At 43.1% G+C, this 70492-nt stretch overlaps 5 protein-coding genes across 9 annotated transcripts; 3 read left to right on the forward strand and 2 right to left on the reverse strand.

Annotated features, from left to right (window-relative positions):
- Positions 1 to 756: 756 nt before the first annotated feature.
- golim4a (golgi integral membrane protein 4a) lies at positions 757 to 13006 on the forward strand. Of its 4 annotated transcripts, XM_086125304.1 has the most exons (16): positions 757 to 1349; positions 7008 to 7082; positions 7216 to 7265; positions 7392 to 7445; positions 7534 to 7684; positions 8283 to 8365; positions 8675 to 8758; positions 8965 to 9144; positions 9232 to 9507; positions 9583 to 9836; positions 10017 to 10093; positions 10192 to 10244; positions 10966 to 11178; positions 11360 to 11428; positions 11576 to 11671; positions 12129 to 13006. In XM_086125304.1, exons 1-16 carry the CDS (start codon positions 1163 to 1165, stop codon positions 12246 to 12248), a joined length of 2022 nt encoding a protein of 673 aa, XP_085981430.1. In that variant the 5' UTR covers positions 757 to 1162; the 3' UTR covers positions 12249 to 13006. The 4 variants fall into 4 exon arrangements, with proteins under 4 accessions (XP_085981430.1, XP_085981428.1, XP_085981429.1 ...); XM_086125302.1 differs by having other exon boundaries at positions 9232 to 9836; XM_086125303.1 differs by having other exon boundaries at positions 8965 to 9102; positions 9232 to 9836.
- Positions 13007 to 13219: 213 nt separating this feature from the next.
- LOC147197044 (acidic leucine-rich nuclear phosphoprotein 32 family member A) lies at positions 13220 to 17884 on the reverse strand. The gene is made up of 8 exons (XM_086125308.1): positions 17781 to 17884; positions 16398 to 16610; positions 15676 to 15805; positions 15178 to 15271; positions 14731 to 14861; positions 14397 to 14539; positions 14084 to 14281; positions 13220 to 13706 (listed from the first exon to the last, which is right to left on the reverse strand). Exons 2-8 carry the CDS (start codon positions 16406 to 16408, stop codon positions 13589 to 13591), a joined length of 825 nt encoding a protein of 274 aa, XP_085981434.1. The 5' UTR covers positions 16409 to 16610; positions 17781 to 17884; the 3' UTR covers positions 13220 to 13588.
- Positions 17256 to 30256, reverse strand: serpini1 (serpin peptidase inhibitor, clade I (neuroserpin), member 1). Of its 2 annotated transcripts, XR_015102442.1 has the most exons (10): positions 30149 to 30256; positions 23439 to 23720; positions 22982 to 23212; positions 22713 to 22907; positions 20453 to 20657; positions 19917 to 20014; positions 19276 to 19371; positions 18170 to 18259; positions 17781 to 18045; positions 17256 to 17420 (listed from the first exon to the last, which is right to left on the reverse strand). XR_015102442.1 is itself a non-coding variant. In XM_086125307.1 (9 exons), the coding sequence occupies exons 2-9, from the start codon at positions 23704 to 23706 to the stop codon at positions 17969 to 17971; spliced, it is 1260 nt and encodes a 419-aa protein (XP_085981433.1). In that variant the 5' UTR covers positions 23707 to 23720; positions 30149 to 30256; the 3' UTR covers positions 17256 to 17968. The 2 variants fall into 2 exon arrangements, 1 of the variants encoding a protein (XP_085981433.1); XM_086125307.1 differs by having other exon boundaries at positions 17256 to 18045.
- Positions 30257 to 31079: 823 nt separating this feature from the next.
- pdcd10a (programmed cell death 10a) lies at positions 31080 to 36492 on the forward strand. The gene is made up of 8 exons (XM_086126115.1): positions 31080 to 31221; positions 32473 to 32634; positions 32944 to 32997; positions 33085 to 33202; positions 33619 to 33745; positions 35105 to 35183; positions 35273 to 35355; positions 35759 to 36492. Exons 2-8 carry the CDS (start codon positions 32557 to 32559, stop codon positions 35838 to 35840), a joined length of 621 nt encoding a protein of 206 aa, XP_085982241.1. The 5' UTR covers positions 31080 to 31221; positions 32473 to 32556; the 3' UTR covers positions 35841 to 36492.
- Positions 36493 to 37849: 1357 nt separating this feature from the next.
- LOC147197047 (cilia- and flagella-associated protein 337-like) lies at positions 37850 to 57186 on the forward strand. The gene is given in 20 exon segments (XM_086125741.1): positions 37850 to 37969; positions 39698 to 39796; positions 40627 to 40935; positions 42222 to 42395; positions 43024 to 43107; positions 43237 to 43329; positions 43446 to 43617; positions 46576 to 46743; positions 47343 to 47491; positions 48104 to 48337; positions 49584 to 49748; positions 50108 to 50223; positions 50621 to 50751; positions 53357 to 53446; positions 53696 to 53773; positions 54442 to 54632; positions 55766 to 55963; positions 56814 to 56900; positions 56902 to 56976; positions 57157 to 57186. Coding segments are annotated over 19 exon segments (2625 nt in total). The 5' UTR covers positions 37850 to 37969; positions 39698 to 39715.
- Positions 57187 to 70492: the final 13306 nt, after the last annotated feature.

The raw sequence follows: 70492 nt of genomic DNA on the forward strand, positions 1-70492 counted from the left end.
CAGGAAGGCCGGAACCCGGAATCCAACCCTAGACTATGTTGGCCACAGTGCCACGGAGTTTGAATATTTACTTTGTATTGGATTTTTCTCACAAAAAAAGTGGTAGTGTGCATGATCATGTCTGCTGTCAGAGAAAGGGGCTTTATTTAAATTGGAATTGACAGGCAACTTCTTGAGTATACTTCATGTGGAATAAAATGACAAATTGTACGAATCAAATAGGTCTATATGTGCTTTTAAAAACAAATGCACACTTTGTCAAAAGTAATGGTTTATAATTGTTTGTCTCATGGTTGTTTGTCTGTATGCACAATGCCATTGGTAGGGGTACACCCTAAAGTGTATATCAGTCAATGGTAAGTCAAAGGCCTGAAAACAGCTGGGATAGGCTCCAGCACGTTTGGCCCGAATGGCCGTAATTTTAAAACACAATTGGCAAGGCCTCTTGTCCGTTTCTATTTTCAACACTTGACCTATTTGACATTGACGTGCGAAATTGTTATAGTTCATCATTTTCTTCAGGCTTTCATTTAAAAAAAAGTCAATTAAAACTCAAGAACATTGTCTGCAAAACACCACACAGATCACAGCATACGGTACCTGTCTTTTTCAGTTGAGCCAACTCTATCAAGGGCTTCTTTTAATTGACATCTCTTTATACCAATAGGGGGATGGTATTTTTTTTGGAGGAGGGAGGGGGGCGTGAGTATGTATTTTTTTTCGTTGCGGGGCGGGACTTCCTGTTTAGTTGCGGTTGGATGGCAGGGATCTACCGGGTTGACACGTAAACTCAAGTTAAAGGTGCCATGCAGGCCTCTTTGGCGATTTCGGACCTAACTTTTTTCGCACAACTTTTTAAGGGTGCATTGGATTAAAAAAAACTCTGCAACGAAAAGGAAGGAGTAAGTTTCGTGTTTCGCTACAGTGGGCAAACCCCGAATCATCTGGTGAAAATCTGCGCGGTCACTTTGAACTTAAGCGTAAAAAGCCTGCTGCGAGGTGTCCCGTGCGAAAGTAATGTTTACGTCAACTCGCCTGGCATGCTTGGAAATGTTTCTGGAGTAAAGGAGTGAGGGGTGAGGCTGCGCATCGACTCGGAAAGTTCCCAGCGGCAGAAACGGAGGTTACTCGCTCAGGCGGCGGGGACGGGTGCGGGTGCAACATGGGAAACGGGGTGTGCTCGCGGAGGCAACGGAGGATTTTCCAGGTTCTCCTGCTAGTCACGGTGGTCTGCGGAATGATGTACGGCGGCATGGTGTCCTACGAGATGCACAAGGACCTGAAGAGGACACAAGCCACGGCACTGAAGTACCAGCAGCACCAAGAGTCTCTGTCGGCTCAGCTCCAAGGTAAACAGTGACGCTGTCGTGATTGACTCCGTTTTGCGCGTGACATGTTGCACCGCCTGGGTTAAACAAGTCCTTTAAGAATGTGTAGGCTATTTGTCAATTGTGCGTTTGTGAAACCCTTGGAGACTTCGATGTGATCAAGGGGTAAACAGGTAACCTGACTTGACCTTGTGCCTGACATCTCTTATCTGATAAAACACAGTTTAAAACTGAAGAATGAAGATCAACTTTATTTCAGTTTACTTACACTACAAACCAGAAAAGGTTGTCACATTTTATTTTACCTGCCCTCACCTACAACTACTCCGGCAAGAAACTAGAGGCTTAAAAAGCGGACTGCAGATACCCATGACCAGAGTTGTCGCCACTATGATGTCAGTTGAGTAGGAAAGCAACACATCTGGATGCGTTTGCCTTCATTTAATCATGTCAACAAACATCTGTCAAAACACAATTTGGAACTTTGAACTAATCACAAACTCCAGTTCAATTTGGCATGAAGCATCACATGACACTTATACTGCAAACCTGAAAACGTTGTCCAACTTCCTCTTACCCATCTTCCTATTACACTAACTACGAACTATATAGTGAACCAACAATATACATCAAGTACGTGATTAGAGATCACACTTTTCTGGCACTTGAGTCCGTCTTTGGTTTTTAAGGAACTGCCAAGACCGAGTCCCAATCCCATACTTCGCAATCAATAAAATAATGTGCATGCTCTCTCAAAGTATGTTAACATCAAGCACAATACGTATCAATGTGCAGGACGCTTTTGCAAAATGTATTTTAATGTAGGCCTGATATGTGTACACATTAATGTAGATTGAGGGATTCCTCTGTTTGAATGCATTTGATTGATCATTTAATTAAATGGTTATCTATTGACATGTGCAGGCTAAAATGATGAGTCCATACAGTTACGTAGTTAGTGGGCATGTCTCTCAACTCAAATCAACAATATTGATTTAAGGCCTTGTTAAATGCAACAGTGGCGAACAAGCTTGCAAATGATTGACACTTGTTAAACTTCTATTTGACGTTTCATCGTTTGGATGAGTCGCAGTTCCGAACCTGCCTGTTGCTCCCTCCACTCTTTCAGTATTTCAGTATCATCTATTGCCTTACATCGTTTTTTTTGTCTTTGTTGCTCTAATATCTTACTGCAGCAGCGCAGAGGAGACCCCTATGTACACACAGATGTGCCTCTGTGTGTGCGCGTTTGTGTGGCTTTGCTGCCATTTCGAGTATTACCTCCCCAAAAATACTAACGTTGTGTCATGGAAACTATTACTCCTCTATTTGACAAGGTATTTATAGTTTTGACTATTTAGTTCCTGTGTGACTTTCCGAAAATGAAGAAAAACAATCTTCTTGCACCGATCCCCGATCAGCTGAAAACCACAGTATCCGACCCGAATTCTGATCGCGTGATCGGATTGGGACCCAAATAGCGGGCATAGGGAGGTTGGCGCAACTCAGCTGTAACTACGGTGTACTATAGGCTGTTCACTGAAAGACAGGGTGCTGTTTAATCTTCTGACTGACCAGGCTAGGATTTAGCAAAGAGCTCAACTACCAGCTAAGTGGATTGTCTCTTTCTTACCCTCAGAGGTAGTGGGGTTTAATGCTTAATACAGGACACACACACACACACACACACACACACACACACACACACACACACTTGGGTGTCGTTCATACTACACAGTGCTATATGTTGAAGTCGTAAGCTGAGCCAAAAAATCTGCTACTGTTTCCCTTAAAGCAGAAGGAGCGACGTGGTCTAAAGGAGATATATTTTGTAATTCTTCACAATTTAAAACAGTTCCTGGGTTTTTGTGGTTAACTCATTCACTCCCAATGACGTTTTTAAACGTCTTTTCAGACTTGGTCTAGAATTGGCTGGTACTGAATGAGTTAATAGACTTCATGGATCAAGAATTACAGTGCAGCACACTTTATGCAACGCATTTCTTGTCTTGCTGTAATCGACACATTTTAGGGACTGGCCCCGTCTCATAGAAGTGAACCCGTCCTCACTCCCTCCCTCTCCTGGGTCAATGGCGAGTCCCGCTTCTCAGTGTGGAAAAGAAGTGAGGATCTTTTAAAGGCAATGGGCCTCATTCGCTAACTGCGCCCACGCACAAATGAGTGTGCCTAGCATGCGTACGTACATTTGACGCACGCGTTTGTGATTCATCAATATCTTTGAACTTGAATTCGTGGGATATTCCGCAAACAAATGTAGAACGTCATCGGACCATTCAGATGCATCTTGAACAAGGGATCCGCTTTTCAAAAGAAGTCGAGCACACGTCTGCTAACCAAGATGCACAACGTATTGAAACTGCAGTAGTTTCTCAAATCAATAATGATTTGAACAATAATAAATAAAATTGGGCATTTGGTATTGAATTTACTAATGTCTTAAAGGGGAATTCAAATCAGAAACGCTCTTTATAATAATATGTTCTACGGCCCCCACTGTTCGAAACACGGCAATCTGATGAACATTACTTTTATGGAGTATGACAATGTTTGTGCGCAATCATTCCTGCACATTTGGTAGCGATTGAGGCCCAATGAAAGCATCTTGTGGCATTGACGCCACACCAAACACAAATCATCCCTGGGGCAACCACTATTTTATTCACAATGTCATTGAGCAAGAGAGCTGACTCATTGTGTACAAACTTAAAAAAAAAAAATCAATTTTCCAAAATACAGTAGTATGTCTCCTTATAAGCTAAGGCGTATGTTGGAAAGTGTCAATGCACTTTGTTTTTAAACCCTCAAGGGTCTTTTAAACCGGATGAAGTCATACGGGGTGGCTTGATCCTCTATGAGTAGACCTATTCATCATGTTTGTAAACAATAGAAGCCAGCGCTGGCCTGAAATGAAAATGATTTAAAAAAAAACAACAACAACAACAACAACTTGGGTTTGGGGTTGGCTGTGCAAGATATACCCTCAAAGGTTCGTTAGTTGTACAGAGAAGATGGCAAAACTGCCCACCGGTAGAGAAGAAGACTACAGTCGTCATTCAAGAACTTGACCACTTTCTTAATTGCTTTACTTTACTCAAGCGGAAACAGAGGAACACAATTTCAATCACTTTTGTTTGAGTGTAATTTTATTTTACCAACAATAATTGTATTTCTTCAAACGCTTCACCTCAGCCACACACCCAAAAATGTTTCCCTTAATGTGTACTGCAATTAAAATAAAATGGATATGTTTCTTTTTGTTTCTGAAAGGCCAGCATTGTTTTGAGCTTCTATTTGAAGGTAAAAGCCCATTTTACAGACTCTTTATGGCCTGGCACTGTGCCACAGGTTCTCCGAGTCAGGAAGGCCCTAATAGAACGCTGCGCCCATTAGGCCAACTCCGGCGGTAGCGTCATTTCATTGATGGTGTGTAAATGGGGCAGCTGGAGCTAAGGGGGCAGCTCGTTCATTGGTATCGACCCACTTTTGTTCCATTACGGAATGCTGAATAGCTGTAAAATAAATATGGGCAAGTCATTTTCAAAGGGTGGCGTGATGACAAAGTCGTTATACAAAGATGTGTTTTGAAGTGATGAGGCGGGAGTTGGATTTCATTGTCCGAACATGTTTTTCTTGTTTCCTTTCCGAGACCATAGCACTGCATGTCACTTAAACTGGAACAGGCCCAGTTCTTGTGTCACGCGTTTGTATTCACATTGCTTCACACGGAGTTGGTCATTCAGCATTCAAGTCAAGTCAAGTCAAGTCAACAGTATTTATAGAGCACTTTCAAACAGCCATCGCTGCATACAAAGTGCTGTACATGGAGCAATTTAACATGCACAATAAACAGTAAGACAAATCGGTCATAAAGGCGGTAGAAAGCACCAAACAGTAAAACCAAGAACAAATCTAAGTCATGCTGAGTCGAATGCCAAAGAATACAAGTGAGTTTTGAGGAGGGTTTTGAAGATGGGCAGCGAGGAGGCTTGCCGAATGTTCAGTGGGAGGTCATTCCAGAGAGAGGGACCAGCAACAGAAAAGGCTCGATCCCCTCTGAGCCTCAGTTTAGTTCTTGGTACTTCTAATAAGGTCTGGTCCACAGACCTGAGGCGCCGGGCAGGTGTGTAGGGGCGGATGAGCTCAGAGAGGTAAGGTGGCGCGAGATTATTCAGAGATTTGAAAACAAATAAGAGGATCTTGAAAATAACTCTAAAATGAATGGGGAGCCAGTGAAGGGATGCCAGAGTAAGAGTTATGTGCTCCCTCTTACGAGTACCAGTCAAGAGGCGAGCAGCGGCATTCTGGACCAGCTGAAGGCGCTTAATGGAGGACTTGCTGACTCCAAAGTAAAAGGGCATTGCAGTAATCGAGCCGGGATGTGACAAAGGCATGAATTACTGTCTCAAAGTGTTCATGTGAGAGGAGAGGTTTTATTTTGGCCAGCTGTCTAAGGTGAGAGAAGCTGGATTTAACAACGGCACCAATTTGCCGATCGATTCAGACTGATTGCGTAACTTGATGCCCATCGATGACTGTTGATTTTTTTTCCTCTCCTAAATTTGAAGTTTGTCAGTTGAGGACGAGTGGTGAGAAAATGCATCGAAGACGTTTTAAAACCTACAGACACAAACACGCACGCCCGGCATCTTTTGTTTAAACTGTGTGCTGACCTTTTTCCCGCTTTGATTGACAGTATTTGGGCTGTAAACCACCAGCCCACTCAGCAGATCCACTCATCTCCCGATCTAAACCAGCAGACCCATAAAGGTCATCTCCACAGAGTGCTGCCTCGTTTCACACTCGGCTAATGTACTTTCATCAGGCAGTATTGGAAATTGGTCTGAAACCAAGACGGTGGTCGCTGATTCTATCACAGCAAAGATAAGGACTGTGTGCACATGCACGTTTGAGAAGACACTTTATACCGGTGTATACTCCTTGGGATACAGCAGTATCAAAATCTGTGATAGCTGAACAATGTTAAGGCCACGGTACGTTGTTATGGCAAATTTGCAGCATCGTTTAAATATCAAAAAAGAACTTGGGGGGGGGGGGGGGGAATGCAGTAGTGCGGAAAATCAAGTGCCAGGGATGATGATAATCTTTTACAAAAGGGGTCAACCCAACTAAAGCCTAAAAAGTCAAACAAACGCACGTCAAGGTTGTTTCCATGGCGACTTGCGGCATCTCTCTGTTGTCTAACTCGCATTCTATCTGCCTACCAACCTGTTTATCTGTTGTGAGTGAACTACATGGCCCAACTGTTTCGTCACGCAGTACAAAATTGAAACTTTTCATGCCCAGTCCTTCACCTCGCCAATGTTTCCGTGCAATTCTATACTTCCCACTTGAAAACATGCATGCGTGTTTGACTTCTTCGAATTGTGGAGGACAGTCTCATCTCCGTCGGTTGGAACTTGGCTTTTGAATTTGAAGGCAGTGGGGAAAAAGCGACCACTCCAGCTCGGGAATAAACGGAGACACAACCATTACATACCAAGCTCGGAAATTGGCCGATTTCTGGAGAAATTAATTTGTCACAGCGAAATGACCAATAAAATGATCGCTCACAAACGTCAACTTGAAAGGTCTCAATCGAACTCCTTTGCTTTGTCATCTTAACACGTTTCCCTCCTCTTGCCGTCTTCACCTTTCTAGTGGTGTATGAGCATCGCTCAAGATTGGAGAAGTCTCTTCAGAAGGAGAGGTTAGAGCACAAAAAGGCCAAAGAAGGTGAGGAACACTTGGTTCTGTCTCGCACCGACACTTGATGTGCAATTGCCAATATTGATGTTCAGTTTGTGGAAGCTTTAAATTTCGCGGTGTTCACTTTTTAAACACGATTTTATTTTTTTTCCTGTTCCAGATTACCTGGTGTACAAACTGGAATCGCAGCAGTCACTGAATAAGGAGAAGGTACTTTAGTTCCCGTTCAGCATCTAAATCCTTAATTGTTATGAGGAAGTGAAATGATTCTAATTATTACGATTGAAATTCTGATTCAAATATTCTGTTTTTTTTTTTTGTGTTTTTTTGTTACAGCAAGACTCCACCAGCAAACTCAGCTCGCTGCAAGTGCAACATCAGATGCTCAAGGTTCGGATTCCCTTTGTCCCACCGTAGGCTCTCCGGCGTTCCTCACGGAAAACGAAGGAATGACCACACGTTTGCGCTTGTCCCTCAGAACCAGCACGAGGACTTGAAGAAGCAGTACAATGACCTGCAAGAGCAGCATCACATCCAGGGAAATGATCACAATCGACTGCTGGATGAGCACAAAGAGCGCTACGACAAAATGCAGCAAGTCAAAGAACGGGAGGTGGCCCAGCTGAAAGGTGCTGATTGCGCTCAAGTAAATCGTTGTCGAGAATATGAATTGCACAAGGTCTCTTTTCCCACATGATGTTGTTGTTGAGTCACTCGAGGCGCCCGAGGATGATCCTCACTAGCGCTAGAACTACACCCGCCTGTGGGAGGCTCCGTCGCTCTCCGAAAGAGAATCCCAATTGGCGGTTGTTGAGCCACAGCTGCAAGTCGCGCTTTCAATATCTCTACTTTGTCTCCACCTTCTGATATAATCAGAAACTACATGCCATCAGAACCTATCCGGTTAGTTTTACACAGGCAGCAAGGTGAATGGTGGGTAGGGGACACACACACACACACACACACCAAGGGACTATTTGGAGCGTGCCATTTGCTTGCCATGGATGTTTCTGGAGGGTGGGAGCGAACGGGAGTACCCGGAGAAAACCCACACGGGAAGGCCGGAGCCGGAATCGAACCCTGCACCTCTGCGCTATGAGGCCGACGTGCTAACCAGTCGACCACCCGGCCGCCCCGCAATATATCATTCTCAAGATATTCTTGTCATGTCGGCAATGCAATTTAGGATTCATGTTCCTTGTTCAAGGCTCCTTTTTCTCCCCGCAGACAATGTTTTTAACCTCAGAGAGGAAAATAAGCAGCTGAGGAAAGCCCACCATGACATTCACATGCAACTGCAGGATGCTCAGGTGAAACTTTTGATCTCCGTCTATCACTTAATGCTTCCTTTTTAATCAGTTGTTAAAAACAGTCCGGTATGTTTAGTTAATGCTGTGCTGTGTAATAGATTTTAGACAGTGGGACCTCCAAAGAAATTAAATAGAAAATGGATCAAATTTGTACCGTTTAATTCAACATTTTAGGGTAAAATAGACTTTTTAGGCGAAGTAAACATTACCTTGAGTTCTCACTCGTGTTTCGTCTGTATTCATATGGTCTTTTGTGGCGAGCCTGTCACGTGGTCACGGCATCGATTTGTGTTGCGTTCGTGTGTTCAGGTGAGGCATCAAGACCTAAAGACAGCGCACGATCAGATGGCGCTGTCACTCGAAGACCACAAGAATGCGCTGGCGGCAGCTCAGGTAGGCAAGCAGTTTCATGGAGTTCTTCCATCATAAAAAAAAAAAAAAAGCACAGTAAGGATAGAGCCCCAAATCTTTCTAATGATAGTATGACATTATTCTTGGAACTTTAATCTCGCGTTTTCATTCCTTTCCATTGTGGCTTTATTGGATAAAGCGAAAGGTAAAACATTTGACCCCTTGTGGTCTTGTGCTTGGTATTGTAGGTACAAGTCAATGAATACAAAGAGCTGAAGGAGACCCTGAACAAGGCACCGAACTTGAGACAGCCTGAGCAAAACTCTGTGCTGCAGCAACCAGATCCCAAATCCCAGACGACCTTTGTCCTGGGGCAGCCAAATGAGGTGCCTGTAGTGAAAGGGGATGACCGTGATACTGCGTCCAGGGTAATGTGATCGGGGTTTTTTTTTTCCCCCCCTTTCTCTTGACTAACCCAAAAGAAATTCTGTGTTCACATCAACATTTTGTCTCAGCTGGACCAGCAAGAGAAGGAGACCCATTCTCAGTCGGGGGTCCAGTCTCACCCCGCCATGTCGGAGCACACATTGTCAGAGAAAGAGGAGGATGGAGACGCAGAGAGGAAGAGGGAGCTGGCTGAGGAGGAGATGGCCCAAGCGGGACAGCCTCAAAAGCTGGAGGAGGATGACCCGGAGCAACAACAGGAGGAGGAAAAAGAGGAAGTGGAAGGCCAGCACGAACTGGAGCAGCCGGATGAGAATGCCTTGGACAGCCAGATACACCAGCCACATGTCAGAAGGAGGAATTCCGTACTCGTATCTCATACAAAATCATTCGATTCAAATAAATATTCATTTGTTGTCCAGCCCCGGCAAGAGGCGAACAGTGAGTTGGAGGGCGCCAAATCCGCTTACGAGCAGCAGCAGGAGCAGCAGCGCCTGGAGGCTCAAAAGGCCGAAAAGCGGCGGTTGATCCAGATGCGACAGGACTCCCTGCAGACCCAGAGAGAAAGGGCGCTGAGGGAGAGGGAGGCCAAGCTGAAGGAAGAGCAGGAGAGGGAAGAGCAGCAGCATCAGGAAACAGACCGACGGGAGAAGCTGCTCAGAGAGGCCCACCAAAGGTCCCATGAAATGAGCGCACTGCAAATGAGTGAAAGCATAGACAGATTCCAAATAAGTTCGCGACGACGAGCATGTTTTTTTTTCTCCCAGCAAACGTACAGTTTTTAATTAGAAATGCGCCATTCCGAAGACATTTTGGGAGTTGTGAAATGAGCGGCCTCTCGCGTCTTTGTTCTCAGGATGAAGGCCGAATATGAAAACATGGACCATAATCTTGACCATCGGGAAGAACCGCATCACACTGACAGTAAAGAAGGTAAAACCTGGCGTTCTTGCCGCCCAGCTTTGTGTCTTGAGAGCCTGTCAGATGAGCTCATTTACATCATTCTGCTTTTTTTTTTCCCCCCACCCCAGAGAAACATTCTCTCTTGTTCAACGATGACATGAAGATGCCAAAACATCAGCAGGTGACCTGTTTGTCCTTGTTTCTGCTAGCTCGTCACTTAAATCTTTTCACCATAAGCCACATTTACAGTAGACGATCAGACCGCCAATAACTACTCATGCCCGTGTTGAATTTTTGTTTGTTTGTCAGGCCACTTTCTGGGATGTGCGGAAAGTTTCCATCTAAACTCAAACAGAAAACGGGGGGGAAAAAAATCAATTCCTCCAACAAAAGTAAACCAATTATGCCGTCCATACATTATGTTGAAATGCCGTGTTTCAAACTGCTCTGAAGACTTCAAAGATATTTTCAAAATAAAATGTCTCAATATGTCCATGTTTAGCCACGATGCTCTTTAAGTTAGCACCAGTTTGGTGTTTGTTCCCCAAGATTGTGAGTAGAAAAGTTGAACTGTTTTCCAAAGCACTTCCCTTCATCAGAGTGAGAGCATTTTTCCTAGTTACAGGTCAGAAATATACTTTTTTTTTTTGCAATGTCGCATTGCTACTTTTGACGACAAATCCATTAGATGCCGTTTCCACCATTTTCATTCTGGGATGTTGGAAGCGCTTCATCACCATGATGACGAATGTGATGAAAAAAAAAAATCTTTTGCATTTTACTAAAAGGTCATGGGATCTTCCTCAGCATCAATGATAGTTTTTGTATGAATTTGCTATTTAAGAAAGAACGCTTTGTGCTTTTGGCAGAGGTGTAATACATTAACCGTCTTGTGTTTTCAGGGTGCCATCGGCGGCGGTGAGCTGGACCCTGAGGAGGATCCCAACAACCAAGGAGAGGACGAGTTTGAAGAAGCAGAGGAAGACCAGTCACATCACCGTGTTCCGGAGGATGAGGTGGCGGAGGAGGAAGAGGAGGAGGAGCCGGCAGCACGTGCCCAGCACGTAGACTCGCACCACGGCCCCGAACACCCCGCTATGGAGGACGAGCTGGTGGTGAGTGGACGCGTTGAGAAGAAGAACTGGAATCTATCCAGAGGGGATTGACATGTAGATAGTATTGTTTACAAGGGCAACATGATGAGGATGACATTGATCCAAGTGGCTCTATGATCTCATGTTAGCTTGTGTGTGTGTGTCCGTGTGTGTGTATGTGTGTGTGTGTGTGTGTCTCCAGATTGCTGGAAATCCTGATCAGCAGGAAGACGATATTGACGACCAGTACCAGGAGGACGCTGAGGATGAGGTGTGTGACAACACTATTTTGTTAGTTATGGTTATGAGAGATTGCCATAATAGCCTTTTTTTGTTATTGTAGGAATTCGGTCTTTATTTGAATAGAATGTTCAGGGGTTTTTTTTTTTTGTTTGTTTGTGCCTCTCTGACTGTGAAGGCACAGGAGAACATTGCCGGTGGGGAGAAGAAGGAGGGGGGGGACCAAGTGGAGGAGGATGGAGAGGAGACGTACAATGAGGAGAATATAGAACGGGTGGGTTAGTTGCTCGATCATTTTTCAAATTCAAAGAAGAAAACACTCACCGTATCATTTTGTTGTATTTTTATTGAACCAGAAATTAAAAACCCATGGAGACCAAGGTCTCTTTTTCAAGGGTGATCCAGCCAGGCAAAAATGTAGTTCTTGGGCATAATTTTGTGGCTTTATAGGCAATTGCAAACCATTTGGTCCTGTACATTTAATTCATGAAACATTCTTGGCCACTTTAGGAGGGAATAGTTTTAGCTCTGATCTCACCTTTTTGTCATGGTAACATTTTTTATTTCACGTCCAATCCATTTTGCGGAAGGTAAGTAAGAGTGTAGCAGTCTGTTACAAATGTAGATTGTGGAATGGGGACATTGTCCGACTCTGGGTTTCCTGCTAAATGGTGTCGAAATGTCGTTTGCTTGTTAAATCATTCGTGACAGTGAAGTGCACTTGTATGCAGGGACCACACAAGGAGGAAGCTCACAGAAAAGACACTGAGGAGGAGAATTACGAGGAAGAGGAAGGCGAGGAAGCGGGGCCCGGTCGAGAGAAGGGAAACGTTGGACGGGCGGAGATGTAAATCCGCTATAAACACTGTGAGGTTCTTCTTCCTTATTCCCAAAAAAGAAGCGAGTAGCCATCCAGTCCAGACTTCAGGAAGGACCGTTGAGATAGAAAGTCTGGAGACAATGATGGTGAAAGCTGGCGATGGAACTGATCCGCTTTCACTGTGCAATTGGACAAAGTGAAATGGGTGGAGATGGTTTTATACTCTATGCTGTACGATGTTGTTATTGTAATACATCCGCGCGTTCTCCGATTTCAATGCACACATGCAAAGAATGTACTTTCATCAAGATGGCTGCAAAGGAAAAATTTAAAAAAAGGACAGATTAGTATTCTTTGTATAAAGAAAGGCATCGCTAAGATATGAATCTGGCATTCCAATCAATCGCTTGTTGTTTTATTTATTGTTGATTGATTGTCACGCCTTTGACAATCAGGCAAGGTGCAATTTCAAGCTAGGTTTGTCACACCGACGTGTGCCTTTGCTTTCCTATGCCTCCTCTCAGTCTTTTTGCATCTCCAAATGCACAAGAGAGCTCAAAGTTAGCATGTGAACTAACACATTCTGCCTTATCATACAACCGTTCATGAGTCAGCCATTTCAAGTTGTGCGTCCACAAATCGTTTTCAATTTTTAAGTCAACTTACAATAAAATACGTGCTGTCTGTTTGTATATTTTTCACCTGTATTTGAAGTAAACGTTGGATGTCAATGAATCATGTTTTGTCAACTGAATGTTTTGTGCGTAATAAAGAGGATTTCTGTTGTAATGTGGTTTGCCCGCGTAACTGATATGTTGTTATTAGTGTAATTTTCAACAACATTTTACGATAATGGATGCTAAGTTTCTTTTAAATAAATTAAATAAAAGATCAATTGCCTGCCTATGATATATATCAACTGTGACCCTGAATGGGATAAGCAGTGCAAAGCTGACGGAATGATGAAATAAATCAAAATTACAATTACCATCGCACATTAAGTCACATTTTTATCGGTTTATTCCAGTCACCGTTTAAAAACATATACATATTTATGCAATAACGGGCACGTTTGGTGCCGCCAATGATATGTAATGTACGCTAGTCATGATTAGCCTTATTATCTCCTGAAGATCTTGTCAACGTGTTTCCTTCCATTGCATTCCGTCATTGTCAGTTATACACAATTTACACTAGACACGACCATAAACGCTTAAACCTGCAAAACAAAAAAAATGCCCGCCAGTGTATATTTTAGATATGGTGGTTTTGGCAATAGTTGTGGCACATATAATGTAAAAAAGATTGGGGTGTTTTCTCCTCTGAGTAGATGTGAGTCTGGATAGCACATATCCATTCCTATAGAAAATGTCACAAAACGTTGCACATCCTTGTGATAGGTGGGAAGTGGAGTCCAGTGTGGAGATGATCTTCCGACAGCATCGGGACTCCATCGAGGATCTCAAGATTTGGCAAGCAGGAGAACACACTGCGTGAAGACAGACAACAGAGGAGTCGGAGAAGAGGCCATGATTGGCGGATGCAGCCTTTACTGTACAACCACCACTGAAAAAGGTATTAGGACTACATACAACTCCAGGAAGTGGAAATTGAAGAATATTTAGTTTACCCCACACTTGTTGCAGAAATAAAAACAAAAAGGACCAATTTTGGCATTTATTACACTGACCTTTGCTACATCTTTTGACACATAAATGTGTTTCATGGGCTGTCCCTAGTTTTGCTTGCCTATGACCGTAACGAAGACAACGATAGAAAATAGATCCAAAAGTATGTATCCCCCAGGCTACTGTATGAGGTCACACGATACCAGATTCAAAATCTATGTTTTGTTGATCTCCTCACCGTGCACGGTAGTCCTGAGAAAAGGTCACTGGGTTGAGAGTCATGTTTAGGGATCGCAGAGGACTGTTCCTCAATCTGTCCAATCCGCCCAGGGAGCTAATGGCATTCTCGGACAAGCAAAGCTGCTCTACGGCTGGAAGTTTTGGCAACTGGTGCAAAGACACCAGATGGTTCCGGTGCAGATTTAATACTCTGCACCTGAAAATAGCAGAAGTGGTATTTAGTTTTTTTTTTTTTTTTTTAAATTACAATTCATTATTTTGCTTTATACGTGTGTCTGTTACTGAGGAAAGGAGGCGATGCATCTCTTTACCTTGGCAGGCGGACAGAACTCAGGTTGCTAAGAGAGTTGTTGACCAGCTGCAGTTGCTCCACGCGGATCAACCTGCGGAGAATGCGGAGGAAGTTTTCTTCTTGGAAGGCGTCGCCCAAATCCTGGTAGGAGAGATTCAGCTCCTTTGGGGAGGAAGCAGCAAGTTGGAAGGGGGAAAAAACATATCTTTATGTGACCTAAATGGAGTATACCATATTCTAGAAGACAACAAGTACCCTCAAGTGAAAGGATGAGGAAAACCTATGGAAAATGACCTATATCTAGGAAAAGTGGGACCTAGTCAGGAGGCTTAAGGCTAGTAGTCATGACTCACCAGACAGTTTTCCCAATTCTCCTGTCGTCTCTCTTCCCAACTCTGCCCCTCCTTCTCTCTCTTCTTGCGCCGCCATCTCTCCACACACGCTGAATCCGCCTCTCTTTGAAAGAGCTCCTCATCGGATGGCCCTTTGGGTGACAGAAAGCATCTTTTTATATTCTCTGACAATCTGATTCAAAAAGCAGTGACTGTTAGAGTAGTTGTCCAATGTCAGCCCTTCAACACTGACTTGGGCAAGAATGAATCGAATTGCACCAAATGACAAAAGATATAAATTAAAAAAATTCTTAGCCATCATTCAAGTTAATGGGACACGATGAAAAATCGACTTTTTTAGATACACCTTTAAAATATAAATAATGATCTAAGTATGACTCACTGGAGACATACAGTACACCACGGCAAAGTAGAACCACAGTGACAGGATGTCATACTGACGCATACCTTCTCGGACCCTGGGGCAGGTCAGCTGATCTCCGGTGAGGTCACACTGCGGCAGGTGATGCCACGAGGCAAACCGAAAGCGGCTGGATGGAAGCTGTGTGCAAAGGAGAAAAGCATGGGCGGGGCTGAGGCGTGAAATGAGTCAACCCTACAGTCCTCAAATCAGGAATTGTCATTCCTCATCAAACTACATTTCTTCTAATTGGTTTAAATTTAAGGTACCATTTAAAGTTTACGTACCATTTAAAAATTACGTACAGTAATATGCAAACAAACGAATGTTAATACAAAGACCAAATCGTGATAATAACGTAAATAATGAGTCAAAGGGATGGAAAAAGTGCCAAGCATTACAAGTCTATCACCAGAAGTTTCGTTTCCATTTTTGGACAAAATGTACATTTCAGATGGGACATTCTGGTGGAATAGGGGGAGTACGTAGTAGAAAATGTGGGGTTGGAGGGGGGGGTGCTTTGTGCATATGTGTCAGCCACTTACAGGTGTGGATCCAAGTCCAGAATCAGGACTCTGGTGCACGGTGGCAGGCAAGTGTGCCACACCGAGCTCGGAGTAGTGGGACAAGTAGGATTTGGGGAGGCTTTCACTGAGAGTGTTCACGCCTGAAGAACTGAAAGGAGAACGAGAACAGCAGAAAGTTGTTTGCAACGGCAACTCCAGTGTGCAGTGAGAACCTGACCACCTGCCGAGTGGTTGAGTTACAGCCTGGGACACCTGAGCAGGTTTGCCGCTGGTTTATAATAGTGTGTGTGTGTCTCCCTCTATAATTGATTAAATTGAAAGCAAAGTTTGTGCCTTTGTTATCTATTAATTTTATGTCCCCTTCAAATATTATATAAGGCTAAATGAACCGTGCAGGTGTACCCACTCAGCCAAGATGCGAGTTTGCCCGATGTCTAATGCTGGGTGAGGTCAAGTCGATCTTCAACCATGGACAAATAACAGAACTCAAGTGACTCTTATTTTAATTATTTTAAAACTGACACTGACGTGATTTAGAATGTCTACATTACATCCATTTAATGTGTGGGCTATTTAAAGAGTCCCTGGTCCCTTTTAAACTTGTTGCCAAAATATAGCATACCAGTGATGACTTCTCATTCGTGCTGACTTAGAGAAAATAATAAAAACATGGAAATAGAGTCACTTCAAGCTACGCTTAAACCAATGGTTGGCATCAAACAATTATGGTGTGAGCTCACCTCTCTGACATGTCCCAATCGTGCACTGGAGAACTTTGCCAGCCTTTAACAACACATTGTGAGTCGTATCATCGAGATGTGCGAAGATGCGGCCGTGACCCATGGAGGCGAGATCCTGTGCTGGTGTTCTCTGCGAGTAACTCCTCCTGACCCTGAGCTGCCTCAGTCAGGTGAGACGCTCCTACTGCGACTGGACTGTTGCTCCTGTGTTGCCTAGCAACCGTGTTCAGCAAGCAAGGTGGAAAACATTCATAGTCAAGATGGAAAATAACCAAATTTGACACTTTGATCACCTTAACCGAGGAGAGATGACAGGAACATAATAGACGTCCGACATGTTCCATTTATTTATTTATTTCCATGCCCTGAATTGCCGTCTTTGTTATATAACGGCCTGCTGCAGCCTCATGTCTCATGTTACCGAAGGAATAATTTGCTTTGGATTTGTGTCCACGTTACTGTTTCAAATTCATTCCAATTTTTGCCATGAATGTTTGAATGTTTTCGAAATGTGTCTCATTTGAAAGCTGGCGTCATGTAAGAGTGTGAAACGGGTGAGAAACTCAATGCCATTTTGTTTTTGTGGCAATGGGAGGCCACCAAATTGGTCAAAATCAGCTGGGATAAGGTCCAGCCCACCCATGACCCGAATGACTGACAAGATCTATAGAAAATGGATCGATGAATGGTCAGCAAGATAACATAAAATAAATATCCCATCCGAGTATTACTTTTTGGTGTGTATTTCCACGATATTACTAATTTTATATTTGTACGTGAGGATTGAAAATAACACGCAAAACGGATGAAAAAAAATGTGTCGGCCTCTCGCATCACACATAATACAGTATACATGCCTAAGCATAAGATCATTGATCTTTATTGATTATAAGAGTGTATACAGCCGGTGTTATTGTCTCTTTAAATATATACAGCCAAAAATTGGTGCAGTGGACCTTTTTTTCAGTGTGCCAGCAAGCCTCAGTTGGTCTCTATGGCAACTCTGCAGTCTCCTCAGCTCACCTGTGAGATTCCAAGCAAGGCTTGATCAACCACTCGTATGTGGTAAGGCATATAGTTGTTCAGCAGTTTGATCATGTGCCTGCTGTGTTAAAACAAAAAATTGATAATAGTCTCAAGGACGTTGATGAGCAAGACTGATGATTGCCATGTTTTCGCCACTATAAATACTGAGCATATAGAGATCACTGTTAAATACTTTTAAGGGAAACACATGGGTACAAATAGATAGTTTATGTTTGAAAAGGAAGAGAATCCAATGTTCTTGTGGATTTGTGTGTGTGTATGTGTGTGTGTGTGTGTGTGTGTGTATAGAGCAGATTAACTAGAACATGATTCTGCATGGATATAACCTGTACTCACATTTGACTGCTCTCCGTTACTCAACCCTCGGTATGTTTACATCCACAGACCTGTCTATATCAAAAAACACTTTTTTTCAAGATACAGTATCGCATCATCAATACTTGATATCGTTATAAAATACAGGTGACGATAGAGGAGGTGTGATTAATTTGATTGGATGAGAATGAGTGACATCATGCCAGGAGTTACATCGAGTCAAAGTCATGGTCGTTAGGCTCGATGACTTCAGGGGTCAGGACCCTGCCCATGAAGAGGATAGACCCTGAAGGGACACACACACACACACACACACACACACAAACTCATGATGGTTAACTGTTTTTACACAAGGCAATATGAAATGTCAAGTTACAAACACACACACAGGCACGCATGCACTCACAAACCTGTTCTCCGATTTCTGATGATGAAGAAGAATGGGTGATCGGCCATAACTTGTGGGTACAGCACCAAAGTCCTGGTTTGGGCGATCATTCCTGTGAGATGGAGAAATACAAGACCCTGAAGCAAAACATTTGCCACCAGATAGGGAGGAGGAGGACAATATTTACAGTTCAAAATAGCCCATGTCCAAATTTAATTTTATTCATGTAGTATCATTTTACCCTTTCATATTTTTTCATCAGCAGAGAATATTGAACATTATCATGTTCACACACATATTTCATGTAGGAAAATATAGGTTAAGGTTGTTTTGAATTGTGTGGCTAGCATCGTTTTAACAATATTTTTGGAGCATCATAGCTGTTCGTTTTATATTACGTGATGAGCAACCACCACCAAACTTTTTGTTAATCGACCACAATGTCTTTGTGGCGAGTTGCATTGTGTCTCTTATGGTTGGAGGATTTTTTTTTTCCCCAGCGACCCACATTTATTTCCCTTCAACTTATTTCAAGCGTACAGTATATCCTTTTTTTTGTTGCTACACTTCAATGTAAGAAAAACGTGTCCATAGATCACGTTTTCACTTTCTCCTGGGCCCCGTACAAAGCATGACCATTTATGCTTCACTTTGACACAGTTATTTTGTCATGACTGTCACATGTTATTTTGAAATGAATTGTGCGAGAACTCCCCACCAAGTGTTATTAGATATAAATAAATTAATCTCTCTCTCTCTCTCTCTCTCTCTCTCTCTTTATATATATATACTGTATGTATGCACAGAGAGTGCCCTCCATTTACCATTTTAACCTCATTGGACTTTGCATCTGTTGGATTATGATGGACTGACATTAGACGGTCCGTTGACATTTACAGAAAGCGATGATTGAAGCGCGGTTAAAATAATATGACGGACGATTACAGTTTGGTTCAGCTTGGAAAAAAAAACAGAGACTGACGATGACGGACAGGTGACGAGGCCGCTGACGGATGAGGAATGATGTAGCGGCAACGTTTTTTTAAACATGGCCCACTTCTGCAAACCCCATCAGTATTTCCAATTCTTTATAGTACCAGGGCAGGCTAAACTGCAAAGATAGTCTACCTGATCCGACAGCTCCCTCCGCTCCCTCCTCAGTCACCTCCAGGTAGGCTTTCTGCACTGCCCTGCCAATATAAAGCTCCTTCCCACCTGCAACAACTGCACAAAGACAAATCAAAAATCGTTACTTGTAGTCGTAGAGCACATCCATCAAAGACATTGTGTGCTGCAGGAGAGTGGCACTGCAGGGATCACCCCCCCCCCTCCCCCTCCAGAAAAATAGAAAACATTCTGAGCTGACTGCAGGAAGAACACAACATAATGCACGTTCATATCAGTAGGAATTCCTTGGAACAAAATGCCGTTGCAGTTGCATATGATAATTTCTTGATGACTGTACATTTGTTTCTCTCACTGGATCTCTTTTTACAAAGGGTTGTGACAGTTTCAACCTACCCACTCAGCGGCAGTTACCTTGGTTACCTGAGCAAGTACTGGAGACGAATTCGGTGCAGAATATCAACACAATGCAGCAACTTTGAAAAGAGATTCACTATTGCAGCTATCGTAACCACACTGATATGATTTAAGATAAGATAAGATAAGATAAGAAGACCTTTATTTGCCTCACAATGGAGAAAGTCGCAGTTTGAACCTCATTCGATTGAGCATGTGTCGATGTTTCACTAACTCAAGTACCTCACCAGTCATAGCAGAGAGATCGGCATCCTTGGAGAAGATGCTCTTTATTCCGAGCTCCTGTAGAGTTTCTTTAAGGTCCATTTTCTGCTCCACTTTGAACCTGAATGATGTCACAACATTACGAAAAAGGAAACCCGCTCAGCACGGTGCATTTTCGTTCTACATTTGTCAACTACGACTAGCACAGTAAAAAGTGCCGTATTGTTTAATCCAGTGGCAGGCAGTGCATTTGGTTGCTGGGCTTTAAGTGGGGATTAACCCAAGTTAATACCAGCACTCTCACGTTGCTTCCATTACAACCATAGAAATATTACTGTTATACAGCACAAAAACTCGATACAACAGCATGCCACTATGACATGCATATCTGAAGCAATATTGATCAAATAACATGACAACAATCTCAAACATTTACAAATGGGACCCCCCCCCCCCCCCCCAAAAAAAAACAAAACCCATCAGTACAGCCTGGATAAATTGTTACAATATTGAGTCGTGTGAAAGATCTCGCGTATTGCACAGATGAGTGAGTTCTTACCGGGGTAGATAGACTTCCACTTTCTGTCGTTTAACATTGTTGGCCCACTCCTCCAGCAGCGGCGCCTTAATGATGGGCTCCAGAGAAGACAACGGCACTTCCTGCCGAGGCAGGACGATCATCATGGACATGTCGTCCCCCTCGTACGGCATCTCTAAGACCTGGTAAACACCGCCAGCTTCCTGGGAGCCATCACTGAACTCGCCTGGGTGGGGGTGAAAATAGAAGAGAAATATAATGTTTTGGATGCCCAAAATGCAGACATACACACAATGCAAACAACAAAACGTTTATTCTCAAAAACTCAATAAAACCCCCCGACAAAGTCCAAACAGAAATCATTGGTCGCAAGAAGCCCTGAATAACAAGGCAAAATTCAAAAGCAGGAGAGGCACGCCCTCCACTCCAGTTGAAGCTGAAACAAAGAAGATAGACAGAGCAAAAGTATGACACCGCTTTACTCGTTTTGCGAGTTCCCTGAGAGAGGAACCGGCGCAGATGAACACCTCTTTAGGCACACTGATTACAGCTTGTGAGGCCGCTTAAATTCTACTTAAAAACCAGTCATGCTGCACTTGGAGGACTCAAACTTAATTTGCTCTTCAAAAAAACTGTAGAAAACTGCTTCCATTCAGCATGAGTTAGGTTCCTTTAGAAAAGAAAGAGTCAACTGGTGCACCCACGTATGATTATGTGAATGGGTGAGATCACAGCGAGGAGCCATCAACATCATACTTACCTTTGTCATGTTAAAAGACGTTAAATTATGTGGCGAGGCTTACTGATAAGATACGATTTCATAGTAGCAGAGGGTAAAAGAAACAAGAGAGAGTAAAAAACCCAAATAAAGTTTAATGCTTGACTTTGAACACCCACCCTCCCATTAACTTGCTGAGATGAGGCAACGTTGCGGCAGAGACCGGGGGAGGCGTTTCAACTCTAACACAGCACAATCTTCGTACAAAAAAATGAAACTGAAAACACACAGCCTTTTTTTCCACGGACCCGTCCCTCGCTTCTTCAAAGCTCACACACATTCACGGCTATTTCCCTACAAACAAACAGGCTCGCACACATCAGTATGTGAGCAGCCTGCAAACGTTGGTGTTTGCCAGTGTCTCAGTGCACCAAAATAGAGCGGATGCACTAACTTTAGAAGCGATGCAGTGAGAGGTTGATGTCATATCCTCTGGCAGCTATCAACAACATGATTTAAAAAGAGAAAGTACACTTTCATTCATATGATCTATGGAAAGAATTTTGTATTGTTTTGACTGTCTTGAGTCACTAACTTAAAAACCATAAGCACATAAGCACATAACTCCTACTCTGGCATCCCTTCACTGGCTCCCCATTCATTTTAGAGTTATTTTCAAGATCCTCTTATTTGTTTTCAAATCTCTGAATAATCTCGCGCCACCTTACCTCTCTGAGCTCATCCGCCCCTACACACCTGCCCGGTGCCTCAGGTCTGTGGACCAGACTTTATTAGAAGTACCAAGAACTAAACTGAGGCTCAGAGGGGATCGAGCCTTTTCTGTTGCTGGTCCCTCTCTCTGGAAGGACCTCCCACTGAACATTCGGCAAGCCTCCTCGCTGCCCATCTTCAAAACCCTCCTCAAAACTCACTTGTATTCTTTGGCATTCGACACAGCATGACTTAGATTTGTTCTTGGTTTTACTGTTTGGTGCTTTCTACCGCCTTTATGACCGATTTGTCTTACTGTTTATTGTGCATGTTAAATTGCTCCATGTACAGCACTTTGTATGCAGCGATGGCTGTTTGAAAGTGCTCTATAAATACTGTTGACTTGACTTGACTTGACTAACTTATTTCAAAGATGGCCGGTGCCATTTGTGATTTTTGTGGCACATCAAACACAAAGGAATTCCTGTAACAATGTATTCTTTTTTTTTTTTTTTAATAAAGCTTTGTTTTTGAATTGTTTATCCATTCATTTGTTAGTAATGAACTTTCTGGTATCTTGACAATTCATAAACTGGTATATTTTTCAATCCCAATTCTTATCCCCACGCATACCAGAACTAAATTGTTTTTTTTCCCTGCACAAACTGTTGTGAAATGTTTTTTTCTTGTTCAGCTGCATAATAAACCAATAAGAAACAAACAAACATCAAAACCATTTCTCATGCGCTTGACTGGTGGTGATCAGCACAACACGAGCAAACATAGAGATGAAAGACAGAGAAATGTAAAGGCAGTTCTCGATCATGAGTGATGATCAGCTTTTGTCCTTACCATAGGAGAAGTCTCCCTGTTGGTACATCATGAGCGTCTGGACTTCTGAACCATCGTCTCTGCTGAAGGAGAAGGTTCTAGTGTTTTCCGGCCTGAACTGATTTTTCCAGGAGCCTCTGAAGTAGATGCCGTTAACCATGGTCAGACGAGTCACGCTGCTGAAGTCCTCGGCAGACAGAAGGTTGCGGATCTTACCTGCGAGGAAGTCGATTGTTGAGCGGATGCTCAGAAAAGCGAAACAAGGCTAACGGTCTCCTTTTGTTACTCACTCTCGGTCTGATTCTCCACCCAGCTGTTGATCTGTTCTGCGACAGCCGCTGACTGGCTGAAGTCGACGGTGTAAAGATGGGCTCGAAAAAATTTCTGCATCAGATGCAGGAACTCGGGGTTGAAGGCGATGCCCTCCTGTAGGAAGAGACTATTGGCCAAGCGGACCGTGTATTGGGTGTCATCCTCAGATAGCGCTGCCGTTAGGTTCTGGAGCAAAGAGAACTCTGCACCTGGGGGGGCACAAGCACGTTCATATAGCAAAGGAAGGGGTATGCAGGAGGAAAAACATGTCTGACTGACTTGGGGGGGGGGGGGGGGGGGATATAGTTATAGTAAGGCCCCTTGACCTGAGTGAGGATAAGCGATATAGAGAATGGTTAGGTGGAAGGATGGATGAGTTAAAGCAGCTTTGGCTCTCTACATACAACATACAAGTTCGAGAAATATTTTTGTCACCTGGCAGCAGGTTGTCAAATCCTAAAGCCTGCCGGATTTCCTCGAGCGATGCCCCACTGGCTCCGAGCTCCAGCATGCCCAAGGCCAGGGCCACGCTCAATGGGGAGAAAACAATGTTGTCTTGACCCCCTGTCGCCTGCAGCCGATGGTACAGTCTGACAGAGAATTCTGATGTCGTGTCCTCTGGAATGTCCGCCGCCCGGCAACTGTAGCCCAGCAACAGGATGGAGAGCAGGAGGAGAGGGGATGAAGTGTCCAGGATCAACATTGCTGCGATGATAGCTGAAAAGGAAAAAGGATGCCGATTGAAATGAAGATGCAGAGTGGATCGGGGGAGAAATCATGCGATTGGGAGGCCAAAGGGGTGGGGACAGAAGAATGGAGTGATGCCAAGATTATTTATGAAGAAGGCAGGAATTACAATATTGTGAGATCGTGAGAGATAAAGGATGGATATTGTAAAAAATAAAATAAAATCATGAAGGCCAGAAGGTGGATGGATGAGAGGAGAAAGCAATGAAAGAAGAGAGTCAGCAAAAGAGGTTACACTCGACTTTTTATGGACGATTTGGCAGTCAATCACCCAGCGTGCCGGCTGTGTAGGACAACGACCGTCAATTTGTTATAATTAGCAGTAAACTGGCCCAAATTAAAGAGGGGATGGAACACAAGCAGTTTATTGGAACAGATGCATTTTATCTGCAGTCTTTGCGGGTCTTTTGAACAATATACTGCAGGGAATAAAAAACAAAGGGAATTGGTGAATTCATGAGACATTAGCCACGTCTCTGCCTGTCACATTTGAAATCGCTAGCGCTCAATAAAAACAAAACAAAACAAAACAACAACAAAAAACGTTAGACGGATGCAAGCACTTCCCAGTGATAAGTTGTGGTGCATTTCCTTAAAATAAATATGAACTCAAAGTGCTTTGCCTGTCGTTAGAATCACTGCATCGGCTCGACTGCTGGTTCTTTCACTGTTTTGCATTCAAAAACTGGCCAACTGTGCATCAGAGACCTTCGATCCACGCAATGACAGCGTAGAGTCTGCACACTTTGATGATTTTGGCCTTACTCTGATGTGAATCCTCAGTATCCTCCCATCTGTGCTATCAATGAGCAGCAGCGGGGAAAGTGACGAGCGCGTCAGCCTCATAGTTCTACGTCATCACAAATCCAAATCATTGTTCGGTCAGTCGACTAGTAACTTCAGATTTAGAAAATAGAATTTGAAAGACCTTGTTTGGAGGTACAAATAAAACTTGCTGTCAGTGCAGTGCACCGATGTGGAAGGCTGGCATATGCCTGAACCAGATACAGAAGGGCTCGAGCCAAAGCATTTTAGATTAAAAAAAAAAAAGACAACTGAAAGTTCTTGACCCTACGAGAGGAGAGATAAGTGTTTGGCTCTGGAAGCACATTCTGATCTTTTGACTTGTGGCACACTGTACTCCGATAAGGTTCCCGGCATGACGTGCAGGTAAAGAGGGAAACCAAACAACCGCATCTGTTGAATATCTCGCTCTGTCGTGTCTAATTTGGAAAATTCCCCCTTTTCTTGTCCGTTTGATTCATTCATCCTATGCGCTTAAACTGAGCAGCATTTCAAAGGAGTCCCTAATCTCTCACACGTAAACCAGCAGTTGACATTTGCTCACTTAAAAAGTGACGTCAGGAAGCGGCCTAATCCCTTCCTGCCATTTAAACCCTACACCGTTGAGGTTGCATGCTTCGGAGGCCATGGGAATTCACGGATGAACACGGACGCGGCTGGGTCACGTGGGCAGATGCACGCGCATTCACTTTGACCTACACGTTTGCTGCAGAAGCCAAGGTTACCCAGGCAACAGCAAGTGATGGATGGAGATGTACTGACGTGTCAGCTTCATCAGCACAAGACCTTTCGCTCCTCTCCAACATCTCTCTGTGGTAGACAATCTTTTACGAAATGTCAAACAAATATCTGTTCAATTTAAGTTCACCTGGAGAAATTTACTCCCCCCGCTTTCTTTTTTTGGTTTCCACAACAGCAATGTAAACCCCCTTACACATTAGCCACCCAAGCCTTTTTCCCCCCGGCTTTTTACAATCGAGCTGCCCTGTGTCAGTTACTTACGGGCGAAGGCATTTTGCGTTGAAAGCAATTGTCACTCACGTCACCCCGCGATTATTTCAGCACGTGCAGTCACAGAGGCAAAACACGCAGCCCGTTTTGGTGAGCTCCACGTTAAGGGAACAGGTGAATAAATCTGGCATGATGCCTTTGTCTGATGTTCCAATTTAGGGGGAAGTCAGTGTGAAAGTGGCTGTTGGTTTAAATGACTTGCTGTGTCTAGCGGTTGCTCCCGAATAACTCTCAAGTTGAGAACCATTGTCTGGCCACATTTTTGGGGAGTGTGGGCCATAATACTGCCATATACAGTATTTATACAGCCATGCATGACAATATGCAGTATTTGGGTAATATATGGGCAAAGAATCAATGCTGGGAGGGTGTATTGATTTTGTGATGTTTTTTTTTTTAAACAACTCCTGCATCAGCATACACTTTGTCACTCAAAGGGAAACTACAATGTCTAATTGTTTTAATATTTTATGATATAGCCATTAGCTACATTTGACACATATGTGACTGTTAATGATTATTTAAAAACTAATATGCAACTCACATTGGAATGATGTTAGTATCATTCATCCTATCGCGTTAGATCGTTTTACTTAAAACGTTGCCATCCATCCATCCATCCATTTTCCGAACCGCTTGATCCTCACTAGGGTCGCGGGGGGTGCTGGAGCCTATCCCAGCCGTCTCCGGGCAGTAGGCGGGGGACACCCTGAATCAGTTGCCAGCCAATCGCAGGGCACACAGAGACGAACAACCATCCACGCCCACACTCACACCTAGGGACAATTCAGAGCGTCCAATCAGCCTGACATGCATGTTTTTTTTGGAATGTGGGAGGAAACCGGAGCACCCGGAGAAAACCCACGCAGGCCCGGGGAGAACATGCAAACTCCACACAGGGAGGCCGGAGCTGGAATCGAACCCGGTACCTCTGTACTGTGAAGCCGACGTGCTAACCACTGGACTACCGGGCCGCCCATTAAAACGTTGCCCTTAATGTAAATAAGATAAAGGTTTTGTAATGGCAAATGGTTAACCCTAGTCCAATGGGAAAAAAACTGCTGAGAAATCTGAACAAATATGAGGTCAACCATTGTTGTGTTCCGACAGATGTTTGCAGTGAATTGCTTTTACCGTTTCATCTCCAAATAAGCCTGGAGATCAAAACAGCAGTAAAGTAGGCCACCTGAAATGTATCTTTCGAGCCCAAGCGCAGACCTGTCTGCAGAAAAACAAGCAGCTACAAAGCACAAAATGGTGTCCAAATGTTCCTTAAGATCTTAACTATTCTAATTGCTGCTGAATATTGTCATATAAAAAAATAATTGTGGTGGCGGAAGCAACAATTTAGGTGGGCTACACACCTGGAATACTACAGTATAGTTAAGTCATACGTCTGCTGTGCTTTTAATTCCAATTTCGCGAACAATGGCAATGCTATTGCAGACAAGAAACACATCCTAAATTTATTATAAAACATCCACTAAATCTGACTGATGCAGAAAAAAACAACAACAACAGAATTACTCAGATTATTCTTGAGCACATCTGCCTTGCAAATAAGAGGTCCTGGTTTTAGCATCATATGGATTAATTGACAATGGAATTTTACCTGGTGTGAATGTTAGTGGGAATGATTCTTGCAACTGCATGTGCCCTGCAATTGCCTGGCAAACAGTTCAGGGCATATCGCGCCTCTTACCGAAAGTTGACTGCGATAGAGATGAGCTCACCAGTGATGGATGCGCATCACTTGCTGCTTGGTAGCATTCCATTCACGGCCACGAGCATAGTAGAAAGAACTGACTCCAAAAGCAACGGTGACACACAAGACCTCCACCTCTTAGCAGTTTTTCATTCAATAAACTCGATTTAAGTCATTCTGTAGGAGTGTCTACTTCAATTATCTCCGTACGTGAAGCAGGTGATAGCCAAATCAGACGACGGCAATTTTCCCATCTGCAGCCCGCCCTCATTACAGTGACATGGCCGGTTGCTTCCCTTGTTAGAAAATGACATAATGGGCAGAGGAACCTGCCGTAAGTCCCAGAACACTCACTGTACACTTAACAGAGAGTGAAGAGAAAGGTTAACAACCCTTTATTAATCCCCACGAACAGAAGCCAGCAGCGCGAGGCAGAGGCAGAATGTGAAGATGCTACAAATAGCTAAATTGATGTGTGCGTGTGTGTGTGTGGGGGGGGGGGGGGGCATGAGCAAATAACAAGAAGCACAAACAGTTTGACCGGCAGCAGGAAAACGCAGCGATAGATGTTGACAGAAGGTGAAAGAATGTTGAGTGAACACGTGAGTCAGTCAACATGTCAGTATTTGAACACACACACACACACACACACATCTGCTCACTTATGAGACCACAGTTTGGAGGGTGGATCTGGAACAGGTTCGGCGCCTGTCTGAGGCCAGCGGTGAGAGTGAAAAGACTCGAGGTTATTTCCCAATCTGGCCAACATTAGGGAGACTGGAGTACGGTTGGGGTCTCATGGAAAGGTTTGTGTGTGTGCGTGTGTGTGGGTGGGGGGGGGGGGGGGGGTGATGATGTGATGCTCAGGCGAAGCAGTGATGTTGAGGGTGTTTTGAATAGTTCACTGGGGAGTGTGAAGATGCTACAAATAGCTAAAAATTTGACACATAGTGACTCGAGAAGAAGAAGACTGGGGAGGGTCCTCGGTTTAAGATAGGAAACACTCAAATGAAAATCAGTAAGTATGACGGACGGCTATGACATTTTCTGACCCATGAACTATAGTTCATTGTAACTGTCTGTTTATAGTGGACCTTCAAAGGTCGAAAGTAATCCACTCAAAGATGCAGACCCACACGCCTCAGCGTGCCACCCAGAATGCGCATATTGCTCAAGTGGGAGTAGATGATGAGCATGATGATGAGATAGAAAGTAGATGACTGCATCATGCATGCTGAAGAGGAACAATCAACTAATGAAGAAGAATCTAAGGAGGAGGACCCAGTTAACATTGAATGTTTCCAGTCAAAAGATATGCTCTTCCAAAATTAAAGAGTGTAAGTTAAAAAAAAAGTTTGTACACCAAGTAAACCGTCCAAAACACAGTGTATACACTCTCTGTGACGCTACTTCATTTTGTAATTTTAACGAACATAAAAAGTAATTCTACTCCGCCGTGTTTAGGATTCCATCGTTTCTTTTCATGCAAATTCCCATGTGTCCGAGCTGCACATTTTTAGCATGATGCAAATTCAGCAACCGCCAGCATGAATGTATTTGAGGACAAGCCTACCGCTAGATTAAAGTTTGTTGTGCAGTGGAGCACAGCGGAGTTGATGACAGCACAAGAAGGTACGTGGTATGTTTGAAACAATGTGGCCTTGACTGTTAGAGCGAAGTGTGTACTGTATTAGCCTGGCACACGCGCGCACACACACACACACACACACACACACACACACACACACTTAGAAGATGCTGGTTGCTGCTAGCACTTAGGAAGCAACCCCCCGCCCCCAGCGCATCGCTTGTCTGTTTTGGTTTTGCAAGGCTGATTTGATAGACATTTAATTATTGAAATGCAATTAGTGCAGTGCTTGGAAGAAATGGTTAGGACACATAGTTATAAACGGATACACACACATTGGCAATGTGCATAAGACACATCCAGTAAAAGAGGTCAGAAGGGCGCAGGCAACATATCAGAAAAGATTAACATTGATTGCAATGCATATGGGATTGACACACAGTGATGAGACATACCGTATCTTAATCCGCTGTATGCGTGAAAGTGAGATTAGTACTGAAATTGTAGGCGGGTTTGAATGCAAGGAGAATTTTGTGGACACTGCACAAAAATTCTAAATATGGCATGGTGGATTTCCAGTGTAAAATATGAAGTAACAGAAGTCCAACATGTTTTAATCCCTTTATGATACTGGTTGAATTGGATAAATAACACTGGATCTAATCAAATTTCATCACACAGTTCAAGGTTACATACATTTTAAATGAAATGTAATTTATTTAATTCAATATTTAACAAGGACAAACATTTTTTTTTGTCAGATTTAGACCTGCAGAAAGCATTAACCAATATCATGTGTGTGTATTCGTGAGCGTCTGCGCGGGCGTGTGAGGGGTGGGGACAGGATAGGACCACGATATTCCAATTAGCTTCTTAAATTGAGACAAACAACTTCTTTGCCAAGTAATGTAAACACACGAATGCTCACGAATGCAAAGACAAAATTTAACCATAAAACGGGAAAGCGCGGTAACAACGAAACGCCATGTCACCGATAACAAACAATCATAAGGCACACGGCTATGTAAAATAAATTTTAAAAACTGGATTTTCTCCGTCTCCACCTGCTCTTTTATCAAACTTCCACATCTGACAACACTATAAAATCAACCCCTTCACACAATTCCATAATGACAACAGAAACACAATCGCATCACTACGCATTCAGACAGTATTATAGAAACTGCAGCTTCCTCAAGATTACACGAGTGCATTTTTTATTCGAAAAAAATAGCCCGGTTTCATCAATAGTGAGATTGTGTTTTAATTGGTGTGCCAAACTGTTCTTACCGATGTACAGCGTTCACTGGTACGGCTGAGATGGTCTGCACAGTGCAAGCCCTCCGCTTCTCCTTTCCTCTCCTCCGACGCCGCAGACCGGTCTGCATGCTGCTCTGCCGCAAGCCCCGCCCTCCTGCACGCCCATTGGTCCAAAGAACGTCAACGAAAAGTATCACATTGAAAAAGATCAGGTTCATTTCAACTACATGTTGGTTGTGTGCTCAGTTTTTGTATTTTTCATTTAATTTAAAAGTGTTTTGTTGAATTGTGCTGGATTTTGATGAATAATGGGGAGGAAATTATGGGGGCGGGGGTTCTTCTTTGCATTGACGACTTAATATTGTAACAATTTTTTTCCCAGTACCGTCCCATTAAAATACAATGAAGAGTAATTGTTCAACCTTACCAGTAGAAGGTAATCCCACGAGAAGGGGCTTTCGTTGTTGTACATCTCACAACGGCATTTGAATCAGTATGGTCTCAGCTTTACCACATGCAATATGGCGAAAAGAATTACGCAAAATATAGCGCTAAAAGCGTTATCGACGATTTTTATATATCTGTCTATGATTCGCAAACGTATTTAATTCCGCATTCATTTTATACGATATTTGATGATTATATTTTTTGATGTTGAAGACAACCATCAGGAACGTTTTTAAATATTTTATAAGAACAAAAGCGGAGTCTGAAAACGTCAATACAAATAGTCATTGGGCGGACTGACAGCAACAGTTGGGCGGGGTGGGTATCTTGACTTAATTGTGCTTGTAAATAGCCTAAGCTAACGAATTTTGCTTGCGTTTTTACCATCAACCACTCAATGAAAGCGTGTTTTGCGCTGCTGTATTTAAATACCCAATTCTCACTTGAATGCAGCAGTGAGAGCATTTCCGCTTTTAGACGCTGTTTGGGATTTGTAGTTCCGTTGACGGTTAAATACCTTCGTACAGAAAAGAAGAGACCGAGTGAGAGAACTACAACCTGTCGCACTTTCGACGAGCACAGCAACCGACATCGCCCTCCCCAGCTCGACAGATTTGCGAAGAAACAAACTTCCCAACACAGAAGTCAGCAAGGAGGTGTGCTATAGTTGGTCAAAGCTTCCACTACTTTGAGTCGTGTCCTACCTTCCTGGTTCCTGTCAAGTTTGCTTATGACTAGTTGGTAGTACGTACGCCGTCCGAATACTGACTTGGAATCACCTGCTAAACTGCTAATTTTCTTGACAGTAGACAAACTGTTATTCACCGTTGATATGAACCGCCTTCTTGGCTTTCTTATCTAAGTGTTAAACATGAAGGGGCGTTTGATATATATTTGAAAATGGCCACATAGAGTCCGTTTCAGGATAGACAAAGCAGAGGTGACTCGAAAAATAAGCCATGGAAACGGGTTTTTATGACTACCTCAGCCAACAATCAGACATCTTTTTGTCCAGATCATGTGTAATAATTACTTGTCGGTATGATTTAAACGTTGGCTTTGTTCCCAAATCATGTGTCACGATAGGTGAGTCGACTTGAGGTGTGTCGTTTTATCCGCAACCCCACCCAAGCGAAACGTTTCAGGCTATGTACTTTGATGAACAGTCACACAATGTACAGAACGTATCCGATTTGCTCTAACAGTAACAATGTGTCCCTTTTGGAAAACGAAACAACCCACATCATGAAAATGCAGTTAAGTTGAACCATTGACCAGTCATTATTTTGTCATTTTTGCAGGTGAATTATTTTTAAATTTATGGATGCATTAATATATTGCTGATGTCATAAGGCAATGATTACTTATTCCGAATATGTTGTTTTTCCAGAAATGTGAGTTTATTCCAAATATCACTCACATCTAACAATATTTCACGAAAGATGATCGCATTCACTTAGAAGATGCACTGGCACCCAAGCTGAAGCCCTACTTCCCGAGTCTTCAGTCAATCTCTGAACCTCATTTCCTGAATTGTTTTTGCTGGAGGTGAAGCCTGGTTTCATGTGTGCAGCCATCATGGAAATGGGAGTTGGCCCAATCGTTGCACTGATGATGGACTGCAATCTATATGTCAAAATGAAACTAAACCTTGACTTAGATCTACTGTGTATCTCAGTGGCTTGTAAACGTTTTGGTTCCCTTGAACGTTTTGACCTTTTTGCCACATTTCATGCTTCAGATGTAAAGACATAGCCCCCCGCCCCCCAGCAAAAAGTGGCATGTTTTTTACTTTTAAAAAGTGTAAACTAACATATGAATTTGGTTGCACTTAACGATCATGTCCCACCTGATGTCGATTCCTCATTTTACTTCTTTGAATCTTATTCTCCTCACATGCTGTCAAGTCTGCAGGAGGGGTTGGACACAGCGAAAGTGGCATTGCCGGCCACGCACGTACCCCAAGTTCCCTTAATTGGCCGACGCCGACCATGGAGGACTTCAGGAAAGATGCCAGCACCACTTCAGTCATGGCTCTGTACATGGTGATGTACCCTGTCTTTGACCAGGTATGGGGGGGGAGGGGTCAGAAGCCCTTTTCATGTTTGATTCCACACATAAAGAAACTTCTCCAAAATGGCATCTTCCTCTGCACTCAAAAACACAATCAAGTCAAGTCAGGTACAACTTTGTTGTCAAATGAATTACAAGTAATATTAAAAAAAGGCAGTGGTACAAAACTGTGTAAAACCTAAATATGCAACTGCCACTATGAGAAAAAAAAACAGTTTTTTTTTTTAAAACAATGAGTGTTTTAAAAAGAGATTTAAAACGCTCCGAAGATATCTGCCTGGTGTGTTATTTGTGATGACTTGCAGTTGGACAAAGTCAACCTGTCAGCAGCACAGACATTGCGTGCAGCCTTTATAAAGGTAATTTCAAAAAATGTTACTATATTCATAATTTATGGGATTGATTGGCATTTTTGCTCAAAAGCTTCTCTTCATGATCATCTCAAGGCAGAGGAGGAGAACCCTGGCATGACAGAAGACTTTGTGCTGAAACTACTTAAGAAGAAGAACCTTAAAATCAATTATAATGAGTGCCTACTTCGCATGGCTGCAGCCGATGTGAAAGGTAAGCTAAAGTGCGCGCATCACCAACACCGCAATCAGAGAAGATTCTTGCAAGAAGTTCTTGCTCAGCGTGCTTGTTGCCTGCTGGAGTGTGTGTGCAGTAGTACTTAAACTGTCCACGGGGGAGAGCTGTTTCTCCACAAATCAACTTCTCCCACTTCCTTCCCTTCTTGCATGTGATTCAGTCCTTTGCGCGGCGCAGTGATTGATTTGAGCAATTAATACCCTCGCATACACACTCTTCGTTTGTTTTAAACATATTCAAAAGCTTATTTTTCCCGTCTTTTCAGGGTACGGTTAATCCTGTATCCACTATTCAATTTTCACTGCTTTCTGCATGGCGTGATTCATAACTAAAATGTGTGCTCTTATATTGTACAGTTGAGGGAACTGATTTGGTCTTATCTGTTTTGTCAGAGTTTCGAATTGAGAGGCAGGAGCCAGGGTTCCAAGAGTTGAATGAGAGGTCCCATTCTCTTAAACACATCCTCAGCACCATACCTGATGAGATCAATGACAGAGTGGGGTTCCTACAGACCATCAAGTAAGACCGATAAATGGTTGTGATTAACTAGACATCTTTTTCCAATAAATTCAAATGTTTCACCCATCCATTTTCTGATCCACTTATCCTCACAACGATCGCGGGGCATGCTGGAGCCTATCCGAGCTGTCTTCGGGTAGTAGGCGGGGGACGCCCCGAACTGGTTGCGAGCCAATCGCAGGGCAGTTCAAATGTTTCCTTCAACAAATTTGAAATTGCGCTGATTCCAGGCATTTGCGGGGGATTTAAACCAAGCCCCGCCACTATTAGCAAGAACCACAAGTAATACTCCCCCCGCCCCTGGCTCTCCCCCCAAACTCATCTTTCAGGCTAACAGGTGATAAGATTTTGAAATGCGTGCAGATACATCGAAGACACTCCGATCTTCTTCCGCTAACAACTCAGGCTAAATTTAGCTTCTCTGCAGATGTCTCACTATAGCATACTTCTTTTGGCACCAATGTGTGATGTTCCTATCACCCAGGACTCAAGCGGCAATTTGTAGCATCTGAGTACATTTCAGAGAGAGCACAAAGACCCATGAGGTAAGTTTTGGATCAGTAAAATGTTTACAAACCAAACTGGTTTCCCATTAAAAGTAATGAAATGGAATTAATCCAATCTCGCCCCAAATTGAAGGGGTGGGGGGGCATTGAAAAGCAGTTGTCCACAACACCATGGGACCGGTTTCCCGTGATGAAGTGATTTTGACTGGCCGGCACAGAAACAACTCACGTTTTCTGAGTTTGGTCATGTGACCTTTGCAAACTGAGCCGTCGTTGGTCATTTCCTGAGCTGTGAGCAACTGTGCTGTCATTTTTAGTCGACAACAAGAGGCAAAAGGGCCTCTTACTAAAAGTGATGAAAATGAATGGATCTTGCCACTTAATTCATATTCAACCAAGGCAATATTGATCAGAATGCCATGTTTAGATCCGTAGAGGCGCATGGAACATATTATTGTAAAGAAAGAATTTCACTTGACTTGACTTTCAGGATAGAATTGCATGCTTTGCAAGTAGTACTACTCTCTTTTATGACAAAAGAAGTTCACATTCTTGGTGCATAGTATGGCTTTATGCCATACTGCGGCAAGTGTTATGACACAGTCGTGCAAGGTGACACAAGTGTTAGCCAATACGCTTACCCAGTGAAGAACTTACGAATAAAATCAATTTGAAGCAAATGATTGCTTAAAAAAAAACATATGATGTGGAAAAAAAAAGTTTGTGGGGGGCGAAAAGCAAGAAAACCAAACATGATGTGGATGAAAGAGGAGTCATTTTGGCTGGAGAACAAAGTGATTTTCAAATGTATTCTTGTTGCTCCTTTACACCCGGATGTTTATTTTTCCTCCAGAGACATTGCCAGTGCCATCAAAGAGTTGCTAGACATCGTTAATACCATCTTCAGGAGGTACCAGTACCAAAACAGACAGGTAAGTATCGATGAAATGATGGGGAAAATGATTTTTCCCAGACGCTGCCTTCGAAACAAGCAGAGCTGAAAAGGTTGCGCGTGTGTTAGGCGCTGGAACAGCAGAAGAAAGACTTTGTGAAATACTCCAAGAGTTTCAGCGACGCTCTCAAAACCTTCTTCAAAGATGGAAAGTAAGATGCTACTTCATGTCTATTTGCTGTGTTAGGAATTTTTACAATCATTCTTTCTCTTTGGTTCTCCCCGAGCCTCACCCGCACGTTGAGTCCGAGCCCCCACTCCTGCGCGACTCCCATCATTTAAGAGCTGCACTTGTCAGCGCGTACACACAAGCTGTCGCCGCCACGCAAAATGCTTGTCGTTTGATCAGAGTCTCGCTTTCTATTCAATCCGCCCTTCCTGAATAATTCCTTTGACCCATTTCCAGCGGATTCACGCCGGCTTGTTTTCTCTGAAGCCCGACATTCTCCCTTTCCAGGCAGATCAAAGTGTTTCCCGGATCAATATTGTTGCCATGGTTTCTCTGCACGATGACAGACATGCGTGTCCTTGTCTTTCTGTCATGCTCGCTCTCAGAGTTCTCAACGTGTTTGTCAGTGCCAACCGGCTCACCCACCAAATAAACATGATACTGGAGGCCTTCAAGATGGCGACATAGAAGCCTGAGATGACGCAGCCATAGTGGAGGATTGGGAGGGCAAACCTTGTTGATGACGTGATTTTTATTTTGCTCTTTTATTGTTGTTGTACTTCGTTGCTTAGCGTTTTTTGTACCTCCTGCGACCTTGAGAAGATACATCTCTTCTTTTCATGGGTTTCTTGGAAGGAACAAGGCATAAAAAAAAGTAGTCAATTGCGTTCTTGCAGACAAAGTCAAGTACACATCCCTTGGATGTTATTCCCTCACATCTACCACGTAAGAAAATTGCTGGACACTACCAGGCCTTGTCTTTCATGTATTATTCATAGCGCCGCGCTAACTGGTTTTGACCACAAGAGACATTTCCTATTAATTACGTCGAAAATCTCCAAGCTGTACTTTCATTGCCCGGAAGAGAAATTCTCTCGTCGTCTTTTTGTAGGAAATTCTGCACACTGGATTGATTTCTGACCGCTGCGTGAGAAATGAGCAAATTATTTGTCGACTTCCTCAGCATTGTTATTTGTGATCCCACTGCTTTCTATTGTTTCATTGTTCATTTATTCACTGTCCAATCATGCTAAAAATACTCTTGATTTTATCTCCCTTATAAGCACTTTAGTCAACTTTTTTTTCCTCCCCCCCAGTGAATAAAGTGACTTGACTTTGACCTTTACCGTCCCCGTTTGTTGCTTCCCAATTTGAGGTTCTGTGTTGTTGTGAAACACGACCAGTTGCCGATTATCTACGGCCACTGTTAGGTTGCTTCTTTTACTTTTCTGACCATATCGTTACTCTTCTACAAAAATTGTGTGTTAACATATGTTTTGAGGAGCAACCAAAATACCAGTTCTATTATTTATTAGTACTGCCGTAGTACTTCCAAATTCTATCTGACAGTTGCGAATGTCACTCAGCAGAGCACAGACTCGCTCCACGCTCTTACATGTGGGAAAAGGTGCTTAGTCAGGAAATAAGACATTTGATAATTAGTAAGGCACACACTTTTGTAACCAGGTATGAATAAAACGATGCTAAGATCATTTCTTTAGGACCCTTCTTTACTAAAAAATAGTCACACAAACCTTCAAGGCACAACTGTTCCTCAAACTGTCGATTAAAGAGTTCAAAGAGTTGGAAAGATTTAGCAAAGTAAATCTTTGTGTGCGATGAAAGTCTTTCACTTCTACGCTGTCCTTCCTTTTCTTCTTCCACCGTACAGTAGCAGGATCTGGACGATTTTTTTTTCCTCTCATTGCGGCACCTTCATTCTTCTCCCTGTATAATAGTGGATTTTCCATGGTGGATTTGCGCGGGGCTATTTTGAGCTGTGCGCTGGCTCCTCTGTGCAGCACTGTAATCCAATTGTGATAGCTTTAATTTTGAAAGGTTTTTTTTAAACGTTTTTTTTTTTTAATTGAAATTGCTGAGACCTAATTTTCTGATCCTGTCACCGTTGACGACCGCTGTAATCGGCTAATTCAAGTTATTCCAAGCCATTAAGTCGCACACAGGAACTGCTTGTGGTCACTGAGGCAGGAGGGAAGAGATCATATCTGCGCTGAATGAGCCGCGAGTGGTGTTTTGGAGATATGGTTTTTTTTTTCCCCCGTTACCAAATCCCAAGAAATGTTCTTGGTCTTGACCGCAGTAAACCCCCCCACAGGTATTTGAATGGCACCAATAAAGCTCTTGAGTTGTGCGTGTGTGGGTGAGAATGAGAGTCTTGCTGAAGCCCAAGTTCGTGCTATTATCAGTGTTGTTAAAAAAAAAAGTTGGGATTGAGTTTTTGTGTTGTAACTACGGTACATTTGGGGTGTTGCCGTTGCTCTGATCGTTCTCTATAGTGCCTAATCCGTGAATGAACACGCATTGTCTAGAAACCAAAAGATAGGACCAGGACGAACAAATGCAACTCTTGGTTGCCAGGAAACTTGCACGGGTCTTTGGCAAGTTGGCCATATAAAAGAACAGAAGTGTGTGTGTGTGAGTGTGAGTGTGAGAGACCACTGCCTGCCCAGTGAACGCTTTGGGGGTTTTTGGGCCACATCCTGGGTTGTTGGTGTTGTTTGTCGCTAGGTTCCAACTGTGTCTGCCTGGAATCAAACTCCGCACACAGGAGGCACTTTTAGACGTTCAACAACTTGGTAAGTTTGAATTAGTGTCCCATCTCTTCCATTGAAATGTGATTTAAGAAGCTTGATTGAATTGAATTTAGGCAGGCTATGGTTGTGTTGGAAGGCCTGATCAACTTTTTACAGACTACACCACGTTCCATATTATTATGCAAATCATGTTTTTCTGATGTCGATAAATACCGGTAGTCTAAGCAAGTGGCAATCGCCATAATTCATAAATCATCAAACAAAAAATACTAAGTGGTATATTTTTCAACAAACCTCATAATGATAACAGTTCATTTTTTTCCACCAAAAAAATAAAAGCATAGTTTGTGAAAATGCACTGCTGGTAATTATGCATAGCAGCGCTTCAAGACATTTTATAAGTTGCTAAGAACTGAAAATGGTCTTTTGTTGAATTCGCAGTCCAGTTGCCTTGACTCAACTTTTAACTGATGACCATGAATGACCAAGAGTCTTCTCAGTCATAACTAAGACGACAATTTATTAGTCAGTGGATTGCCAACGCGCTTGCTAAACAAAAAATGCACGTTGGAATTTTCATTGATTTTGTTACACCAAGTTAAAAATGACACACACGATCGTTCTATGAGGCTCACGATATGACATAAATCAAACAATTCTGCACACATTTACGAAGCACATTCCTGTCTGTGCACGTGCTTTATTAATCAGACTGGCACCGCTGCATGTACCAGTGATGTTAACAGGAACCGTCTCACCAATTTAGCCTTCGCAGAGAGGATGCTCAGCTTTGAGCGTGACTAATTTATCATTTGTGTTTAGAACAAAAAAAATAAACAAGTTGTATTGTGGAGCTGCATTGCATCATACAGTCATTTTTGTGATATTTGGATTCCCTTTAAAATATTAGACACAGCTTTCAGTAGGATCCCGTGCAATTTTACACTGCATAGCGCCATAGAAACACACGCGCATACACACAAGCAGGGTGTTTTTCTTCCTATGGTAGCAAAAAAAAAAAAGTTATCATGCCTGCTGGATAGCCACAATATTAGCAACTGCGCCTTTCTAATCTCTTATTGATGGATGTCAGTCGCTTCCCACCCAACAGTATAATACCATGCTGTGGTTTGTGCGTGCTTCAGCAAGGGACCGCTTTCGCTTTCATTACAGAGCCTGTCATCTAAATCTCGTCTCGGGTTGATGCCACTTGGGCTGAATTTGCCTCGTAAAATGTTTCTGTCAACCTGTTTATACCTGTTTTTGAAGGACTTATTAGATAAAGGAATATTTCCGTCACGTCTCCTCGGCCTCAAACTCGGGCAGTGCTTTTAAATCATTACACAGTGTAGTATGGCAAAAAAAAAAACTTTTCTAATGTTGTATTATTCCCACTGCTTATCTACTCTGCTCAAGTGTTCTATTTCGCATTAGCTGCTATTTGAGCAACGCGAACGGCAAGGCCCTTTCCACTTTGAGACAGATTTGTGGCAGCCAAAACGGCGTTGACACTGGAGCTATTCTACATCGACTTTGAGATCAGCTAACAAAAAAAAAACAAAACAAAAATAAAATACTCCTCTGAGAGGGTTCCCTTTCCCCATCATTATGTTGACATGACGACCCGCTGCAAAGCACGCGAATCAGAATAGTCGTTATAGTCTGGAACTATGTCGTTCTCCTCCACCGAGTCCACCAGGTATGGCGACTGGAATTACTTGGTCTTCAGTGATGACACCCGTGTCAAGTATGCTGTTGATTGAATGACAGGGCTGATGATGCGTAACCATGGCAGCCAGGATGGAGGTGACACTGCTCGAGAGCAGGATGAGCATGGAAGACTACAAGAAGCTACAGGGGCTGTTCTTTGTGAGTCGTTTTCTCCTCACTGTCTCGCGTTACTGCGTCAAAGGTAGTGAAATGTCATTGATGCTCGGCCTTGGCATGATGGTCACAAACTAAGCTTTCCTTCAGGACTAACCTCACAATCCAAGGGACAGTCTACAGCACCTGGACTTAGAATGAGAGTACAGACATTACACATTATTCAAATACGCATTTTTATTTGCTTGTTTGTTTGGATTTTTATTTTTATTTTTTGCAATGAACTGATGCCTGCTCTATATTACAAAGAAAAAAAAAGATATGCTACCCACAAGAAGTTTGGGATCTTTGGCTTTTGGGTGTAATATTTAGGATAAACTCAAAATTAAACAAACGGGGGTGCATAGTGAATCGAAATGATATACGAGTTCCGCTTATGTACAGAAGTGAGCTCCTGAAATAATAACATGAAGTTTTCTACTATATTCTGATTCATTGAGATTTCCCCAGTCAAGTCTTACTTTAAAAAAAAAACGAACAGCTCCACGTACTTGATCGGGTGAGCGTTTCCCCTCGTTTTCCCATTACTTCCATGCAGCTGCATCTGTAACAAATACAAACCCCCCCCCCAAAAACCAACATCAATTAGATAGAATGATGCAAAGTAGACACTTGTGATATCTGTGAAGGTTCATGTAAATTGGTGCTTTGCCACTTTTGTTAACCAGCAAACAAAGCTGTCACAAAACACATTTCATTGTTCTGCCTGGCTGTCACGATTTGTTGCTGGCATGCATGAATGAACAAAGACACTTCACACGAGTTGCACCATGTACATTTTTTTTTGCGTTCCAATGGCCCTGATTTTGACCTAGGTCTCCCCTGGGGTGTCCCGCTCCTTGTCCAGAAGTGAATTCATCCGTCTGGCCCCCTCAACGGTCGGGCGCGGTTCCAAAGAGGACTACGGCCTGTTGTTTGACAGCGTGGTTGTCAGTCAGGGGCAGCGCGGTCTCTTCTTTCACGGCGATGCCGTGAAGCAAGAGGCTCGAATAGACAGCGGGGGGCTGTGCTCTTTTCTTCAGCAGGAGCTATCCGAAAAGCTGAAGCACAGCAGAATGAAAAGCGTGCCTTGCTGGAAGCCTCCCCGCTCTCTGACTTGCCCCCATCGAGATCCGGTCCAAAAGGTAAACGGCTCTCTTCCCGGAGACCTGCAGGGTAGTTTAGTATTGAGTGAGCCAGCATGTTCATTTGCGGGCACGATGCTTTGCAGCTGTTATGTACAACGCACTTTGACATTGACGCGATGGAGATTCCGGGCTGCTGACTAGATAACATTTTTTAAGAGTTCGGCTCTCTCATCTAAATGTCTCTGCTCATTTGAGATAAGTGGCTTTTGGACTCCCAAAAGTTGAACATCTATGAATTAGTATGCAAATTGACCGGCCGCTACAAAGTGCCGGCAGCAGCTGTGAATAAAGCGCTGGTTTCCCGCTTCCATTTATTTTTTTTTGGGGCCCCAAGATTGTCAAAATGAGGTTCTGATGCCGACAGGTGATTCTTAAAGGGGCAGACGCCGTGCGTGACTTAGTTCAGTGATTCAATGGAGTGTTCCCTATTTGGAAAATAAGATCATGAGACAGACATGCATCAGAAACTTTATTACATGAAGTTTAACAGTACGTTTGGGCTACTGTCCAGTATTTATATGCGCCACGGTTCTGTACCCAAACGTACCTGATTAAGCCAAAGAACAAGACAAACTGCTTTCTACTCATATGAAAACTCTTTAAACCAAGACAGTAAAACTCAGGCTCTGCTGATGGACGTCTGTTCTCGCGAGTGATCTGCTTTTGCCACGACGTCAAACTCATCTGAATATTAGTGCGGATGAAACAAAACCTAATGCGGTGTAATCACAGCTTTCAGTTGTATTTCAACAGCTTGTCACATGAAAAATGCCTTTGGTGTTTTTTTATTATTTTTTATAGCCGAACAATTCATGCATCTATCAGTCTTTACCCTGTCCCCATGATTCACTTTCCCTTAATAGAAGAGATCCGTGCTGAGTTAGAAATGAACATTTGTGGCCTGGTGGTAATATTTCATAATATTCTTTTTTTTTTGTTGTTGTTGTCCTGCTCATCCTCAGTTTTGCTCTGAAAGGCACTTTGAACACGTAAGCGTGTATCGTTTTGATTAAAAAACATTGATATAAGTGTGTTTTTGAAAGATATGTTTGAACAATACATTTTCTTTATTGTCCTTAATTTCAACAAAAGAGGAAAAATGACGAAAGTTGACAACCACTGATATAGTTCACTTTGTGCAGGCAACCATGCTTGCATCCAACAAATGAAAACCAGTTTTTTTGGACAGCACACTATTTATGATTTCTGTCACTGTGTCCAGTGGCCCACAATACCAATTAAAAAAAAAAAATAACGCCAATGACGCCACCCGCTCTGCTCAGGTGTTGTACCTGCCCAGTTGGGGTCAATACATGACCGTGAGTCAAGGAGGATTTGTGGGGCTGCGGGACTGCGGTGACATGTCGCTCGTGAGCAGCCAACGACTGCAAAACAGCACGGTCCAAGCCAAAGACCTGTGGGTGACGGACGTGGTGCTGCTGCAAAATGTACACAAGGTGATCGCAGTACAACCACCAAAGCCTATCCCGAAGTTGACATTTTAAGCAAAACAATTAGGAAAAACAGCTTTTGCACTGGGCTACTATCTTAAATTCAAAACCTGCTCGATTTCTTTCAGCCCCTGTAGGGTTAAACTTTTCGTTTCCAACGGCAACACAAGCAGACTTAAATTAAAACCAAAACGTTTTCGTCTTGTTCTGTTTTCCTCATGGTGTAGTTTAATTCGGCACCGGCACCAGCACAGAGATCATAAACTCACCGTCTATGAATAATTTGAGTCTTTTGTTTAGTGATATTTCTAATACATGGGTCATACATTTTCAGAAAATTAATGAATTACATATTTGGCCATGATTGTCCCTTATTATTCATTATGCTCGGATAGGTCATGAAATATCACACAATTATTGTTTCAAATGCCAAGTTTGTTTAGTTTGAATCCTTTTTAATGAAATTTACATGAATATTTCAGTCATTCTGATTAATTATAACCAATTGTGTCTGTGTTCAAGTTTTCAAAAAAGATCCCGTGCCTTGCAAAGTATGCAACGCGATGCTTCATTATTCTTCTAGTGAATGTATTGCCTCTGACTTTTCATTTCATTCCTCCTCAATGCCGTACAGATAGCTGTGTCGTTTACAAGTAAAGAGGTGTGTTTTTATGACACACTATCCAAAAAGGACTTCAGATGCAAATATAAAGTCCAGGTAAAAAGCTCTTAAGCTTGTTACTGTTGACATTCGGCCACTGACAATAAAACCGAAATGGGAAACCGTTGTGCAGTACCTCCTAAAAGTTCCCAAACGATTTGAATCGTTTGGTTTTCTCTTTTCCAGGGTTTAAGGTTTACTCCGTGGTGTCTGGACTATTGGTCCGATGCCTCAAAGCCAGATCAGGCTATCCTCACTCTAGGTGACATTGGTGGACAGGTGACGCACAGTTGGGAAAACTGAATCACACAATAAAAAAAAAAAAAGCGGTAGAAGAAGGAATACAAAAAATACGGCATGGCTCACAGAATGCCCCCTTTTGTGTGTTTTTCCAGGTCAGTGCTTTATATTTCACCTCAGCCCAGATGTATTTGTTTGAGCGACGTAGTCGCTGGACAGACTCCGATTCCGCGCTCATCATCCAATGGGATGATGTGGTCAAAGGAAAACACCACTGCTGTTCCATTGTTCAACATCAGGCACACAAGCCTGCCTGGGTGAGGAAAGGTAGAGCAAGCGCACGCGTTACGGTTTTAAGAAATGTCACATTCTCCAGCCATATGGAGAATGCTCACTCGCACTGTAAGGTCACATTTCCTGCAACTTTGCGGTTAATTTGTGGCATCGATTCAGCAAACTGTGAATACACTCCTTTGGCAATAAATAAATCACCAACTGTGAACAACAATTAAAAAAAAATTAAATTGGATAAACTCAACACACCTTTATTTTCAGTGTCGCCCCGCAGCTGGCAACTGCAACACAGTCATAAAACCACACCATTTTCTCTTGGAAGGGGGGGCATAAACATTTCAAAATACTACAAGCTACCTATACTGACATGATGATCGGGGGTGGCAAAGCAGCATGCCGCTGCAAAACATCAACATGCAACAAAAGTTGGATCATTTTATGCTGGTTACCAACAGTACATTCTCACGTTATCATTCACTCGTTTTTGTCATGCTACAGCCTTTTGAGTAAATCATTAACATTCTCGTTCCTCCCTCACCCCCCCCCCCCCCCCCCCTCCAAAGAAAGTCACATATTGTGCCCCGTAGCAAAAATGAAGAATAATTTACATTCTCGCAAACATCTGGGAAATCAATCAATCAATCAATCAAAACATGAAATCTTTTATCGACACAAATATTCAGACTCCGTTGCCATATCTTCACCTTGCCCCAAGCACATAGGTGTCTACAGCGATGTCATCGTACAATACCAGCTAATGCAGTCGGGGGGAGGGGGTGGGGGGTGAGTCCTGAGTCATCCAATTCCTCAGCCAGACTTTTGACTGCTGCCATAAAAGTTTGAGCTGGAGGCCCTGTCCTCCCGAGACTCTCCCACTTCAACTCATCCCGGGTGACAAAGAGGTCACTTGATTGTATCATTGATCGCTTGCATCATTCAGCTCCGTCTCTCCTTCGGAGTCATTGGGCTGTTTAATAATGAGTCAGCAGTTGCATCGTTCCGAGACCAACTTGGCCGGGAGCGAGGGATCCCAGTGAGGGGGAGAAAGAAGAATAAGCTCATAAATAAGCACAACCAATGGGAAAACAAAGGGAAGGCAAGTAGAGGGGAAACAAAGGCGACGATGCCGACACAGTGAAAGTGGTGGCTAATTGTGATTTTTCAGGCAGCGTGTGGAGCGCTCGTGTGCAAAACCAAGGGGGAGTTGTGTTTGTGTGTGCCTCAGTGGAGAGTGTGCGTTTGCATACCTCTGGATGTTGGCGCTGTTCTTTTTATTTATTTATTTTTTTTGATGTTGCCCACCCTGCAGTACCAGTGGGAGTCTTACCATTCGCTATGGCTGGGCCATCAGAGTGAGTTGGGTGGGGTACAGAGGGGCTCAATTGTGAGGGAATTAGGAAGAAATTTGGATTGCCACACACCCAGGGGGGCCATGGAAGCAGTCTCGGAGAAAGTATCAAGTGGAGCTGAGAAATGCCCGAATGCACAGCTATGAATGCTTGAGACCGAGTGTTCGTCATAATTTGCACTCAGAACAAGAGAGTTGATTTAATCTTGTGCTCTTCCTCTTTCCATTTCAAACTCCAAGAGATGAATGTAAAATGACACGCTTCATCAGGGTGAAGCAGCTGTTGTGGGTCACAAAGACCTTGGGATTTGATATGTGTCAGTCAAAGTGGGAAGAAGTCATTCATCGGTGATGAGTCACGTCTCACTCTGAGAAATCTGCCCATATTTTGATTCCCAGTATGGAAAAGAAATGTTCCGATGAAAGGAAAATAATCAAATGTGCATAATTTGGGGAGGTGACCTTTGAGCCGTGACTGTCACACGCCATCTCAGCACTCCAATGTTATCGTCAGCCGCGCTCGCTCTGATGGAAGTGTCCGAATTCCAAATCAGATATTCCTAATCAATGTCCTAATCGAGACGGATGATGATGCAAGGTCCATTACTTTTTCTGTAATCCTAGTGAGCGAATGAAAGCGGCTAATTCTCTGGGTGTGGATGATGTTTTACTTCTATGCAGGATTTGCGGTCAGCGCATATTCAGTGAAGTATGTCTTTCAAAAGTGCAGCAATCAAAGCGTTGGGGGGTGCGGGGGGCGGATTATCCAACCTGAATAAAAGCAATGGACACGGTGTTGTCATCATAAAGCATAACAAGGATGTTTTATATTCAGTTTGTTGCGGTTACTACGATTCACTGAGCCTCGGTTGAAGCAACTTCCATCTCAGTGAATGGAAAATTAGTATTCTAAGAGGTTCTCAATCGCAAATATGAAGTCTTGTATGCGACGTATGCGTTGGCAATTCCACTTTGAAGTGTGAAGGGCAGGCGAGGGGCGTGCTGGGGGAGCAGTGTCCCAGAAGATGGCAATGTTTTTCTATCCATCGAATGCCCATGTTGTACTTAATACAGAGCAAAATTTCAATTGGTTTATATATCCGCTCATTTCTCCGTCCAGGGGCCGTGTCAGTCCCCAGTTTGACATCCAACAGCCTAGTGGGCACGTCTGGCATATTCTCTGATATTGTCCCTTTGTCTATGGTGCATCGAAAATACTATCTGGGCCCACTCTGCTTCACTCAGACCGTTCGGAAACTCAGGGCATTCTTGAAATGTGCCGGTCGATTATTCAGAGTGCGAGAACAAAAAAAAGAGTTTTTTTTCCCTGTCATCTATCAGAAGAAAAAAAAGATGCAGTATAGAATATACCCAAGTGCTGTTGCCACACAAAATCCCATCTCCTCTCCTCCTTTCTAGAATCTTTTCAATAGTAATTTGGGGGTTTCTGATACGTTTGATCTGTTGCTGTGGTTCGTGTCACACACTGGACTACATAAACACACACGATTTCAAAGCTTTCTGTGCTGTAAACAGCCCAGCATGGCTCGATACCAGTCTCCTCTCTATAACGGTGTCTTTTTCGCATGTCTCATCTGACATTGATCTTCAACATGCTTATTTTCTTTATTACATCTCCACAGTACTTTACCTGGACTCACTGGAGGCCTTTGTGTCGTGCAGCACCAGGCCACAAAGCAGCATTGCGATTGGCTGGAAGGAGAAGGACGGCAAGAGCCTCCAGGTGACCACTTTCTTTACAGAGAGAGGAGTCTGGGACATAGACTATCACCGTGAACTTAAGCTGATCGGTAAGTAAATGATTAGAATCATAACAGGCTGTATAGCTACGAGCCCACCTGCAACTTTGAATCTGTTCACTGTATATTTGTATTCAAACTACCGTAATTTCCAGACTATAAGCCGCAACCTTTGTCACATGCTTTCAACGTTGCGGCTCATTTAACAAAGTGGCCGTCTGTGTACCGTCTTTCTTTGTAAATATCTCATGTTACAATGTGGGAACCTGCGGCTTATACACAGGTGCGGCTTATGTGTGTACAGAAAGTGTCTTCTCTGTCCAGTCCTAATGAACTTGCTGCTATGACGTTACCCATGCCCATCATCTCACTTCTATCCCCTCGAATATCATAACCGGCATTCTCCAGTTTTCTCAATGCGACTACTTTGATTGAGACTTGGCGAAAAATGTTTCCAACGCGACAAGGATCCATAGTCCAAGCAAGTAATATGATGTTGTCATCGGGCTAAAGCGACTCAAGTCAATACTGAACACAACTGCAGCGACACTTTCGGTTGCTGACATCAACCCGTGTGTCGTGAAAACAACATGCGTTGCTAAAATCGAAAACAATCCTCATGTTATTTGAGACAACGGGATTGTATGTAGCCACTGCAGGTTTGGATCATCGGGTTCTGCTGTGGAACCCCTACGTGACCTCCCAGCCATCGTACCTACTCAGTGGCCACGTTGCCCCAGTTACGGCTATTTGTTTCTTGCAGAAGAAAAAACACCTGCTCAGCTACTCCAGAGATAAGGTAGAAGTGTGCGTTTGCCTGCGCAGTAAAGAAAAATGACTGCCGAGAATCAGCGTATGATTAATTTTGATACCTTGCTGCAGAGGAATACAGAGATTTGTTTCACGCCGCTGCCTCTATTCATGAAAATTATGACCACATTTACTTCTCAGTCTGTTTTCTTTCTGTTGCACAAATGATGACGTTGCCCCTCTTCCTCCCTCCTGTTGCGGCAGCGTGCATGTTTGCCTTCTCTTTCGGATTTTCTGAGGGGAATAAATATTTTAGAGGTAATTTATGTTCCATCTGCCTTCTTCTTAAACACCATCTGCCACTGCAAGAAGCTTTGAAAGCGTTACCACACTTTCCTCTGGAAGTGTTCCTGCACCAGAGACATTCATCTTGTTTGGTGCCGTAAACCAATATGGCAGACTTCTCATTAGGAGGCACTCTGAGGCATGCGGCGCAGAAACTAGGGTAGAGCGGTCATCCATCTTTGGTCATTTTATTTATTTTTTGTTCCTCTGATTATTTTCAGATGACTGTCAAAATAATATTGAAGTCTATTTGTGTAAAATAAAGTCAACCATGCACTGGAATATCAACTCCCAGCATCCACTTTCTTTGTTTCAGGTTCTATGTTTATGGGACGTTTCAAGTCAGCTTTGTATTCATCGTCTGGGTGGCGTTTTCCCAGCCACACGGGAAGACGCGCGCACACTCCTGCTCCTGATCGAAGAGCGCCAACTCCTGCTGCTCACCTTCAACAGCCTGCTCGTCTTGCTGGAGAGCACGAAGGAGGAGACGAGGGCCAGCGGTCACAAGCACCCTGTCACCTGTGTGCTTTACAACAGTCTTTTCAGACACGTGAGGGCCCGGCGTGCGGTGAAAAAGGAAGAATGCGTGGATGGATGGCTGCGGATCATGTGTCGGCAAACCGATGACTCCAATTCAGTAACTTAGAATTGACACACAGGTTGCCTCACCGATGTTCGGGATACCCGATAGATGGACTAAGTGCCTTAGCAACTGACTGTCGAATTGATTGGCTGACCGACTAACCGACTCACAGATGTTTTGCCTGACTGACAAACTTACAGAAGAAAGGACTGTTGAATAGACTGACCAGAGTGGAGCAGCTGATCAATAAAATCCAGTATTAAGTATAAACTGGGTAATTATGTATTAGGTAGAATATTCCGCATGAAAGATTTAATTGGCGTCAAGTAGAATCACTGATGGACCGATGGACAGACTGAATGACTTACGGACTGACGAACTTGATTGAGGGACTTACTAACAGACTGATGGATACGTGGATCGTTGGATTGCCTGACAGACAGACTGGTGGAAGGGAGAACTGCTTACTAGACCGATCGATCGACTAACGTGCCAACTGTTGAATGACTGAGTGGCTGATGGATGGATACATGGGCTGATGAACTCCACAACTTCCGAATGACTGACAGATGCATGATTGGACGGACGGACTGTTGAATGTACGGATAGACTCGATAGACAGCTTCGACGAATCGACTGATGAACTCAACAACTTACTGACCGACCAATGCGACATGAACCAATGACTGATGGCCTGAGTGATTGCAATCAAAACAAGATGAGTTTTTGTGCTTGACCGAGGTAGTAACTCAACAATATGCAATTAAATCAGGGGTAGGCAACTTTGCAAAGGGGCCACATGAGGAACTGGAATGATTGTCATGGACTGTGGGCAGGCCGGGTTTGGCCCCCAGAACGTACTTTGCCTAAGTCTGGATTGAATTGAGTGCAAGTTGGACCCGTTTAAAAAAAGAAATCCTTTTTGTGCGTGTCTTTAGTGCAAAACTGACAAAGGTGACAGAATACATAACATTCCCTTTTGTCGCTTGATTTTTTTGCAGGGGTTTTTAGAAAGTACGCTTTCTATTTTGATAATTTCCCCCTGTCTTAGCATGGCAGTCGATGTCATGCATGCGTGACATGTCAGAATCTTACAAATCTTCATTTCTCAGCATGCACCATAATCATTAAAAGCTATAATTTCTCACCACGTAGCGCGGAGCAAACCGCTTTCAATGATTGATAGCCTCTGACTTTCTCTCTCTCGCTGCAGGTAATAAGCAGTGACACCGGCTCCTCTGTGATCTGCTGGCTGGCTGACACGGGCCAAAAGGTTAAGCAAATCCACCGTTGCCATGGCAACGCCGAGATCTCCACCATGGCTTTGGATGGCACGCAGATGCGGCTGTTCACTGCAGGCAATGATGGAGAGGTTAAAGTGAGTGAACTTGCAAACACGGACTGCACCTCACGCTGTCTCAAAACAGTTATGTCCTGTATTTGGCGTGCCATCCACCATAAAAACGGACATGTATTTATTTTTAGCTCTATGATGCGGATCTGATCCATAATGGCTCTTCAAAGCAACACAGCAGCATTCCTTGATGGAAGTAACAATTGTGCAAATGAATAATTATCAGCCACCTCAGCTCTGTAGTGCCCTTTAAATCTTAGGTCAACATCCGCATTTTGTCATCGACAACGCTGCAGTTATGCAGGCGGATTATTGTCAAAAGCAAAAACGAGAGAACCAAAAGTGCATTTCCACCTTCCTCATCTTCTGCATGCCTCTCGCAGGTGTGGAACTTCAATGGCCGCTGCCTCCACAGAATGAACGTTGCCCTGGGCAAGGCTGCGGCCATCTCGCACATGCTGCTGCTGAGGACGAGCCTCCTGGTGATGGGATGGCAGAGGTATTTGGACCGTCAGCTTACACAGCAATAGTGAAAATGCTTGCCGGAAAAATTGAGGACAGGTACATACGTTTTATGTTTAGGCATATCTTACCACAGAATCACAAAAACAAACTGTGAGCACACTTTTGCCCTGTCGTGTTGATGAATATCATTCATTATTTCAAATAACAATACAATAATTAATACAATAATTGCAGTGATAAAAACTCAAGAAGTAGCTCTCAGTTTCCAAACCAGACCCCTCGCCTTCAAAAAATGTACTTTCTGCGATGTAAGCGTGTTTTCCTTGCGTAACGTCCACTTCCCACCCGATGTCACTTCACCCGTCATTCGTTTTTTTTGACTGTGTTGTTTTTCTGCTCCTCACCCGCCCTCTTGCCGACTCGCGGCGGAGGATGCTGACAGTATTCCGCCGGCATTCCTTCTCCAAGTCTCACGTTGACCCATCAGAGTGGAAGGGCGGTGTTCATCATCGCGCCGAAGTGCTCTGCGCTGCCTTCCAACCTCCGCAGACTCTCGTCACAGGTGTGTGCACGTCTTGTTGTTTTCGTTCAAAAATGTCTTTTTGGCATCCGTAGTAATGCCAGAAATAAAATGAATCACCCTGCTTTTCATTATTTATTTCAAGACAATGTATGACAATTAGTTCAGTCGACTCATTAGACAATCGAAGGTTGAGATCCAAGAATCGCCGCAGTCTTGCTTATGATGAATTTGAGTGCCACAATCTATTGGCACTGATATCATCAAGTACTTTCATCACTTCCTCACAAATGACTTGACCAAAGTAGACTTTCTTTGAAAAGTGCACTTGTCGAACTACGTAGCATCCTTCTCTTTTCTTTGTTAAGTCAAACTTTAATGGCTTGAATTAATAATGGGTTTGTGGGGGTAGGCATTATGGAGAAGAACCGGGTGATGAAAAGAGAGCAACACGATTTAGAAATGAAAATAATTTGACAAAAGCACTTTAGTGAAATAACAAGGAGCAATTATGCACTAATGAAATGAAGTGCGGTTGTTATGAAAGGAGTCATTCTCTCCATATAGCTGCTTTCATGAGTGCCGGCATGCATGATTAACCAGGCGCCTGACGGGCGCGCAATAGCTTGCATTCAAGATTAAGATTAAGAGTAGAAGTGAACATTTTCACCAACGTTACCTGAAATGAAATCGGTAAGATACAGTGAGAATGACTCCACGGAGATCCCGAAGCTGCGTCTTGTACATCGTTTGCTTCATCTCCAAATATGGAAATAGTCCAGTGCCATCAAGCCAGTGTTTTATTGATCAGAATAGCCCTGCTCAGAGTATTGCTAATGCCAGACAGTTTAACATGAACATGTGGTGTCAGTGTAAGAAGACCCAAGTCGCTTTTTTTGTTAACAAGAACTCGAGTTGGCTTTTAAAAATGACTGTGTGGAAACACCTCGAGTCGTTCCCGTGTAGCAGAGTGCGGGCATACGTTGCACACCCTCCACGGCCGTCTTCGACACAACAGCTCCTGAGATAAGTAAGGAGAAAGATAAAAGTTAGGGCTGCGAGGGTGGAAAGGAAGATAAGAGTGGGTGTTCTCGACGCTGCAGGGGAAAGGGTTTGGAAGTAATTAATGGTTTGTGCTGGAACAAAATCTCGATCCAGGAGATTCTTCACTAAGTTTGGAAACTTTGCCCCCAAATTGCTTTTGGTTTTCCTCTGTTTTTTTCTTATTACATTTATGTCATGATGGGAGAAGTATTATTGCATCTATGAATTTATGTCGGCGGTCCCGTGGTCGACTGGTTAGCGCGTCGACCTCACAGTGCAGAGGTACCGGGTCCAATTCTGGCTCTGGCCTCCCGGTGTGGAGCTTGCATGTTCTCCGCCGTGCCCGCGTGGGTTTTCTCCGGGTATTCCGGTTTCCTCCCACATTCCAAAAACATGCGCGGCAGGTTGACGGAACACTCTAAATTGACCCCAGGTGTGAGCGAAGATGGTTGTTTGTCTATGTGTGCCCTGCGATCGGCTGTCAACCAGTTCAGGGTGTGCCCTGCATACTGCCCGAAGACGGCTGGGATAGGCTCCAGCACGCCCCGCGACCCTTGTGAGGATAAGCAGAGAAGAAAATGGATGGATGGATGTTGATTGAATGTGTGTTTGGGAGTTCCGCTTATTTACTTGTTTCTTTCCATTCCTGCTGTCACACAGCCAAGAGTCCTCACTACATCGACATCTCTTGAGGCAGCTTGTCTGATGAATGCAAATAATCCATTTCATGAATCCTATTTTCGAAACTATCAACTCAATTTCCTCAACCTACTTGACCATTTCTTTGGTGTGGCAACTTTGGAAACCTTTCACTGTTGTGGCATAATTTGGCTGCGGTCCACTGGGCACAACGTTAGTGTTTAAAAACCTGGTGAGGCCTTTCATTTTGATTGGCTCCATTGCTGTATAGCCCTTGAGGGTGAGGACCCGAGCCTCGTGACTGAAAGCATCACAGCATCTTACACAGGTAATCATTGAAGCCAATTAGTGTTAATGAACTAAATACAATGAAAAGAAATCACATTACAACAAGGACTGAGCCCTGCTGTAGAAATCTGTGACTAAGTGATAAAGTAATCAACTGATTGATGAGTGCACAGGTGTCAAACTCAAGGCCTGGGGGCCATATCTGACCCGTCACATCATTTTATGTGGCCCGCCAAAGCAAATTATGCGCATCGACTCATCAACATCTGACATCTGATTATACACACACATACAGGTATATATATAATTTTTTTAATCACAGCATGAACAAAAACTGCACTGCACAACACACATCTACCTTCCTCTGTCTGTTGACACGATTATGGTAATACAGAAAATGGATTTGGGCTGTATGAATAATGCGGGTGAGCCACTGTCTTTGACAATCGCTCTTATATGTACACACCTGTAGTAAACCACTTAAAAACTGATGAGTTTATTGCTTTCTTTGTGAGCTAAAAAAAAATAACATCGCGTTTGTAGCTAGAGGCAGATGTTGAGTTGTATCTTAAAATGTGTTTCCTTATATTCACTTCAAAAAACATTTTCCTGTATGATGATGAGTGGAGAAAGGTTTAATAGCTTGTCTATTTTTGCCCCCAAATTAACTGCGCAGGAAGCCGCGATGGAGAGATTATAGTGTGGAACAACGACACCGAAAAAGCTCTGCGGAAACTGCAGCTGCCGGCTAAACATGAAGAATTCAGTAAGCAGCAAGGTTGCACGCACACACGCACACACACAAACACACTACCTTCGCTTTGTTCAGGTGTTCATACAAAAGAGCTTCAGATAAATTTCAGATATTCTAGATATGTAGCGAGACAGCGTGGTGTCCCAGAAACGGTGATGGATAGATATGTTGAAACATTTTAGCATTTGTTGAAGTAAGAGGCACCTTTTGTTGCTTGTGTTCCCCAAAATAATCTTCTATTGTCATTTTTTCGTCTCCCAGAGCAAACGGAGCATTCCCCTGACACCATCGCCACGGTGACCTTCTTACCAGGTCGTACATCTGCACAAATAGCAAACGGTAAAGCAAACGAAATCTACTCTCGTATCGTCATGAGTATTTTTGCATCACTTACTTGTCAATACGCATTTGTTTACTGTTGTGTATAGACGTTTTGTAGCAAAGTCACTGAAACAGAAGGAGCCTTGGCATAATGATAAGAGTAATTCAGTGTAAATGAGTATTCCGGCCACACTTGAAAGAAATAAAACCATTTTGAAAAAAGTAATCAGATTACAAAAATATTGTACGCTTACTGGAAGTTTCATTTTTCCATGAAGAGCCAAAATATGGCGAGAATGAAATCACAACTTGACATGTGGCAAAAGGAAATTGGAGCCGCTGTTTCTTGCTAGTGGTGAAATGAGATGCGGTGAGGAAACAGTTTGAAATGAGCATGCATTGTGCCTTTCTTTGCCGTTTTTTTTCTTTTTTCCCTGCCATTCACTAGTAATGTTTTCACAAATATTTAATGACAGTGGCTGCAAAATTGATCATCTGTTTCCAAAGACGGAGGTGGCTGCTGGGCTCAATCTGCTGCTTTATTTTCCAAATGACATGACTTTATTCTCGTGCTTTTAGTTATAGCCAAAATAAAGCCCTCCATCATAATATAAGCAACGTAATGTTGTGCACAATAACGACAGTCTTTTATGAGAGGTTCTTTCTGATATTCGTATTTCCCTTAGGCGGCGCCAACTTGGTGTCATCTGGCAGTTGCGGGCTGGTCAGGCTCTGGAACACAGTCCACGGCCGACTCCTGGGACAGTTCACGGCTCACGAGGCACAGCTGGGCTCTGTCGTCATGACTGTCAGCCCCTGTGGAAAGCTTTTAGTCACGGCAGATAGGGCGGGCGCAATCAAGACGTGGGACATGGAGGTGCAAATCAGAGAAGTGATGCTGATTCTTTAATTGAAAACGGATATGTTGCAGCTTTAGGTCATGTACCGGCGGAACAAATTACAAATGGATCCAAGGGGATTTGACAGAAATCCAAGCATCTGAACTGAAACATGATTCTTCATGTTACATTTAAATTGCTACTGAATGTACCATTGGTAGGAGACAAATGACTAATACGGGAATTACTGGCCAAGATTTTGTTGGCTCGCATACAAGTAGGACGATCAGAAAGGGGAAGATGAGCAAATGGTTCCAAAACATCAAAAACTAAAAATGAACTGCCCAACACACTGAGGAGTCGTAGAGTCGTAACACAGTCAAAAGGGGAGCATTTTGTCCCAAAACAATTAGCCTCTGATACCCCAGACAATATTCAAGTAAAATGATCAAATAATCAAACCGCAAATCCTTGACGCTGGTTATACGTGGGGTTAATTGCAGATGTCTGAAGCTCATTTTGCGGTACTCCCAGTTCCAATTCCAATTTATGGAAATGTATGTGTGAAGCAGGGCTGAATAAATTGGGCAAGCTCAGCGCTCTGGTTCAAATCCTGTCCCACGGCAGGGTGGGCCTTTGGGATCAGCTGGATGACTTGAACGTTTGCACTGTGTTGCGCACGCGCACAACAATTTACATCAACAAATTGATGGCCTTCTTAGCAAGACAAGGACCAAAACAACCCATTAAAAATGAAAACAAACAGTATTTTTGATAACCACAGATTGACATCAATCTCAAGTCCATTGTGCGGAGCATTTCACTTTCCGTCTTTCCAGATGTGCTCAGCCACTTTTGCCTTAGCACATAAACTTATACTGAGGGTCTTTGTCTAATACTGCTTTGTGTGACTTATAACATGTTTACTGATTTATGTTACGCCCAGTCATGGGTCCTGTGTGTAATACCTCACAGGTCAACTGCTTAGTGACATACGATTTGCAACGGTGACTGACAGTTGTTGCTTTATTGGCCTCAGTTGATTTTTCCAACGTCTTGTTGAACAATATGAGCATACAGATGAGCAAACAGCAGAATTTCAAGATGCTCGTGCGTGCACCTTTGAGATTGCATCCAAAATTGACCTTGGAATCTTTTCTGACTTCCTCAGCACTACTGCCTGAAGTCAGACGGCAGAGTGGTGACCGAATCTCCAGAATTGGTGCACAGTTTCCGTCCACACAAGGATGGGGTCACCCACCTGCATACGAGTTTCCACGCCGATCGGCTGATCCTTCTGTCAGCATCTTCAGACTGTAGGGTGGCCCTCAGCTATCTGCCAGGAGAAACCATTGGCTTTTTTGGACAGGTAACACACGGTGATACACAGGAAGTAAAGTAATGCTGACACTTGCATTTTTGAAATAAATAGATTTAGTGGCAAAGGCATTGACTGTTAACGTACTGTCCCCAGCCAGTATTCGAAGAATCCAGTTGACTGAAAGGATGCGAAAGGCCTCGTGTCTCCATACACATGTCAGAAAGGCTCCATATTTAAAGCAAATGGCGGTGATGTCTGCATAATATTATGTCATTTATATTTTACTTTGTTTGCAAAACACACTTAATGCATAACCCATAAAAGAATTGACCTTCATGAAAATAAACACGTATGCTTAAAGAAAAATAAGTGCTCTTTATTTCTTGTAAAATGCTCGACTCAGTTGTGAGAGACGAATTAGCGGTCACCCTCAATTATGGTCAAGTTGCTGTACCGTATTTTCCGCACTATAAGGTGGACCTTAAAGCATTCCGTTTTCTCAAATGCCGACAGTGCGCCTCATAATCCGATTCGCCTTATATATGGATCAATATTAAGATTGTAAATGTTCTGTAAAGCGCTTTGTTACAGCTAAAGCGGTTGTGAAAGCTCTATATCAGTCAAGCTGTATTGTATTGTATTCCCTTTAGAACATCGCCATCCAGTGGCTGCATAAAGCAACCGCAGCCACGATTGTAGCTTCTATTGAAATAGGCGAGGCAGTTGTAACTCCGTCTGGTAGTTACAACTCAGTCTTTTTTAAAACCAAATCCCATCCAGTCAAAGATGGTGAAAGCTTAATGTGATGTGTGCACGTTAAACAGCTTACAACTGCTGTTTGAATGATGACATGCTATTCTAAAATGGACTTTTTGCTTCTGCACTGATGTTCTATTAGGAGGAGCAGTGGAGCATCATGAGGCCCGCGTGTGTTCACTCACAGCAGGACACCTGTAATGATCGACACCCTGACAACACAGCACAAACGCGAGGAGGTGGAAATAGACAAGACGGTGGAGAGTGAGCAGCGCAGGGTCGGTTCCCACTCAGTGATGATGCGGGTGGGAATGTTCGTTCATCTCTATATGTGCCCTGTGACTGACTGGCGACCAGTTCAGGGTGTAGTCCACCTTCCGCCCGAAGTCAGCTGGGATAGGCTCCAGCACCCCCCTGTAAGCCTGTTCAGGATAAGCGTTGTTGAACATTAATTGCATGACTCTAAATTGGTTTGTTTTTGTCAGGATGTCCAGAAGGTTCCGGACCGAATCTGACTCTATAAACATAGACACAGATAAAGGTTTTGATGAAAAATATTTCTTTTCAGGTAAAGGCACTAAGCTGGCAAAGTACAAATAATGACGCTGGTACAGTAAACCAGGACAAAATGAGAAGAACAAAAAGCGCTTGCAAAAAGCACGGAGAATATAAATGGGAATAGCTTGTCCCAAAAGGACATATATGGAGTGGGAAATGTATGATGGAAAAACAAAATGCAAAGTACTGTATATTAAAAGCATACATTTTGTTAGGGAGGGGCCAGCCAGGCCCCTCCCTAACAAAATGGCCCCCTCCATAATTTAAATTGCCCCATCCCTGCTCTCAATTGTCCATAGGCGTGAGTGAGAATGTGCCCTGCATTCGGCTGGCAATCAGTTTCGGCTTTTCACAGCCTCTTGCCCAAAATCAGTGGGCATGTAGGTCCCAGCTCATCTGAAAATAGAAAATGGATATTTATATGATTTTTTTTTTCCCTTTATTGGTCGTGAGAAATCATAAGATTCTACTCCCTGCGGAGGCAAGTCTGGTATTATCAAATATAATTGTTTCCCATTTTAAATGGTACCTGTGCTCTTGCTTAGAATGAATTTTGTTTGTTTTGCACCGTGGTGCTCAGAGAGCTATTCATCATGGAAATTATTGTGAGTGCAACAAAGGTTAATTTAGTTCAAATATATAATCTACTTTGTAATGGAGCTGACGGTTTTATTACTTCGGATGTTGTGGAGTCAGTGGAATGTCTGAAACTCGTAGTTAATGAATAGATGTAACTGGCTGAGTATATTGAGGTGTGTGTATTTGATTTAAAGACGTTATTAAGTTGTGGAAATGCTTTTAAATTGGCCTGCTGCATATATTTGTAGTTATGGCAACTGTACCTCTGTTATTGATGGCTTGAAATGTAACTTTTCGAAGAAAAAAAAATCACACAAATGCAGAGACCAGCAAAATGAAGATTCATTACTTAAATTGCAGTCGCTGCTTCCATATTTCTTCCCTATGATCACCATTTAATTTCCTGGCATTTTAAAGGAAACTGTGTTCATACTCGAACTAGACTTTGGGTAAATGGAGTTGTTTCTGTCACTTTTACAGTGTATGTATGCATGTACTGTATCTATCGATGTCCATCCATCCATCCATGCATCATATGAAAAGCCCATGAGAAAAAAATCTGTGGTTATTTTGGTGGTAAAGTCATTTAGAAAGTGTCCACTGGGCTGCCAGCCAGTGATCCTCAGGTGAGTAGTACCGGCACTAAGGCCTCACTTTATCACCAGCTTCTGTGTGTGTATGTGCGTGCGTGTGCGTGCACTCACTTGCACATTTGTCTAAATGACCTCAGTTCATCCCAGCAGCCAAAGAAAGAAGTAAAGAGCCGAGTCTACACGCTTCATCTGTATGTATGTGTGTGTGTGCGTGCGCGCGTGTGTTTGTGGCCAATGGAGGAGTAATAGTGATGCGTCTGAGTGGTCAGTGTAATCTGAACAACAACAAGTGCTCTTCTGACCATGAGAGATGAAACTGTGGCTCAATGTCTCACCAGAGGTCACTTTTTTATGTGGCTTTCAAGATCACTTCTAAAACGAGAAAAATAAATGAGGGAAAGTTGGAAAATTGGGCGCATGAAACATCGGTATAGCACGATCTCAGTGTTCCTCACAAAGTAGTGCTTAACTGCCATCCCTACCTTCTGAGAGCGTTTACTGCTGTGTTTTCGACCCGCTATTTGCATCCCACTGCGGGCATACGACATGGCAAACTTTATATGGACTCGCACTGCAAGAAACACCGAACTCGCAGTGGGTCTGACCGGAGCAAGAATTGGTGTCGAGACGCGGAACATATCAGCCTGAACCATTAGGCTAAATTGCACAAAACCACGCATGGTTCTTTTTTGCATGAGTTTTACAGTTGCCATATACTGTATGGGTAGTTTCACAACCTTCTTGTAATACAGAATATTATTTACTTGGGCTATCAATAGTCATTTTTGACCGATACTTCTTTTTATGTTTTTCCTGCCTTGGTATACTGTATTCTGTAGTAGATATAGCAAATGTTGTGGCCAGTATGTTGATGTTACAGCAGCCAATGCAGGGTTCACACACAGTCGCTTTCAGACATTGTCTTTTGTCCACAGTTCAACGTATTTGCATTCATTCCCAATGAACTGAATTCACTTTTCAGTAAAATGTTTGAGTGGCCCATCAAAACATGCCTCGAAGCTTCTGTGGCGGCATTCGAATTTCAAATGGAGTTACGCACTGAACAAGCTAAGCAGCGCAGTGTTGCGATCACATCAATTTTAATAGCAGAGAGACGCGTATGATGCATTTCCAAGAGTTTGCAGGTTAGAATTTCCTTCTGGCCTTTCCCCAGTAGACGGCTAAACTACAATCATGGTAATCCGTGAGCTATTAGGGAGCTAATTGTTCTCATCTGCTTTCTTATGAAGACAAAAGAAGAAGCGGACCCTGGATGAATGAAGGGGAAGTGAAATGTGATGAAAGTGCAGTGCAAACCAAACTTTTGGCCTAGCGAGGTTGTTGTACTATCAATCATCTTGTGTGCTCAGGATTCTGAATGTGCCTACTTTATAGGAGTCATTGCACACTAAAGGCCAAATAATTTGGTGGGTGTTGCTTAACAGTCGTATTCCTCAGTTGGATTAGAATATGTTTTGGTTTGACGTTTATGGTTTGATTTGGTGGGAGGTTGGAGGAAGCCTGCTAATAGAGTAGTTGACGTTCGACAATATAACACGCACGCACACTTCTCGGCACGCTCTTCTTTCCTATGTAGATGAATCTCGGTGATAATATGTGTCTATCTTCAATAGAATTTAGTGTAATTTTAGGTGTGGGCCTGAAAATGAGGTTCGCTCATTGGTGATTGGAACTCATGCTGGGAGTGGTGGTTATTGCGTGCTATTTCAGAGTAAGCGCAAACAAGCGTTTGCGCGTTCCACACATTAATGGGCTCGGCTTTGTCGTGGTGCCTCATCTGGCGAAAGGACACATGCATCTCTATTCTTGTAGTCCGTTTTAAAGATAGCTTCATTTATATGTATGAGTTTTGTGGCTGGTGATTTAGTCTGAATGCGCAGCGCAAGCTGCTTCATGATTAACATAAATCAGATTCACGTTTGTCATATAATTCACCCCTCATCTGGGCGTTGATGCATGGTTCATTTTTAGCAATCTCAGAAAATAAGATTTAATATTGTGCAAATAAATGAATGTGCATGCAGGTACTGGTTTTACAGCTGCAGAACAAGAGTTTGGCGATTCAGAATATGAAGATCCAGGAGATACAAAAAATCCGTTAACTATTCTTTTATTAGCGGGGAAAAAGGATTAATTCAGAAAGGCTGTCCCACAGTTCACGAGCCACTTCAACATCCGATGCCCGTGTCTATGCCATTGATGAGAGCAGCACAAAAACTGAAGGTCATGCAATCTTAACAGGGAACTAGACAATCAAATTGTAAAATCAGCCACTAAAACAACCACGCAATGGTAGGCTAGGCTCATTTACAAATGATGGTGATATGTTAGCCTATTTAGACGACGTACTGCCATGACCAAGTTAAGGCACTTTATTTATTATTTCCTGAATTCGTTAGCCGGTCCCTCAATGATCAAGTCAACTATGTCTACATTTCCACAATGTTTGCGAATCAACTCGCCATACCTGTTGAAATGTAAATGACTTCACAACCTCCCATTTAATTTACAACCATAGAGAAGACGACTTCCCGTATTTCAATATTTCGGATGGTTGTGATTCAACCTCCACAGTACATTGTCAGATTTTTGTAAAACATTTTAGGGACATTTTCAATTTAAATTCTAGTCCACAGTCACTGAAAGCCCAGGTTTTGCGGAAGAACTTTTTCTCATCATTTTGCCAATACCCGATGAAGCGTCATGAGAGGGACAAAACATAAAACGGTAGACAAAGCTCTCAGTAGTTTTGCATCAGGACAAATTCAATAATAAACAGATTTGGTTCTGTTCACCAGAGTAGTTTTGCTGTCAAACTCATTTCCGTGCTCGGTGACATTTAATAATTCACAAGGGTCCTGTTTGATCAACAATTACGTTTGAGCTCAAAATATGAATTCACAGGAACCAAGGTGGTTAAAAAAAACAACAACACAGGGAGGATGATGTAAAGTGAAGCACACTATAAGCAAGCATTTAGTTACATATTCGTTGGCACCCGTAACTGGCATCCAGTCCTGCCTTCTCTGGTCCACTGAGCATCTCAGTAAAGCTCTAACTTCTCCTGCCAATCTGCACATTCATTACCAAGATGGCACATGACTGCAAACGTCGCTTCAGGGGGACATTTCAGTCAAGCTTTTGTGCCAACTGAAAAATGTACGGACACATCAGAGAGGTTTTCGCACATCCTGCAAAATACGAACTAATCATTAAGATGCAAAAAGAACGTTTAGTGAAAGCCAGAGGTTGGTTGGCACTGGGTTGATGTATATTAAATACTCATTGCTTTGATGAGTTCTTTTTTTCCTTTCCAATGTTCCAAAGCTGATTGCACTCTAAACAATAGAAGGAAATCTATTTGTGCTTGCCAATGTATTTACATTGAACAGACCCGCAACCACAAGGGTTGAACGCAATCCATTTCAGAAGTAGGTTGACCGCCACATTCATTCCTGGGTCCCAAAACCTTTAATAACCAATGAGACAATCTTTTATGTAACACACTTGACTCTCATACAAGCAAAACGCAAAAGCGCCCTTATCAACAAAGCTTCAGGTTAGTATTGTGCTGGCAAGGTGACTCCCCGTCTCACAAGGACTTTCCAATGTACTTTACATTCCACTCTTGTTTCTTTTTTTTCCAATTATTATTGATCCATTACACAAATAAGACAAAGAGAAAGGAAAAAAGACAGTTGTGAAGAAGTAGAATGCTGAGGTTTTCGTGTCATGTTATGCTTGGTCCAACCATGATTTAATGTATTCTTCGCACCTTCACAAATTTAGACAGCAGTCTGGTAAAGTGTTTTTTTTTTGGTTTGTTTTTTGTGATCATTCTGACAATTAAATCTTGACACTTAAAATTCGACTAAAGTAACTGCTTTATGTTATGTTTCGGTCTGGTTACGTTTGGTTTGGATTCCTCGTGTGCCCTTTTTTCGCCACCTCTTCTCTTTATCAGTGTTCCTTGTGTGTAACCAATTAGCTCCCTCAACCCTTTGTGTCTTGTCACTTAGCTTGTATTTAGTTCCCTGTGTTTCTGTCAGTCTTTGTTGGGTCGTTGTGAGCTGTGACTATGTGTGCATACGTGTGCACACATAGTCATGTTTCATCCATCCATCCATTTCCCGAACCGCTTGATCCTCACTAGGGTCGCGGGGGGTGCTGGAGCCTATCCCAGCCGTCTACGGGCAGTAGGCGGAGGACACCCTGAATCAGTTGCCAGCCAATCGCAGGGCACACAGAGACGAACAACCACCCACGCCCACACTCACACCTAGGGACAATTTAGAGCGTCCAATCAGCCTGCCATGCATGTTTTTTGGAATGTGGGAGGAAACCGGAGCACCCGGAGAAAACCCACGCAGGCCCGGGGAGAAAATGCAAACTCCACACAGGGAGGCCGGAGCTGGAATCGAACCCGGTACCTCTGCACTGTGAAGCCGACGTGCTAACCACTGGACTACCGGGCCGCCTTAGTCATGTTTCGTTTCCTGTTATAGTTTGGTTTGATACTTGTGATTTCCAGGCATTTTTTGAGTACTTTGACTTTGTGTTTTTTCCATTGTACTCCTGTGTGTATTTTTTTGTTAAATACATTTTGGTCAATCCACCCTGCTCCTCCCTGCCTCCCTGCTTTTTGGGGTCCTAAAAATACCATCACGCAGAACGTGACACTTTATTTTATACAGTGCCTCAGCTATTGGCCATTTAAATCCCTCCCCCTTTCATCATCCTTGCGTGTGTGTGTGTGTATGCGTGTGTGTGTGCTGTTTACCATTGTGAATTAGAGCAGAACTGTGTGAAGGTGGCATCTCACACACACACACGCACATACAAAAATGAGATGAAAACCATCCATCAGAAAGGAAAGGGAATGGTTGCCGCAGAAGTTTGGTTGGATGAATATGAGCTGAGACAGTTTCAGGTAAAGAGGAAGGAGATGCCAATGACAAAATGAGCGATTGCGAGCTTAGATGCATGGAGCTGGGATGCCGCGAAGAGAAATGCAGAGGGAAATTAGAGTTTACGGAGAATGTGAAAAGATGGAGACTTGGGTGGGGGGGAAAGATGCAAAGAGAGGCACTTGACAACAGATGAGACTGGGCGATAATAACGTGCGGGTGTGCGTAATATATCACATGTACTTTTATGGGACTTTGATGACTATCATTTTACAAATCCACCATATCCTTCAGTACATGCTTTTGTTTTTATAAGCAGACTGGACAATCAACTGACAACAGGAGCATTGCTTTCTGAAGCCATAGAAAGTCACACATCATCAACTTGCAGTTTGACCTTTCTGGTCTGAACAGGTCCACCTAGAGAACAGCGCAACAAGCCCGGACCTTGACATTGACACAAACCTTGACGTGAAACACAAGATTTTTGCACAATATGGACATGGGGAAAAACCACCCAGAAACACTCCAATACTTGCATTTGTCTGGCCCCTTGCTGCAAATCAGAGTTCATATGGCGCAAGCTTAACTCGTCTGTCGGCCAAGGAAAGATTTTTTTTTTATTTTTTATAAACTGTTGCAGCTTTGAAAAAAGGAGAGCTGTGGTGTTGGTTTTTTAAAACGTACACTTTATTAATGCGTATCACAGTCTCAACAAATACAGGAACGTCTTTGTCCGTCTCCGTGCATTCTCTTTTCGTTCCGCTCGAGAGGCGTTCAAAGACCGCCTCCAAAAAACGTAAATTAACGATTACTTCATTGAAACTAAAAAAAATCGAAAATAATGCACCAAAACAGAAAATGAAGCGAGGAAATCACAAAATAAGGTCTATGGGGGGTTTGTGAACACACAACCAAGGAATAAATAAGCAATTCTGAGACGGTCCAGTCTCCTACAATACAAACCACATTCACTAGGCTGTTAAATTTCAAATGAGACTTTCATGTAGAAATGACATGTTTGGATGCCGGTTACATGCACATAAGCTAACATGCTCCACACCCTGTCTTTTCCATTTATTGGGAGTTCTGCGGGGCCAACGGCCCTGTCAGTTTACATACTTTCATTGGAGCGTATTTTGCAATCCCATGCAAATGAGCCCAAATGATTACTGGAGCCGATAGGCATTTGACATGGATTAAAGACACCTTGATTTATCTCTCTTCACATCACAAACATGGTATTGAATAAGATGAAAATCTGCTCAGAGTCTAAAGGGATGCCGTAGCGTGCACGTACGCAGGCTTGAATATCCTTACTCAGGTCAAATTTAAAACATTCAAGATTAAAGGTCCCATCTCTTAGAGGGTACGGCATTAAAATTCATGTATTGTTATTATCATTCCGGTACCATAGCGAGCTAGTGCACAGTTCGCCTTAAGGCCACGGCGTGCTCTTTAAAGCAAGTGAATGGTCGGGTACTTTAGCATGTATTGTATGGCACTGCACAAAAAAAAAAGCCAGTTATGAAAGAATGTCTCTGTGCCCATTTCGTGCCTCCTAGTCCACAACGTCTTCTCTGTATGCTAAAAAGACCTTTGACTGAACCACTTAAGAAGTGAAATATATAAAATATACGCATGGGAGACACTCGCGCGCGCGCGCGCGCGCACACACATGCATACACACACACACACACACTGAAATTGCTCCAGATAGATGGCTTAGCTCCTTTTTATTTGCAGTTGACTCACTCACTTACGTTTTCGCCTTGAACACATTGCGACAGTTTGGCCCCCTGGTCACATCACCGTGAGTGTGTGCGTGTGTGTGTGCGCGCGCACAGTGTTGAGAAAAGACAAAGGCAAATTACAAATACAGCATTCACAGATTTTTAGCTTGGATTTAAATTATGTATGTACGTGAAATATTGAAGGCCTCGACCTGCCGGGCGTGCATATCTATCTTTTCTCCAAACTCCCCTCACCTCCTCTTCAAGGTTTTCTAAATTCCCCACTACTATTAGCCCTCAAATATGGCTCTCACCTTTTATCTTATCACCTTCCTGATCTGTACCCACACCCCGAAAACCTTGTCTGTCATCAACACCTTTGGGCCTACAAAGTAATTAATATCCCGCTATACTTTTTTTTTTTTTTTAAACTATCGACTCTGTGCCCTCCTTCCTTTTTGCCTCTCCTCCTGTCCGTGCCTCCATCGCTCTCTCCTTTGCCTCACCTCCCTTTTTTTTTTTCTCCCGGCCTCAATAACTCGCTGTCTGTTCTTCCATGAAATTAAAAGCACTCTAAGCTGCTGCTTAATCAGAGTCGGTTTGAGAAAGTGCTGTTGTGACAGAAATTGTCCATCTCAAGTGTGTCTATGTAGTGTACATTATGTATATAAGTGTGTACTGGAGAATACTTCGGGTATGCCGAAGAGCGAAAGCTGGAGAATGCACGCTCTGTCTTGGGCAGCTTCTTGAAGAGGCTGTATTTGCATTTCTTTGAATGGAGAGCCCCTTATATGTTTGTTTGAGTGCAAGTAACAATATTTACTGATTCTGTGGCAGCTAGAGTTGGGTTTTTATCACTGTTGGCAATTGACAGCCACTTTCCAACACTGCTGCTGTGGTGGTGGTACTAATGATCTTGCTCTTGCCATGTACGTTCATTTACTATAATTTTAGTAAGCTCCTTTTTATTTTTACAGTTTGCTTGTAAATGTATTCAACTATTTTATTTGGAAATACTTTCGAATGCTGGTCTCTTAACGACGTTGAAACACATGGAGTTAGCTCGTGTGTGAAATGCACTATTCTTGTCAATGTTTTATGTTCTGTTCTGTTGTATTATTGTTATTTTACGTTAAGTGGTCTGTAACGTGCTTTGTTATAGCTACAGCTGTTGTGAAAGCGCTGTATAAATAAAGATGTGTTGTATTCCAGTGTATAAAAATTAAGATGCCTTGCCTCATGTACTATTTCGTGGGGGGTGGGGTACGACGAGTGTTATGTATGGAATGTGTCGCTTTCTTTAAGCCTTTAAATACTTTTTAGTTTAAAAACCTCAAATGCGTAAAGCGACGCTATTCCAAAGCCAGATTGTGTTGCATTTGCGACTGTGCACTCGCTGCCCATGTCTGTTATGAGAGCTCCGTCACTATTTTGCCTTTTTTAAGAAGTGCGGTTGGCGTTGTCATGCGCTTGACTGCCACGACAAGATTGGAGTGGAACAGTTTAGGATTGAAATTGCTGGATTTCTGTGTGCTCGCAGGTTGTCATTCCATCTGATGTTGTATTGTAGAATTTATTTTGTGTTCGGTCTCATTAGGTTGCGTCGTAGCAAATTAACTTGAATTATATGCTATTATTAATAATTATTCACCTATGTGGTGCCCACGGCCACCATGTTGGTGACCACTTGAGTAGATGATGACGGTGAGGTCAGGATTCAGTGACGCGATTGAGCAGGCTTGGGTTACATGACTTCATATGAATTAATTTACATCTTCTGCATGCTCACTTTTTTTTGTAGATGGGTCATTCTAAACACTTTAACACATTGTGTCACACCTTGCAAACATTCACTGCTGGGGCAAGAGCAAAGAGCATTTCCCTTGTTATTAAAGGCATCACCAGCGGTGTCATGTCCAGCAAAAACAAATTCACTTGTTTCCAGTCTATCTGGTATGACAGTATCGACAGGAAAATTGTTGCAAAGCTTGTGGTTGTTATGATTAACACGCAGACTGATCAAAGTGATGCGATGTAACCGACAACTGGCTGACGCTGTGAGTTGTAGACTGATCAATGAACCACGACGCGGTGAAAATGAAAAAGCTCGCTCTGATTCACTCCGAGTCGAAAAAAAGCAAGCGATACCGACAAATCTTTGTTCATTAGTTGGTCAGTCCAACTAAGGATACTATCGACAATCTCTGTTCATACTTGATACATAGACATACCAGCAATATCTTCCCATCTAACTGTTGGTTAAAAAGCAAAAAAGCCTATACACTGATAAAATTGCCCGGTTTAAAGAATAATAGCAAGGTATTATCTTGCATCTGGCCAGCATGTGCTTTGTGTGCAATCTCTACGAGGCTTTCTATTCCTTTTTTGTTTGTTTGTATTCATGAATATCCTCCATTGTGTGAATGTATTTTTGTGTCTTGGCAAAGTCCTATGTTTACAAAAGCCACTTTTTTTCCAGCTTTCTTCATCGCAGCGAGGCAAACAGCACAGTTGTACAGAATTAACATGACTGTCAAGAGTAGACAGGTGTCTAATGTTGTACAACATTGCAATTGCTGATGCGTGGCAGAATAAAGAGCTCACTCGCACACACGTACACAGAAGAGGTAAAGCCCCCCCCCCCCCCCCCGAAAAATATCGTGCTTCTCAAGGCCACATATACGTCGTTTTTCAAAATGCCAACACATGACCACTCCCTCATGTCACTTCAGATCTGTTGACGCGTACATATGGCCGTGACAGACGAGCAAGTGACAAATTACGTGCCATTTATGATATATGCTTCACGTCCCATTTTCAGAATGGTCCGAACATGGGGAACACCACGCTCCACACACACACACACACACACAAAATTTACCGGATCCTCTGTTACATCGGTCTACAGCAGGGGTGTCCAAAGTGGGTCCTGGAGGGCCGCTGTCCTGCATGTTTTCCAGATCTCCCAGCTGTAACACACCTGATTCAAATGATCAGCTCATCAACCAGCTCTGGAGCAGCATAAGAACAATCCTGATGATGTGAATCAGGTGTGTTGCTCTTGGGAGAGCTGGAAAACAGGCAGGACAGCGTCCCTCCAGGACCCACTTTGGACACCCCTGGTCTACAGTATGTCACTCTTGACGCAGCTCATGGCGCACTTTTTGGTCATGTGACAGGTTAGCGCTAGGAGCAAACCCAGGAGCTTGCAAACAGAGTAAAACCAAACGTCTTTGAAACGTTTCTTTGGGAAGAAATCTTTGGGAAACGATCCAGCCAGTAGACGGAAGAGGAGCCTACGGCTTTTAAGAAAAAGAAGGCTACATTTAATAGACAAATACCCGTCGTCGTACTTAAAATACGGGAGATTCGCACCAAGCGCTTTCTGCATAATATGCGGTGAGGGTGAGTGTATTTTTCATGCCCTTTGTATCTTATTTCGAAGGCACGTTTAAACGTTACCATAGAGACCAGAGAGTGTTCCTTATATACGTCCAGATAGGACGTTCCTTGTCTCATGATTCCGGTTCATTATGTTTCGAAAACACCACCGTTTTCATGCAGGACATATCATATTATTTTGTTGAATTGATCAGTCGCACCTTAAAAGCCGGTCCCTGAAAATATTGCCTGACATTAAACCGGTCCGTGGGGCAAAAAAGGTTGAGGACTGCTGACCTATGTCATCGCTTGGAAGCCCAAACCTGCACATACTGTGTCACTCAATAGCTCTAGATGGCAGTAGAGCCGAGTCAAAAACATCACATACAGACTACTGTGTGTGTGTGTGTGTGTGTGTATGTTATTTCCTTCTCTCCCACTCATATTCCTCAACAAACCTTAGAAAGAATATTGTTGGCTCCAAATCACATTTGTGCCGCTATTTGTCTCCATAGCGTTCGGCAGAATAATATGGTCGTGTGATTACAGTATATAATTCCACCTCTTCTCTCTGTTATTGAATGTCATGTTTGACCTGGATTCCAGCACTTCTTTTATGATACATTCCCTTACTTGCAACCTGCAATTACATAGAGTAAAATAATAAGGGCCTCGCTCAACAAAGCAATCGGCGCTAGTCCATATTAGAATTGTATAGTTTGCTTAATTGCCCACTTGTTGGTTTTTATTCCTGTTCTGTCAGGACCCGGCCCCGCCCCTTTTTCTCTGCATGCTTTCTTCCCGTTTGCTGACAATTTTCAGACGCATTGGAGTATGTCGACCTTCTTCGAGTGTGGGCCTGCACCACTGTACTCTTAACATTTGACAATGGAAAGCTAACCGATTAGAATTGCGTTTCATACAGCACAATCGAAGTGTGACAAGCGGTACCGTACAGGTCATTTTAACTTTCATAATGAAAATCTTCGCCATGTGTCTTTGCGGGTCACGCAGGCCGCCAGCTCACACGATGACTAGCGGCTCACGTCGCGTTGCTGCTGCTCCGTCTTTTCCTCTTTGACATCTTGTACTCCTTCATCTACCTCCACAGCCCCTCTTCACCCACACACAGGCCCTTCATTTCCACTTGGCCTTTTTCATCCGGATCAATGATCCCCGCTTTCACCCATCTCCAGACCCTCTTATTACATGTCCGTCTCTTTTACTCAGGGACGACTAAGTGACTTGCTTCTGCTCAGATCATGACACCGTATCATCCGTCACATTTCATTTCACTTCATTTTCGGTCTACTTGCATCTTATCACACATTTCCTCGCATACTGCAGTATATTATTGAATGAATTAGTGCAGACGTGGGTAATTCCAGTCCTGGAGGGGCCGCTATCCTGCATGTTTTCCATCTCTCCCTGTTGCAACACACCTGATTCAAATGAACAGGTTCAATATCAGGCTTCTGCAGACACACATACACACACACACACACACAATAATGGAAGCACTGCCTTCAACAGATGAAACTACAGTACTTGGTATCCGCTGTGTTGCAGTCAATCACAGGATTAATAGCAAGCAAACATGTTGAAGTGGGCACTCTGGTAATCCTTCACCTCAAATGACCTCCATGTTTTTGGACTGTATGGCGAAAATGAAAGCATGTGGAGGAATACATAATAATAATAATAGAGATAATTACAGAGTACAGCAGGCTTAGATCTTGTCGGAATTGTTCACACCACCGCCCTTTCCATTGATAGGTAGATTTTTATTTATGTCGTCCCCCCCACCATTTTTTTCCAACAGATTCTTAAAACTACAGATTATCTCATACAAATGAATGTATATTAGTCTGAGAAATTGGGGGTGGGGGCGGTTGGGGCGGGAGGATAATTGTTTTTTTAAGTTATGTATACAGTATGGTGAGACAAAGGACTGTTTATCTGATCTTTTCATGTAATTTTCCCCCCCCCTCGCGAACACACGAGAACGTAATTCTGACCTACTTCACTTGAACTGAGATCTCCATGGAC

The sequence above is a fragment of the Hippocampus guttulatus genome, chromosome 12 (genome assembly GCF_054856545.1).
Source record: "Hippocampus guttulatus isolate MCC_2025c chromosome 12, RoL_Hgut_1.0, whole genome shotgun sequence".
NCBI classification, from domain to species: Eukaryota; Metazoa; Chordata; class Actinopteri; order Syngnathiformes; family Syngnathidae; genus Hippocampus; species Hippocampus guttulatus.

What these genes read in the sequence shown, in the direction of transcription:
- golim4a (XM_086125302.1), top strand. Translation starts at nt 1,163, where the DNA reads ATGGGAAACGGGGTGTGCTCGCGGAGGCAACGGAGGATTTTCCAGGTT. An exon ending in GGAGGTGGCCCAGCTGAAAG is followed by an intron (nt 7,685 to 8,282) that starts GTGCTGATTGCG and finishes TTCTCCCCGCAG; the next exon opens with ACAATGTTTTTAACCTCAGA. An exon ending in AGGAGGACGCTGAGGATGAG is followed by an intron (nt 11,429 to 11,575) that starts GTGTGTGACAAC and finishes CTGACTGTGAAG; the next exon opens with GCACAGGAGAACATTGCCGG.
- LOC147197044 (XM_086125308.1), bottom strand. An exon ending in AGTTCTGTCCGCCTGCCAAG is followed by an intron (nt 14,282 to 14,396) that starts GTAAAGAGATGC and finishes TGCTATTTTCAG; the next exon opens with GTGCAGAGTATTAAATCTGC. An exon ending in TCTCAGGACTACCGTGCACG is followed by an intron (nt 13,707 to 14,083) that starts GTGAGGAGATCA and finishes GTCTTCACGCAG; the next exon opens with TGTGTTCTCCTGCTTGCCAA.
- serpini1 (XM_086125307.1), bottom strand. Translation starts at nt 23,706, where the DNA reads ATGTTGATCCTGGACACTTCATCCCCTCTCCTCCTGCTCTCCATCCTG. An exon ending in ACAGGGAGACTTCTCCTATG is followed by an intron (nt 20,658 to 22,712) that starts GTAAGGACAAAA and finishes ACCCCCACCCAG; the next exon opens with GCGAGTTCAGTGATGGCTCC. An exon ending in CATCAGAAATCGGAGAACAG is followed by an intron (nt 18,046 to 18,169) that starts GTTTGTGAGTGC and finishes GTGTCCCTTCAG; the next exon opens with GGTCTATCCTCTTCATGGGC.
- pdcd10a (XM_086126115.1), top strand. Translation starts at nt 32,557, where the DNA reads ATGGAGGACTTCAGGAAAGATGCCAGCACCACTTCAGTCATGGCTCTG. An exon ending in TGTACCCTGTCTTTGACCAG is followed by an intron (nt 32,635 to 32,943) that starts GTATGGGGGGGG and finishes GATGACTTGCAG; the next exon opens with TTGGACAAAGTCAACCTGTC. An exon ending in GGGTTCCTACAGACCATCAA is followed by an intron (nt 33,746 to 35,104) that starts GTAAGACCGATA and finishes TTTTTCCTCCAG; the next exon opens with AGACATTGCCAGTGCCATCA.